This window comes from Cupressus sempervirens, chromosome 4 (genome assembly GCF_028749045.1).
Source record: "Cupressus sempervirens isolate cs-2001-9-10 chromosome 4, ASM2874904v1, whole genome shotgun sequence".
In the NCBI taxonomy this organism is placed as follows: Eukaryota; Viridiplantae; Streptophyta; class Pinopsida; order Cupressales; family Cupressaceae; genus Cupressus; species Cupressus sempervirens.
In genome coordinates this window covers 562,838,669-562,910,757 of record NC_143121.1, presented here as the reverse complement: position 1 = coordinate 562,910,757, position 72,089 = coordinate 562,838,669, and positions in this window count along the sequence as shown.

Here is a 72,089-nt window from a genome sequence, read left to right as displayed (position 1 = left end):
CTGACTTGAATTCAACACTTATCTCTTTGAGGGTCAACATAAGCTAGAATAAAATGAATTGTTCTTTCAAACACATGGCATAGATCCTAGGTGGTGGTCTACAAGTAATTATTTGATCAACCAAATTGCGGGCCTGATCTATCCTTTGTTTCTATTTTGCCAATTGCTCTCTCAAGTTTGTAATTTTTTCACCTTGATATTCTATGACCTTCTTCATTTCCTTTTTCTCCTCTTTCCATAGGTCTATTGTTGACACATGTTTATTATACAAATAGAAAAGAAGCATTTGCAAGGTAATTGGGCCACTTTCTTCCTCATAGTTATTTTTCTTCCTCTATTCCCTCCATGATTGTTCTAAGAAATATGTAAACCATGTTTGCTTGCAGGGAACTAGACCAGTCTCTGAACAAGATGACTGATGCATTATTGGGGCTTCTTCATCTTTATAGCCTGGAGTATCTTGTTGGCCTACTAGAGAATTATTTTGGCTTTCATTCACCTCAAAACTACATTCCTCATCAAGATTTTGAGGAATGTCTTGAATTTCAAGTTGATTGGGGGAATCATTTGGGACAACTTTCTTCATTAGATGGTTTGGGTGAAGTAGATTGAGTTTCTACTAACACTTTAGAAGTTTGTCCCTTCATTCTATGGCTTCTTAACATAGGGATCTCCTCAACCACCACAACCTTCTTCCTACTACCTCTTTTCATTGTCTCTATTGCAGGACTGACTGCTACATGACCCAACTTTGTTTTCTTTTTCTTTCAAACTGTAGGGTTTTATTTTTATGCTACCAAAGCCAAGGTTTATTCTTGTAATTTCTATTTCCTCTTTTTTTGGGAAGAGGTAAGTACATTTCTCTTTTGAGTGATTAAAGGTACATTTTCTTGCACATTTCCAATTTTAGCACTTTGGGTGCTTTGCTCTGTAGTTGCATCAATGGGGCCTACATTTTCTTTACTCGGTTTTTCATTAGGGATAGCCTAAGGTTGCAAGGTTTTATGTTGGACAAATTCTTCCCATGACATAGGAGAAGCATCCCTAAGAGATCTCTTTATGAGAAATTTGATTAGGGAAAAGTGAGTAATGTTGAGCTATCATTTTGCATGATGCTTAACGGCAAGAATTATTTTGAACTCCTCTCTTGAAAAATCAATCTAGTAAATCAACTCCAACATTCTGAGCGATATTGCAACCTACTACAATCTGCTTAGTTGAAGATAAATGTGAATGTTCAGAAGGAGGCATTTTCTAGTTTGAACCAATTTTGGATCAAATGACCAATCTGCTTGTTGTTTCAAAATTAACCACAAAAAAAGATATGTTTTTGGTATTTTCTATTTTTAAATGAATGCAATCTAACAATGCAACTAAAACGACTTCCTAGATTAACAAGAGGGTTAGTAAAGAAAATAACAAGAACTTTAAAAGAAAATAACAAGAAAGTAAAATCCTAATGGACATAAGCTATGGAAACAACACATCTACAAGTTAAGCTTTCAAAGAAATCAGTGTGTAACCAATGAAAATAGGAGCAACGCTTCCTTGATTACACTAATGAAATCATCAATGGCAAACTTTAATAACCGTAAGATGTTTCACTCTTCCTCAAATCACAAGGCCAAGGAAAGTGTGCTCATGCAAGACAAAGAGTTATGCAAGTACAATTTGGTGATTTCTTCTCAAGCTAGATATGTCAGCAGAATTCATAAAACCATAGCAAACACCAAAATTAAAAGATTGCACAACCATAAACAAAGCAATAAACCTTTGGCTCAATCACAATTCATGAACATAAATTCACAAAACAATGACACATTTAGGTAAGAATCACTACACTCCAAATGCGAGCACCAAAAGCATAATTTTATTGTAAAATAACAGTGGCTGCAATTACATATTACAATGGAGTATTTATAAGAAATCGTCTCCTCAATTTGTGTTGAGAGTGAGAGATATCTTCATGCAATAATATGCTTTTAATTTAATAAAGCAAACTAATTATATACAAACTAACAATCTAACTGGTGCTAAGTAAGACTCCATCCATTTTTATATTCATTAATTGAATGCATGCGCCTTTACATGTCATAAAATAAAGAATTTATGAGAGTAAAAGAATAAGAAAGCCTTCAATCGATGTGGAAGTGTCTGAAAGTGTCAAAAATAGAAGCTAATCCTTCACTAGGCATCTATTGGAGTTAAACCATTGTCAAAATGTGTTTCCAATGCATGGAAAGCTGTATTTTTGGAACTAGCAGTTAACTGTCAGTGCACCAGCTCACCTGCACATCTATGCACCTCTTCAAAAACTTCTAGAACACTTTATGAAAATGTGCACCTGTGCACCTGTAGACCTGTGCACCTTGATGAAATTTGTGCAAGGTGTTCAAATCACCAAAAAATTAAAGTTCTTAGTTTTGAAAATAGTTTTTGGGTTAGGCTCAAATGGGGTTTTAGATCACTTTTGTGTACTTACTTTGATCCTTTTGATGATTTATACCCTCTTTATAGCCAAAACTTTCATAGACTTGAAGTCCTTCTACTCCTGAAATCCCAAGGCACTTGAGCTGAATCTTGTCATTAATAGTTGCATAAGATGAAGAACCTATTCTGGTTCACATATTCAACCTTTGTATCTTTGATGTTTAGTGTAAATTGCTTGATTCTTTCTTCTCTCTGACTACCCAATCCTTCCCAATCACAGACTAAGTGATCCAGATTATCTTAAAATGATCAAATGTTTCAAACTTTTTCATACTTTTTTACAATTTTTTCTATGTCCTTTTAACTATCTTTATTGGAGGTCTTCTGCTCAAAATATCAGGTTGAAACTTTCATCAGTACCTAAAACTAGGCAGTCGAAGGCTTGTTGTTTTAGGGACTAAAATTAGATCTTCAATTCTTCTTTCCAATGGTGTAAATGGTTTTGAATTTAGAGCTTTAAGTCAAAAGTTATGACCCCGACAAGTTAAGGATGCCTTTTTACCTGCACAAAAAAGCAAACATAAATACATTAGTCTAGAAAGCTAAAAAACTTAATTTGAACAAACACTAGATATGAAAAAAGCACAACCTAGAAGTCTCGACTCTCAGAACTATTTAAAAACATCAAAAAACCTATTTTTACCCATTAAATGCAAAAAGGGGTGCACCTAGCACACCTCAAAGGTGTGCTAGGTGCACCTTAATCTTCTAGCAAAACCTTTTATATGAGGGTATGCATCAACGCACCTCATGAAGTGCACTGATGCACACCCTATATACACTTAACACAATACAAAAAGGGTTTTTCTTCATTTAAGGGTGTGCAGCAGTGCACCTATTTAGGTGCATAGTTGTACACCTTAATCTTAGAGTTTGAATGCTTTTTTATCTATGTAGGTGGAGACAAAGGGGTAGAGATGCGCATCAAAGGAGTTGCGTCGGTGCGGGTCACTGAGCAAAGAAGAAGAAAACAAGTAAGATGTCTTTCTTAAGTTCTTGGGCACACTAGCACACCTAGGGAGGTACATTGGTGTGCGCCTCTCTCTTTTGTTTACAAAAAAAACTTCTCCCTCCAAAATTCCAATTTTTGTAAAGTAGGTTTTCAAGTCAGGACCTAAATTTGATCAAAAATACTAGAAAAGGACTCAAACCCTAGACTAGGGTTCCAAAAAGCCAAAAATAAAGTAGGGGGTTCCCCATTTCTAGGAAAAATGGGGCATGTGTTGTGAAACCACTACAAATAGCCCAACAAAAAGGAAGAAATGACAAAGGTATTTCTTCATTAGAAAACATTCCTTTTGGTATGTATTGAATCTTGAACATTCCAGGCATATTTTGAGTCCTTTTACTATCAAAACCTCAAAATCTCGAATCTCCAAGTTTAGCATGTGTCTACTGTATCCATTTCCTTCAACATCTTAGAATATAATCTATCAAAACTTCTGACAAGTTGGAAACAATCTTCCACCCTATCTGATCCACTCATTAGGAATCTTCACGAAAGTTGTTTATCAATCCTTTGTTTGACCAGATGAGAGAATCAATTCTAAGGACTCTTAACAAGTTGTCATATTTCATTTGAGGTCTTGGGTAATCTTTTGAATAGTAGCTTCTCATAGCTCACAATATCACCATTTTGATTCTTTGATGGAGCAATGGATTTGATACTGGATAGATTACTTGGATTGCATATCCTTACAATTAGATTACCTTTCTCAAACTTTGTAGAATCCTTCATTCTTAATACCTTTTTTTCCTTCTTATTTTATTTCCGTACCCTAACCAAGCTTAGAGTGTGTGGGTAAGACATTGGTGTCATTTCTCAGATTCAATCTTTTGTGAGCATCCCTTTTGTTCCTCTTTTAAGAACTTTTTAGAAACTCTCATGCCAAACGATGATCTTACCAATTCCTTCAAGAAGAACCTTTTGTTTGAACTAGTAGGGTTTGGACTATCCTTTGATGCCTTCAACTTTGGTTTGAAAACACCTAAGATAATCAATCTTTAAATTTGCAAAAGTGTTGAGAACTTGTCGATCTGCAATCCTGAATTCAAGACTAAAAGTCCTCTATTACTGCAAGTAACATTCATTCCTTAGTTGGTACAAGAAACAAAATCATTAAAATGTTTTAACAAAGAAATACCTCTTCCTAAAAATTGAAACCAAAAAGCAGTTTAATGAGATATGTCAAGATAAAATCTTGAGCGCATCAAACCCCCAGACTAACTTGACTAAAAAGGAAAAAGAAACAAAATTAAACAAAACCCAAAAAAAAGACTTGACTCAAAGAAAACTAACACCTAATAGGAAAGGCTAAAAGACTAAGAAAAACAAAAACAAAATCTTATCTACAAAAAACCTTGAATAATAAGAATGTGGCATGGTTGTCAATATATTTCTCATGATGTGCAATACTAATGAACCACCCCATATAGTCCTAAGAAAAACTGATTTGTCTTTGTCCTCAGAAAAATAAAATTTGGACAATTTTGGTTCAAATTTTGAGCACAAATCACACAAAATCAGAAGTTGTGGTAACTCTCGATGACCATTATTAATCCAAAAACAAGTTATCTTACCTTTAGCATCATATTAAAATTGAAAATCATCAAACCAAGAGGGATAATGGAAATATATCACTTGATCTAGCGAGTCTCCCACCATAGGGGTACACTCACACATTGTAATCTCTCCTTCTAGTGGTCTTATCTCATGGTACCCAACTCCATGCACACCTGGAAACACTTTAGGTTCCTTTAGACTAGGAGCTGCAAGCATTCTTAGGTATATTAAATTATGTAAATAATTTATATCCAAATGTAGGTTTTGATAGAGAACCCTTACAACAGCTTCTCACCAAGAGAAAACCACAATGGTTAGCAATCCACACTAAAGTAGTCAAGAAGATTCAACACAAGATTCAAAATATTTGTACATTGATAGTGCCAACTACCTAGGACTTCATCTTATATACAAATGCTTCTGATGTAGCATGGGGAGGATATCTATGTTTTGTCAAGGAAGATAAAAAATACATCACTGAATACACTAGTGGAGTATTTCCTATAGATATCAAAAATTGGATTTCTTCTAATAAGGAAATTTATGGTATTATCTATTGTCTCAAGAAATTTTCATTAAGATTGACACATCTACAAAAATTATCACTCACACAAACTGCACCAGATTCCTTACTTTTAAGGAAAAGAACCATGGAAGGAAAGATGGAAGGCGGAATATGTTCACTAGAAAACATATTTGAACCAGTATAATTATGAAGTCCAACATATCCTAGGAAAAGAAAACATTGTTGCAGACTATCTCAGTTGGCAAGTTCCTGGAGTCTTTATAGTCAATCCCTCTTAGCCTCCTTATTATGGTTTTCATAAAGAAAAAGAGTTCAATGTCCTTTTTTCTTCCCTGCATTATATTGCCCAAAGACAATGCTTGCTCCAAGGAATGAACCAAAATTTTTGCCATTCTACACAATACGCCATTGATACTTTGGTAAATTTGGGAAGCTTGACACAACCAAAATATCTCAATAGTTCACTATTCTTCGAATTCAGAATGATCACCAATATCTATTATTTCTTGATGTTGCTTAAAGATCTTTCTTCACATGGCAGATCCAAAGAGTGGCCCCATGTACTCAGAAAGTAATTGATTTCTTTAATTATGCTAGACCAGACAAGGTTAATCCTGATCATCCTCTTGATCTTGAAGTTTGTGTTTGTGTCATTACGAAGATGTGCCTACGATGGGAATCTTATTTTGCTCCCCACTTACAATGTGATGATGATTGACATGATTCGAATATTTGTCACCAGTTTACTTTATTGGCAGTGTGGAGACCACTCACATGGGAAGATGTGTTTGATCATGGTGAATTGACCCCTACTTTTCCATCACTAGCTAGCTCATGAAGTGGAACTATGGGAAGTTAGTGGGAATCTACTTTTGTAAGAGGTCATCACTATCCTACTTTAAGGACATACCACCTTACTTGATCATTAGGTTCTCGATAACTTTTACCTACTAAGAGAGCTATAAATAAGTCCATGTAGAAGCATAGAGGGCATTGGGTCATTAATCTTTCCTTGTGTGTTATGAGTCTGTTGAGTCAGTCAACAAGTAGAGAGTATGCTCTTCTCTTCATAAAGAATCATAAATTAGACCTTGCAAGTCCAAGTCTTTCTATGTATGTATTGAGATACATTTATTAAGAAATATTGAAGCCATAGCCATTCGACCAATACCCTTTGTTGCTCGTTCTCTCCAAGTAAAGTTGAGTTTTATGTAAGTGGTATCAGAGCCATTGGTTTTAAATCTAGGGTATCTTCTACGCAATCAGTATCTATACATTTCTAGTCACAAATTGGGATATTATCTAAGCATGAAGAGTTCATCTCTGTAGGGTTACACTTTATGTTGGGATTTGAGAATTTTATTACCCTCTTATCTATTTTATTACTAGTATTTGTTTTATCTCTCTCATAAAACCCTTGTAAGTGTCTTAGTCTATCCATTATCTCAATTGGTAAAAGAAATGACCGAGTTCTATAGAATTGTTGTTCAAGATGGTATCGAAAGAGTTAACGAAGCCTTTATGGAAGGATTCTTTGAAGCTCCTAAGATCAAGCCTGCTGACAAAGATTTGAACATTGAAGAAGTCTCAGACATACAAACTTGTGAAAAGGTCTTATCTAGGCAAGTAAGTACATATACTCCTCCTGAATTAAAGCCTAACAATGTTTATAAGAAGAGTACGTATACTCCTAATAACTTGAAGAATTTTTTGTCTAAATCTACTTTCAAGTCAATTGTCATTCCCTGCATGAGAATAGTAGAACTCACACTAGAGTATGATCCTGCCCAAGCTTACTAGACCAAAATGCTATCCATCTTCCCTCCAGAAGAAATTGAATATATTTGAAATCATAGGGAAATGAATTTCTTACATTTTGGTGCTATTCAAGTAACCAAAGGATCATTGCTTCTTGAAAACATACATCCTGTCTGTTACTTAGCCCTGTGTGATAGGAGGTAAGTTGATTACAACCATGCATGCCAAATATCTAATTTATCTAGAATGACAAAAAAAATCTATATGTTTTCTATACTATCCTAATTTGATAGTAGCTACCAGAGACAAGTCCTATCCTGAAGTTAAATATGGTTCATTGAACTGTTGGGGTGTGTTTAGCTCACTGTACAGTATGAATATGTTTGGTTCCTTTAAATATGCTTCTTTCTACATAAAAATCTTGTATAGCTTAACAAATACAAATAATCTTGTCATATTAGATAATTTACCCTATGTTAGGACCCTAAATAGAGAAGTCCAACTTTAGAAGGCTCATGTTAATACTATAGATATCCCAGTAGGATGGAGACTTGATTGGATGAAAAATGTTAAGCCCAGACTATTAGAAGCAACCAAACCAATTCATCATGTATCCTAGAATGAGATAAATATATTACCCAGATCCTTGTCCATGAAATCAAAAAATCCATTTGTGCTTGATTCACCATTCATAGATGCTTGTTCCTCTTTCAGCTTACATAGTAGTACCCAACTCTATGTGAAAGTTGAAGATGAAGCACCACTAAATACTAGTCCTCAGATCTTTGAGATCCCTGAACTAGTACAAGCTAGAACTAGTAAGGGAAAAGAGAAGTTAAAAAGAGATCATCCTTTTGTTCATATGATCAATCCCTTACCAAGAGCTAATACTCTGAAATGTTATAAGGAAAAAGAAAATACGTATTATCAGAATGGTAGATGGCCGCCTATAAAGCGACAATTTAAGCATGAACATGGGATAGTTTCTATGTTTCAATATGTTTTCCAACCCAAGAGTGCTAAAGAAAAGGAACTCTCTTCTGATCACAACCAAAAGAATTTTATTGGACAATTTTGTGATCATCTACAACAAAATATTGAAGATCTTTGTATAGATGTGATTTCTCTCAAGCAATCTTTAGCTACCCTGAATACTAATATACAAAAGCTCAGTAATATAGCTATCGAAAAGCATATTGGAATAGTTGAAGCTAAGGACTCATTAAGCAAAATTAAGTTACAAACAGAACAACTCTTGAATAATGTACATAAGAATGTTGATGAGTTACAAGTTGTTATAGCCCATGTAGAACATACACAACAAAATCATGATAAACTAGTCAATATTCTTTCACATGTAGATCATTCTTTGCAAGATTTGACTACATCTTTAGATTGGCTAGTGCATCAAGAGAAATAATCTTCTCAGACAGCATTAGTGCTACCCACATCTCTACAAGCTCTAGAAAAATGCTCTCAAAGAGATCACCTTCTAATGATGTGAACAACCCTGGTATTTAGATATTGACAATGATGATGATCCTAAATAGAAAATTGAAAGTTGGATCAATACTTTTCTGATCATAGGAACATTGTCTGGAATTGATCAAGACAATACCTATAGATTTGCAGTTAACTATTTATGGGGAATAATGAGAGCATGGTGGAACAGCAAGATAGCTGTTGAAAAGGATGCCAAAGTCTATCAAAATTTTGTACTTCAAACTATTATGGATCCTACATGCAATACTGTACAGCAACAAGTTCAACTAGTTCCCATTAATTGTTTGATGAATGAGTTATCTAATGAGTTTTGTCCAGAGCTCACAAATAAACATGAAAGGATAATCAAAGACATACTCCAAATGAAGTGTTGTGATTTAAAGGACTTCTTTGCATACTCAAAGAATTTTAGAAAGATTGTGTATCAATTAACTAGTGAAGAACAAGTCACTATGGCAAAAACAAAATATCTTGAAGGTTTACCTTATAATATTTCTGATAAGGTCATGCAGTATCTAGATCTCTGATCCCTGACCCTCAAAGAGTGTCCTATTTCTGATCTTATCCAATTTTCCAAGGACCAAATTCTCTAGTTTATTTATAACTATAAATACCAGCAGAAGTTTACAAATCATGAAGCACAACGCATTGCTCCTACTTTCCTTGAAAATTTTGGCTACAATCCTTTCACCAAAACCCAACGCCATGTAACCAAACAGCGTCGCAAGCACAATAAAATATGCTTTCAACCTCACACTTTTTCTTGCCATAAGTCATATGCATCTAAGGATCACTTTCTTCTCAAGCGTTCTCATCCTTGTCCGCAATCCAATCAAGATTATTTGCTATATTTGTAATAAACCTAGTCATAAAGCCCCTGATTGCCACTATAAAAATAAAACTATTAAAGCCATTTACTTTGACCCAACTGTAGCAACATGGTGGGATGTAGGGAGATTTTCAATCTTGTGTTGAATCTTCTGGACTGCTTCAATATGGATTGCTAACCATTATGGTTTTCTCTTGGTGAGAAGCTATTGTAATGGTTCTCTGTCAAAACCTACATTTGGATAGAAATTATTTAAGAATCCTTGCAGCTCCTTAGTATTTAATGGAGGGTGAAATTCAAGGATTTTATTCTTAATATGAGGTTGAACCTCAAGTTGTCCTACTTTAACTACCATACCTAAAAACTTACAAGAGTCTTGACAACACTCAATTTTTGACACGGACAAAACAATCCCAAAATCCAGACATAATTTATAAAAAAATATTTAGATGAAACTTATGCTCATCAATTTCTTTGCTAAAGATTAAAATGTCATCTATATAGACATAGAAAATCATTACAGCCATTGAAAATTTTATCCATTCTCTCCTAGAAGTATAATGGTGCATTCATCAAGCTCAATGGCATGACAGTCCATTCAAAGTGTCTGAATGGGTAGTTGAATGTAGTCTTATGTTGATCTTCCTTCTTTACACAGGTCTAGTAAAAACCTAATTTACGGTCAAACTGTGAAATCTTAGAGTTAGCAACCTTTTGCAATAGATAAGATTTATCTAGTATTGGATAAGGGAATGGAATAGTTATATCATTTAATGGTTTATAATTAATAACCATTCTTTTCCTTCCTCTCTTCTTCTCTGATTCCTTCTTAACCATGAATGCGTAACAATTGAAATCAAACTAAGAATGAACAATACACTTCCCTTTTTTGAGCTCTTTGATTGTTTGTTGCATATCATCATAGTCATGCACTGGAATAGGAATCTTTTTCCCGCTCTTCATCTTTGCTTCAAGCTTGATTTTTATTTCCATTTTTGGCATTTCTTTTTCCCAAAATTTCTATGGATCATCAAAACAAACATTCTGTATGATCAAGGCTTTTAAGTCTTCAAGAGGTTATGTAGTCTAGATCATATTAATAGAGGGATGTTTTTTTGTTGCATATACCAATCTGGGAATGCTTATCTTTTCTCCTTGTAGGGTAAACATAATACTTTTCATTGTACAACCATAAGGGGTATATCTATCTATAAAGTTTCCTCCAAACAATACATCTACAGGCATCTGTTGCATGGAAAAGAAATCACATTTAAAGGTTTTCCCTTCTATCTACAAGGCTTGTTGGTGGCAATATTTATCAAAGCTAAATTGGTTGCCTTGGACATCATAGGTAGTATACACAATTTTTTCTATTAGATGTTCCCAATTATTAAGGATTTGCCTTTTATAGAAAGAGAGAGAGGTTCCAGTGTCAATCTGAGCATCATATTATTTTCCATTTATTAGAACATTAATATACTAGGAAAATTTTCCTATAAGGAGATGTACTAAGTATTGTGGTTCAAATCTTGGAGTAGGTTTAGGTAAGATAGTCATCACCATTCTTGCTATACTTGGCTCAGAAATATTAAGATTGATAATTTCTTCATCTTCATATTCTTCCTAAAAGGAGAATTCATCAGCACTTAAACTAGAGTAGGAGGGTCCTTCATCTATATCCCTGATAATAACATTAGAATGTTTACTGGGAATTACTGTCCTAGCGGTGGAGATATTTTGGTATGTATTCAGAGCTTGCACAATGGGGTCTAGCTAAGGTTCAGACTTGTAGAATTTTCTCTTCTTTTGTTCTATTATGAAAAGATTAAATACAGGGGCTTGTTGACATACTTGTTCAAAATGCTCCATATTTTGATACATGTTCTAGTTCTAAAATTCTTTTGTAAGGTTGTCAAATTGAGGCTTGTTCTAGAAAGGTGGCTGATATGGCATCTTTGGTGGCTATTGCTGCTAGTAGTAATAGGAAGAATAGATAGGTTCATCTTCATCATCTTTATAGTCATTGTACTACCATTTATAACTCTTCTTCCTCTATTGTTGCTATTGCACCAGTTATTGAATTGACCTTGTCCTCGTCTAGAATGGTTCATGTATACTCCAAGTAAATTCTCATGTTCTTTTTCTTTAAGCTGTTGTTTTATGGCTTGCAGAGTGTTGGCAAGATCTTCTAGAAGTTTTTCATCTTCTTCAGGAACTTCTTCTGCATATTCTAAGATAGGTTCAAAAATATTGTCTTTCATGTAAAGATGTTCTTCTTTGTCTACTACATCCCACCACACTACTGCAGTTGGGTCAGAGTAAATGGCTTTAATAGCTTTATTTTTATAGTGGCAATTAGGGGCTTTATGACCAAGTTTATTACAGATATAGAAAAGAATCTGATTGGATTGCAAACAAGGATGAGAATACTTGCGAAGAAAGCAATCCTTAGGTGCATATGACTTATAGTGAGGAAAAGTGTGAGGTTGAAGGTAGATTTTCTTGTGCTTACGACATTGTTTGGTTACACAGCATTGAGTTTTGGTGAAAAGATTATAGCCAAAATTTTCAAGGAAAGTAGGAGTAATGTGTTGTGCTTCATGTTTTGTAAAATTCTGCTAGTATTTATAGTTATCAATAAATTGGAGAATTTTGTCCTTGGAAAATTGGATAAGATCAAAAATTGGACACTCTTTGAGGATTAGGGATTGGATATCCAAATACTGCATGACCTTATCAGAAATATTATAAGGTAAACCTTCAAGATATTTTGTTTTTGCCGTAGTGACTTGTTCTTCACTAGTTAATTGATACAGAAGCTTTCTAAAATGCTTTGAGTATGTGAAGAAGTCCTTTAAATCACAACACTTCATTTGGAGTATATCTTTGATTATCCTTTCATGTTTATTTGTGAGTTTTGGACAAAACTCATTAACTAACTCATTCATCAAACAATTAATGGGAACTAGTTGAACTTGTTGCTATATAGTATTGCTTGTAGGATCCATAATACTTTGAAGTACAAACTTTTGATATACTTTGGCATCCTTTTCAGCAATTGTCTTGCTATTCCACCATGCTCTCATTATTCCCCATAAATAGTTAACTGCAAATCTATAGGTATTATGTTGATCAGTTCCAGACAATGTTCCTATGATAATAAAAGTACTGATCCAACTTTCAATTTTCTGTTTAGGTTCATCATCATTGTCAATATCTAAATACCAAGGTTGTATATTGTAGCTTGTTTGCATCATTAGAATGTGATCTCTTTGAGAACATTTTTCTGGAGCTTGCAGAGATGTGGGTAGCACTAAGGTTGTCTAAGCAAATTGTTTCTCTTGATGCATTAGCCAATCTAAAGATGCAGTAAAACCTTGCAAAGAATGATCTACATGTGAAAGACTATTGACTAGTTTATCATGATTTTGTTGTGTATGTTCTACATGGGATGCAATGACTTGTAACTCATCAGCATTCTTATGTACATTATTCAAGAGTCGTTCTGTTTGCAACTTAATTTTGCTTAATGAGTCCTTAGCTTCAACTATTCCAGTATGGTTTTTGATAGCTATATTACCAAGCTTTTGTACATTAGTATTTAGGGTAGCTAAAGACTACTTGAGAGAAATCACATTTGTACAAAGATCATCGATATTTTTTTGTAGATGATCACAAAATTTTCTAATAAAATTCTTCTATTTGTGATCAGAAGAGGGTTCCTTTTCTTTAGCACTCTTGGGTTGGAAAACATATTGAAAGATAGAAACTATCCCATGTTCATGCTTAAATTGTCCCTTTACATGTGACCATCTACCATTCTGATAATATGTATTTTCTTGTTCCTTATGCCATTTAAGAGTATCAACTCTTTATAAGGGATTGATCATATGAACAAAAGGATGATCTCTTTTTAACTTCTCTTTTTCCTTACTAGTTTTATCTTGTACTGGTTCAAGGATCTCAAGGATCTGAGGACCAGTATTTAGTGGTGCTTCATCTTCAAATTCCACATAGAGTTGGGCCTTTTTTTGGCTAGAGGTACTACTATGTGAGCTGAAATAGGAACGAGCATCTATGAATTGTGAATTAGGCACAAATGGATTTGTTGATTTCATGGAAAAGGATCTAGGTAAGATATTTATCTCATTCTGGGATACATGATGAACTGGTTCGGTTGCTTCTAATAATCTAGGCTTAATATTTTTCATCCAATCAAGTTTTCATCTTGCTGGGATATCTATAGTATTAACATGACCCTTCTAAAGCTAGACTTCTCCATTTAGGGTCCTAGCATAGGGTAAATTATCTAATATGGTAGGATTATCTGTATTTGTTAAGCTATACATGACTTGTATCTAGACAAAAGCATACTTAAAGGCACCAAACATATTCATACCATACAGTGAGCTAAACACACCCCAACAGTTCAATGAACCATATTTAACTTCATGATAGGACTTGTCTCTGGTAGCTACTATCAAATTAGAATAGTATAGAAAACATAGAATTTTTTTGTCATTCTAGATAAACTATATATTTGGCACACATGGTTGTAATTAACTTGCCTCCTATCACACAAGGCTAAGTAATAGATAGGACGTATGTTTTCAGGAACCAATGATCCTATAGTTACTCGAATAGCACCAAAATGCAAGAAATTCATTTCCCTATGACTTCGAATATATTAAATTTCTTCTGGAGGGAAGATGGATAGCATTTTGGTCTGGTAAGCTTGGGCAGAATCATACTCTAGTGTGAGTTGTACTATTCTCATGCAGAGAATGACAATTGACTTGAAAGTAGATTTAGACAAAAAAATCTTCAATTTATTAGGAGTGTACGTACTCGTTTTATAAACACTACTAGGCTTTAATTCAGGAGGATTATATGTACTTACCCTCCTAGATAAGACCTTTTCAAGGGTCTATATGTCTAAGACTTCTTCAATGTTCAAATCTTCGTCAGTAGGTTGGATCTCAAGAGCTTCAAAGAATCCTTCCATAAAGACTTTGTTAACTCTTTTGATACCATCTTGAATAGTAGCTTTGTGAAACTTAGCCATTTCTTTTAGCAATTGAGATAATGGATAGACTAAGACACTTACAAGGGTTTTATGGGAGAGATAAAACAAATACTAGTAATAGAATAGCAAAAAGGGTAGTAAAATTCTTGAATCCCAACACAAAGTGTAACCCTACAGAGATGAACTCTTCATGCTTAGATAATATCACAATTTGTGACTAGAAATGGACAAATACTGACTGCATAGAAGATACCCTAGATTTAAAACCAATGGCTCTGATACCACTTACATAAAACTTAGCTTTACTTGGAGAGAACCAGTGATGGAGGTTGTTGGCTGAATGGCTACGGCTTCAATATTTCTTAATAAATGTATCTCAATACATACATAGAAAGACTTGGACTTGCAAGGTCTGATTTCTAATTCTCTATGAAGAGAAGAGAATACTCTCTACTTGCTGACTAACTCAACAGACTCTGAACACACAAGGAAAGCTTAATGACCCAATGCCCTCTATGCTTCTACATGTACTTATTTATAGCTATCTTTACAAGTAAAAGTTACCAATAACCTGATGACTGGGTAAGGCGGTATGTCCTTAAAGTAGGACAGTGATGGCCTCTTACAAAAGTAGATTCCCACTAACTTCTGGTACTTCCACTTGATGAGCTAGCTAGTGATGATAGAGTAGGGGTCAATTCACCATGATCAAACACATCTTCCCATGTGAGTGGTCTCCACATTCCCAATAAAGTAAACTAGTGACAAATATTCCAATCATGTCAATCATCATCATATTGTAAGTGGGGAGCAAAATAAGATTCCCATTGTAGGTGCATCTTGGTAATTACATGAACACAAACTTCAAGATCAAGAGGATGATTGAAATTAACCTTGTCTAGTCTAGCATAATTAAAGAAATCAATTACTTGCTGAGTATGTGGGACCGCACATTGGATCCACCATGTGAAGAAAGGTCTTTGAACAACATCAAGAAGAAATAGATATTGGTGATCATTCTGAATTTGAAGAATAGTGAATTCTCCACTATCGTCACTATTGAGATATTTTGGTTGTGTCATGCTTCCCAAATTTACTAGAGTATCAATGGCGTATTGTGCAGAATGGAAAAACTTTTGGTTCATTCCTTGGAGCAAGCATTTTATTTTGGCAATATAATGTAGGGAAGAAAAAGGACATTGAAGTCCTTTTCTATATGAAAACCATAATAAGGAGGCTAAGGGGGATTGACTGTAAAGACTCTAAGAACTTGCCAACTAAGATAGTCTGCAACAATGTTTTCTTTTCTTGGGATATGTTGGACTTCATAATTATACTAGTTCAAATATGCTTGCCAACGAACATATTTCCCCCTTCCATCTTTCCTTCCATGGTCCTTTTCCTTAAAAGTAAGGAATCTGGTGCAGTCTGTGTGAATGATACATTTTGGTAAATGCATCAATCTTAATGCAAATTTCTTGAGACAACGGATAACACCATAAGTTTCCTTATTAGAAGAAATCTATTTTTTGATATATGTAGGAAATTCTCCACTCGTATATTCAATGATGTATTCTTTATCATCCTTGACAAAACATAGATATCCTCCCCATGCTACATCAGAAGCATTTGTATATAAGATGAAGTCCTAGGTAGTTGGTATTGTCAATGTAAGGAGATTTTGAATCTTGTGTTGAATCTTTTGGACTGCTTCAATGTGGATTACTGACCATTGTGGCTTTCTCTTGGTGAGAAGCTGTTGTAAGGGTTCTCTATCAAAACCTACATTTGGATAGAAATTATTTACATAATTTAATATACCTAAGAATTCTTGTAGCTCCTTAGTATTTAATGGAGGCTGAAATTCAAGTATTTTATTCTTAATATGAGGTTGAACCTCAAGTTGTCCTGCTTTAACTACCATACCTAAAAACTTACAAGATTTTTGACACCACTAGATTTTTGACATGGATAGAACAATCCCAGAATCTAGACATAATTTATAAAAAATATTTAGATGAGACTTATGCTCATCAATGTCTTTTCTAAATATTAAAATTCCATCTATATAGACACAAAGAAAATCATTACAGTTATTGAAAATGTTATCAATTCTCTCCTGGAAGTATGATGGTGCATTCATCAAGCCAAATGGCGTGATAGTCCATTCAAAGTGTCTGAATAGGCATTGAAATGCAGTCTTATGTTGATCTTACTTCTTTACACAGATCTGGTAAAAGCCTAATTTACAGTCAAATTGCGAGAAGATCTTAGAGTTAGCAACCTTTTGCAATAGATAAGACTTATTTGGTATTGGATAAGGGAATGGAATAGTTATATCATTTAATGGTTTATAATTAATAACCATTCTTTTCTTTCCTCTCTTCTTCTCTGATTCCTTGTTAACCATGAATGCATAACAACTGAAATCAGACTGAGAATGAACAATATACTTCCCTTTTTTGAGCTCTTTGGTTGCTTGTTGCATATCATCATAGTCATGTACTGGAATCAGAATCTTTTTCTCGCTCTTCATCTTTGCTTCAAGCTTGATTTTTATTTCCATTTTTGGCATTTCTTTTTCCCACAATTTCTGTGGATAATTAGAACAAATATTTTGTATGATCAAGGATTTTAAGTCTTCAAGAGGTTCTATAGTCTAGATCATATTAATAGAGGCATGTTTTTCTATTACATATACCAATTTGGGAGTGCTTATATTTTCTCCTTGTAGGGTAAACATAATACTTTTCATTGTATAGCCATAAGGGGTATACCTATCTATAAAGTTTCCTCCAAGTAGTACATCTACAACCATCTGTTGCATGGCAAAGAAATCACATTTAAAGGTTTTCCCTTCTATCTGCAAAGCTTGTTGGTGGCAATGTTTATCATAGCTAAATTGGTTACCTTGGACATCATAGGTAGTATACATAGTTTTTTCTATTAGCTGTTCCCAATTATTAAGGATTTTCCTTTCAGAGAAAGAGAGAGAGGCTCCAGTGTCAATCTGGGCATCATATTGTTTTCCATTTATTAGAACACTAATATACTGGGAAAATTTTCCTATAAGGAGATGTACTAAGTATTGTGATTCTAATCTTGGAGTAGGTTTAGGTAAGATGGTCATCACCATTCTTTTTGTACTTGGATCAAGAATAATAAGATTGAAAATTTCTTCATCTTCATATTCTTCTTGAATCCTAGAGGAGAATTCATTAGCACTTAAACCAGAGTAGGAGGGTCCGTCATCTATATCCCTGATAATAACATTAGAATGTTTACTTGAAATTACTATCCTAGCAGTGGAGATATTTTGGCATGTATTCAGAGCTTGCACAATGGGGTTTGGCTGAGGTTCAGACTTGTAGAATTTTCTTTTCTTTTTTTCTATTGTGACATGATTAAATACATGGGCTTGTTGACATACCTATTCAAAATGCTCCATATTTTGATACATGTTCAAGTTCTGAAATTCTTCTGTAAGGTTGTCAAACTGAGGCTTCTTCTGGAAAGGTGGTTTATATGACATCTTTGGTGGCTGCTGCTACTGGTAGTAATGGGAAGAATACACAAGTTCATCTTCATCATCTTCATAGTCATTGTACTTCCATTTATAACTTCTTCTTCCTCTATTGTTGCTATTGCGCTAGTTATTGAATTGACCTTGTCCTCGTCTAGAATGGTTCATGTATACACTAGGTAAATCCTCATGTTCTTCTACTTCAAGTTGTTGTTCTACAACTTGCAGAGTGTTGGCAAGATCTTCTAGAAGTTCTTCATCTTCTTTAGGAACTTCTTCTACATCTTCTAAGATAGGTTCAAAAATATTATCTTGCATGTAAAGGTCTTCTTCTTTATCTACCATAAAAATCAATCATCGGTCCTCCTTTTAAATTATAGGATTCATTAATATCATTGACCAAGATGTTCTCTACCTCATATCCCAAAGAAGCCTGTTCAAAATCATATTTTCCCTCCATTACAATCTCCCAAGATAACAAGAAATTAGGACAACTTCCTTCTAAATGGAACCCAAATGGATGGATTCTACATGACTCAGTTATTGCATGGTTTGATATATGTGTAGAATACCCACAAATAGACATTCCCTTAGTCAGGCATGAGACCAAATTGAGCACTCTATCCATCTCTTCTAATGAAAAATCCTTTTTTGAGGGAGGTATCTTATCATTATCCAATGGGGAATCAATATCATAGTAGGAAGAATTGGTACCTTCTTCTTGATGACTTTCTAATTCAAACATCTTACTAGCCTCGAGATCTTCTACATTTCCATCACTTTTTGCAACTTCATGGAGTTTTGGAATTTCAAGATTTTTCATGTCCTCAAAATTTATTGGCACGTCCACACTTATTGTGACATCAAAACTTGGAAGAATTTCTTCATTGAATGGGAACATGAACTCCTCTTGATCATCTTCATCACTTTGTCCTCCTCTAGGTTTATCATATGATTCAAACATCATTGTACCAAACTGCAAAGGTTCTTCCTCCATGATTTGGGGAGGCTGATCCAAAACATCATTGTACCCATATCCATTTTCACTTGGACTCATACCTATAATACCATTATTCTCATTGTTGCTGCTACTGTAAAGGCCAAAAATTTTGCTCCAATTTTGAGAGTAATTATTTTGGGCAGCAAGTTGTCTGGGATGATTGCTTGGTTTCTTGAAGAATTCAACTTTATTTTGGTGAGTTCATTGGATAAAAGACACATCATCTCCTTCATGGCCTTAAACTCTCTAGCCATATTGTTTTCTACTTCAACGGATGTAGCTGCCTTTTGGGACTCATACCCTAAATATGTAATTGTTGACATTGGAGTAGCAGTAACCTAATTAGTAAATGTAATAGCCTCTTTGAAGACATTTTCAATGGTATCAATGTCTCTGGGTGGGAGCCTTCTTAGAAAAATAGAAGTTAACAAATCCATTATTCCAAAATAGATATGAATGGCAGTGTCTTGTGGTATAGTGTATGGAAACTCCATTCTTTGATACATCCTATAGAAGTGATGATTAAACTATGAAATGCTCTCGTGGGGATCCATCTTAATTGAGATGAACTGATGATGTAGGAGAGCTGGATAAATATAGATCTTGAATTGTTCCAGAAACTTGATCTAAAAAGAGTCCCAATCTCTTATTGATCCTGGTCGCAGATTGAGGTACCAATTGAATGCCATTTCCCCCAAAGTGTGAGGAAAAAGGTGGCATACCACATCCATATGTTGAATTTGGGTTCAATTATAGATCTCTTTGAAAATTTTAAGATGATCTTCTGTTGTTCATGATTCTCCATAGATGAACCATGGGAAATTTTTTTTGAGATTTTTGGGTAAGTCATGTAATGGTCCAGTTAGGTTCAAAGGTGAACTTTGGGCATTGAAGAAAGACATGGTGCATAATGATGGAAATGTGTGAAGTAGATTATAAAGCGAACAATGATGATCGAATGTGTAATGTGAATGGGTGGAGTTCTTGGTATCCCTTTATCACTATGATGCTTGTGAAAGTGACTAAGTTTAAGGAACTTGTGTTTATTCTGAAAAAATGCACCTCTTAAGACGAAAAATTTCTCAAAATAGCACACCTTGCACACTTGCACACCTTGGTGACAAGACCCAAAAATCAAAAAATTCTTCTAAGTGACAATTTTCCAAAGTTAGAATTTTTCTTCAACTTCAAAATTTTCCAAAATTGGATTTTTTTTCCAACTTCAGAATCTTCCAGAGTTAGATATTTTTTCAATTTCAAAATTTTCTAGAGTTAGATTTTTATATTTTTTCCAACTCTAGAATTTTTCAAAGTTAGGTTTTTATTTTTTTTCAAATTTCAAAATTTTCCAGAGTTAGTGTTTTTTTCAACTTCATAATTTTCCAAAGTTAGATTTTTTTTCCAACTTCAAAATTTTTCAGAGTTAGATTTTTTCCAACTTCAAAATTTTCTAGAGTTAGGGTTTTTTCTCCACTTTAGAATTTTGCAGAGTTAGAGTTTTTTTTCAACTTTAGAATTTTCTAAAGTTAGATTTTTTTTTCCAACTTCATAATTTTCCAGACTTAGATTTTTTTCCAACTTCATAATTTTCCAAAGTTAGAATTTTTTCTCAACTTTAGAATTTTCCAGAGTTGGCTTTTTTTTGTAGAATTTTCAAATAGCAACTTGGATTTTTTAATCTGAATGGTTTTTAGGCCCTCCTTCTAGCACCACTTTTGTTGACTATTGTTTTGCACGATGCTTAATGGTAGGAATTCTTGCAAACTCCTCTCTTGAAAAGTCAATCTTGTGAATCAACTCCAAGGTTCTAAGAAATCTTGTAACCTACTGAAATCTACTCAGTTGAAGATAAATGTGAATGTTCACGAGGAGGCATTTGCTGGTTCGAACCAATTTCGGATCAAATGACCAATCTGCTTGCTGTTTCAAAATTTACCACAAAAAAAAGATATATTTTTGGTATTTTCTATTTTTAAATGAATGCAATTTAACAATGCAACTAAAATGAATTCCTAAATTAATAAGGGATTTAGTAAAGAAAATAACATGAAAGTAAAATCCTAATGGACATAAGCTACGAAAAAAACACGTCTACGAGTTAAGCTTTCAAAGAAATCAGTGCGTAACCAATGAAAATAGTAGCAGTGCTTCCTTGATTCCACTGATGCAATTTTTAATGAGAAATTTTAATAACTATAAGATGTTTCACTCTTCATCAAATTGCAAGGCCATCGAAAGTGTGCTCATGCGAGACAAAGAGTTATGCAGGTACAATTTGGTGATTTCTTCTTGAGCTAGATACGTTAGCAAAATTCGTAAAACTGTAGCAAACACCAAAATTAAGAGATCATACAACCAAAAACAAAGCAATAAACATTTGGCTCAATCACAATTCTATGAACATAAATTCACAAAACATTGACACATTTAGGCAAGAATCACCACACTCCAAATACGAGCACCAAAAGCATAATTTTATTGCAAAATAACAGTGGCCCCAATTACATATTAAAATTTTCTAGAGTTAGATTTTTATTTTTTTTCCAACTTTAGAATTTTTCAAAGTTAGTTTTTTTTTTTTTTTCAAATTTCAAAATTTTCCAGAGTTAGTTTTTTTTTCAACTTCAGAATTTTTCAAAGTTAGATTTTTTTTTCCAACTTCAAAATTTTCCAGAGTTAGATTTTTTCCAACTTCAAAATTTTCTAGAGTTAGGATTTTTTCTCCACTTTAGAATTTTCCAGAGTTAGATTTTTTTTTCAACTTTCTAAAGTTAGATTTTTTTTTCCAACTTCATAATTTTCCAGACTTAGATTTTTTTCCAACTTCATAATTTTCCAAAGTTAAATTTTTTCTCAACTTTAGAATTTTTCAGAGTTGGCTTTTTTTTTTGTAGAATTTTCAAATAACAACTTGGGTTTTTTAATCTGAATGGTTTTTAGGCCCTCCTTCTAGCACCACTTTTGTTGACTATTGTTTTGCACGATGCTTAATGGTAGGAATTCTTGCAAACTCCTCTCTTGAAAAGTCAATCTTGTGAATCAACTCCAAGGTTCTAAGCAATCTTGTAACCTACTAGAATCTACTCAATTGAAGATAAATGTGAATGTTCACGAGGAGGCGTTTGCTGGTTCGAACCAATTTCGAATCAAATGACCAATCTGCTTGTTGTTTCAAAATTTACCACAAAAAAAGATATGTTTTTGGTATTTTCTATTTTTAAATGAATGCAATCTAACAATGCAACTAAAATGAATTCCTAAATTAATAAGGGATTTAGTAAAGAAAATAACATGAAAGTAAAATCCTAATAGACATAAGCTACGAAAAAAATGCGTCTACGAGTTAAGCTTTCAAAGAAATCAGTGCGTAACCAATGAAAATAGTAGCAGTGCTTCCTTGATTCCACTGATGCAATTTTTAATGAGAAACTTTAATAACTATAAGATGTTTCACTCTTCATCAAATTGCAAGGCCATCGAAAGTGTGCTCATGCGAGACAAAGAGTTATACAGGTACAATTTGGTGATTTTTTCTTGAGCTAGATACGTCAACAAAATTCGTAAAACTGTAGCAAACACCAAAATTAAAAGATCATACAACCAAAAACAAAGCAATAAACATTTGGCTCAATCACAATTCTATGAACATAAATTCACAAAACAATGACACGTTTAGGCAAGAATCACTACACTCCAAATACGAGCACCAAAAGCATAATTTTATTGCAAAATAATAGTGGCCCCAATTACATATTAAAATTTTCTAGAGTTAGATTTTTATTTTTTTTCCAACTTTAGAATTTTTCAAAGTTAGTTTTTTTTTTTTTTCAAATTTCAAAATTTTTCAGAGTTAGTTTTTTTTTCAACTTCAGAATTTTTCAAAGTTAGAATTTTTTTTCCAACTTCAAAATTTTCCAGAGTTAGATTTTTTCCAACTTCAAAATTTTCTAGAGTTAGGATTTTTTTCTCCACTTTAGAATTTTCCAGGGTTAGATTTTTTTTTCAACTTTAGAATTTTCTAAAGTTAGATTTTTTTTTCCAACTTCATAATTTTCCAGACTTAGATTTTTTTCCAACTTTATAATTTTCCAAAGTTAGAATTTTTTCTCAACTTTAGAATTTTCCAGAGTTGGCTTTTTTTTGTAGAATTTTCAAATAGCAACTTGGGTTTTTTAATCTGAATGGTTTTTAGGCCCTCCTTCTAGCACCACTTTTGTTGACTATTGTTTTGCACGATGCTTAATGGTAGGAATTCTTGCAAACTCCTCTCCTGAAAAGTCAATCTTGTGAATCAACTCCAAGGTTCTAAGCAATCTTGTAACCTACTGGAATCTACTCAGTTGAAGATAAATGTGAATGTTCACGAGGAGGCGTTTGCTGGTTCAAACCAATTTCGGATCAAATGACCAATCTGCTTGCTATTTCAAAATTTACCACAAAAAAGGATATGTTTTTGGTATTTTCTATTTTTAAATGAATGCAATCTAACAATGCAACTAAAATGAATTCCTAAATTAATAAGGGATTTAGTAAAGAAAATAACATGAAAGTAAAATCCTAATGGACATAAGCTACGAAAAAAACACGTCTAAAAGTTAAGCTTTCAAAGAAATCAATGCGTAACCAATGAAAATAGTAGCAGTGCTTCCTTGATTCCACTGATGCAATTTTTAATGAGAAACTTTAATAACTATAAGATGTTTCACTCTTCATCAAATTGCAAGGCTATCGAAAGTGTGCTCATGCGAGACAAAGAGTTATGTAGGTACAATTTGGTGATTTCTTCTCAAGCTAGATACGTCAGCAAAATTTGTAAAACTGTAGCAAACACCAAAATTAAAAGATCATACATCCAAAAACAAAGCAATAAACATTTGGCTCAATCACAATTCTATGAACATAAATTCACAAAACAATGACACATTTAGGCAACAATCACTACACTCCAAATACGAGCACCAAAAGCATAATTTTACTGCAAAATAACAGTGGCCCCAATTATATATTAAAATTTTCTAGAGTTAGATTTTTATTTTTTTTCCATTTTTAGAATTTTTCAAAGTTAGTTTTTTTTTTTTTCCAAATTTCAAAATTTTCCAGAGTTAGTTTTTTTTTCAACTTCAGAATTTTCCAAAGTTAGATTTTTTTTTTCCAACTTCAAAATTTTCAAGAGTTAGATTTTTTCCAACTTCAAAATTTTCTAGAGTTAGGATTTTTTCTCCACTTTAGAATTTTCCAGAGTTAGATTTTTTTTTCAACTTTAGAATTTTCTAAAGTTAGATTTTTTTTTTCAACTTCATAATTTTCCAGACTTAGATTTTTTTCCAACTTCATAATTTTTCAAAGTTAGAATTTTTTCTCAACTTTAGAATTTTCCAGAGTTGGCTTTTTTTTGTAGAATTTTCAAATAGCAACTTGGATTTTTTAATCTGAATGGTTTTTAGGTCCTCCTTCTAGCACCACTTTTGTTGACTATTATTTTTCATGATGCTTAATGGTAGGAATTCTCGCAAACTCCTCTCTTGAAAAGTCAATCTTGTGAATCAACTCCAAGGTTCTAAAAAATCTTGTAACCTACTAGAATCTACTCAATTGAAGATAAATGTGAATGTTCATGAGGAGGTGTTTGCTGGTTTGAACCAATTTCAAATCAAATGACCAATCTGCTTGTTGTTTCAAAATTTACCATAAAAAAAAGATATATTTTTGGTATTTTCTATTTTTAAATGAATGCAATCTAACAATGCAACTAAAATGAATTCCTAAATTAATAATGGATTGAGTAAAGAAAATAACATGAAAGTAAAATCCTAATGGATATAAGCTACGAAAAAAACACATCTACAAGTTAAGCTTTCAAAGAAATTAGTGCGTAACCAATGAAAATAGTAGCAGTGCTTCCTTGATTCTACTGATGCAATTTTTAATGAGAAACTTTAATAACTATAAGACGTTTCACTCTTCATCAAATTGCAAGGCCATCAAAAGTGTGCTCATGCGAGACAAAGAGTTATGCAGGTACAATTTGGTGATTTCTTCTTGAGCTAGATACGTCAGCAAAATTCATAAAACTGTAGCAAACACCAAAATTAAAAGATCATACAACCAAAAACAAAGCAATAAACATTTGGATCAATCACAATTCTATGAACATAAATTCACAAAACAATGACACATTTAGGCAAGAATCACTACACTCCAAATACGAGCACCAAAAGCATAATTTTATTACAAAATAACAGTGGCCCCAATTACATATTACAATGGAGTATTTATAAGAAATCTTCTCCTCAATTTGTGTTGAGAGTGAGAGATATCTTCATGCAATAATATTCTTTTAATTTAATAAAAAAAAACTAATTATATACAAACTAACAATCCACTAGTGCTAAGTAAGACTCCATCCATTTTTATATTCATTAATTGGATGCATGAGCCTTTAAATGTCATAAAATAAAGAATTTATGAGAGAGAAAGAATAAGAAAGCCCTCAATTGATGTGGAAGTGTTTGGAAGTGTCAAAAATAGAAGCTAATCCTTCATTGGGCATCTGTTGGGGTTAAACTACTATCAGAATGTGTTTTTGATGCATGGAAAGCTTTATTCTTGGAACTAGTAGTTAGCTATCGGTGCACCTCTAGAAAAGTACACCAGCTCACCTGTGCACTTTTGCACCTTTTAAAAAAATTCCAAAACACTTTATAAAAATGTGCACCTACAAACCTTGATAAAATTTGTGCAAGGTGCTCAACTCACCAAAAAATCAAAGTTCTCAGTTTTGAAAACAATTTATGGGTTTTGCTTAAATGGGTCTTTAGTTCACTTTTGTGTACTTACTTTGATCCTTTTGATGATTTATACCCTCTTTATAGCCAAAAACTCTCATAGACCCAAACTCCTTTTGCTTCTTAAATCCCAAGGCACTTGAGCTGAATCTTGTCATTAATGGTTGCATAAGAGGAAGAACCTATTCTGGTTCACATATCCAACTTTTGTGTCTTTGATCTTTAGTGTAAATTACTTGATTCTTTCTTCTCTCTGACTACCTAATCCTTCTCAATCAGAGACCAAGTGATCTAGATTATCTCAAAATGATCAAATGTTTAAAAAAATTTCATACTTATTTATAATTTTTTCTATGTCCTTTTAACTAATTTTTTCAGAGGTCTTTTGCTCAAAATATCAGGTTGAAACTTTCATCGATCCCTAAAACTGGGTAGCCAAAGGCTTTCTATTTTAGGGATTGAAATTAGATCTTCATTCTTCTTTCCAATGATGTAAACGGTTTTGAATTCAAAGCTCTAAGTCAAAAGTTATGACCCTGACAAGTTAAGGGTGCCTTTTTACCTGCACAAAGAAGCAAACATAAATACATGAGTTTGGAAAGCTAAAAAACTTAATTTGAACAAACCCTAGATATGAAAAAAGCACAACCCAGAAGCCTCGACTCTCAAAACTATTTAAAAACATCAAAAAACCTATTTTCACCCCTTAAATGCAAAAAAGGGCACACCTGGCACACCTCAAAGGTGCACTAGTTGCACCTTAATCTTCTGGCAAAACCTTTTATATGAGAGTGTATACACTTAGCACAATACAAAAAGGGTGTTTCTTCATTTAAGGATGGGTAGTACCACACCTAGTTAGGTGTGTAGTTGTGCACCTTAATCTTAGTGTTTGAATGGTTTTTTTATCTATGTTGGTGGAGGCAAAGGGGTAGAGATGTGCATCAAAGGATTTTCTCTGGTGTAGGTCATTGAGTGAAGAAGAAGCAAACAAGTAAGATGTCTTTCTTAAGTGCTTCGGTGCACTAGCACGCTTGGGGAGGTGCACTGGTGTGCCTCTCTCTTTTATTTACAAAATAAACTTCTCCCTCCAAAATTCAAATTTTCAGAAAGTAAGTTTTCAAGTCAAGACCCAGACTTGATCAAAAACACTAGAAAGAGACTCAAATCCTAGACTAGGGTTTCAAAAATCCAAAAATAAAGTAGGGGGTCCACATTTCTAGGAAAAATGGGGCATGTATTGTGAAACCACAACAAGTAATAGATTTTTCCTTCCCTTTCTAGGTTTCCTTAGCACTAATTCATAACATATTGTACAAGAAATTGGGAACATTTACTAGAAAATTATGCCTAACATAATTGAGTAACTTAAAATGATGTGCATGCACGTATGAAAATCTTCCTTCATAGGTAAAATACCTGACAATATGTATGGCCAACTCATTGTACGATGGAAGAAGAGATATTCTTTTGCAACCCTTCTTGGTTATATCCAATAGAGGATCAATTGGTATGAAAAACTGGGCCCTAGCTGATCTTGCATCATGTGCATTAGGGCACCACTGCTGGCAACCTAGTCACTTCTTCTATCCACTCTTCTATGGCAACAACTATCAATCCCCATACTGTTGCTTCACCTTCCTCAAATGTATGTATCAATTCAGTGGCTGCTTCATCATCAAACTTTGTTAGTTTTAAGAAATACCCTAACCAACCACATGCATTAAATCTTCTCATTGCCTCTACATCTGAGAGTAAAACACTATGCTCCATTGGTTCTCATCACTGCAATTGTCCTCCCATTTGTACTTGCCAACTTCAATCTTTATGTTGCTTGCACTATTACCTTCTTCCTTTCTATTAATTTAGGCTTCCTTTTGTTTGTGAAAGTCATAGACCCTTTTCACATTTCACATTCTCTTCTACTAATTTCCATCATGAACAATACGTCATGAGCAATAATAATGTGGTTTTAATGAAAATTAATCATAGATATACAAGAATCACATCAAAATTGAATTCGGGTCACATCAAAGCCTAATAGTGAGGAATTATTCAGGAATAAGGGTACAACACTTGACACTTGCATACTATGGAAACTGGGATTTAATCAATCAAAGAGAGAGTACAGATTTGAGGATCTTTAATGAATAAATAGAAATGTCATTGGAAATTAGTAACCTTCCCTGCCCCCTAGGAAACATGTCCTCACTTGTCATACTTGGCATGAGGTATGGAATTGGCATAATGTCACAATAATATATTTCATGCAATAATAGATATAACCAATGAAATCTATGTACTAAAAATAAATAAAAATTTGAAAAGCTTATACTTGTTAATTGATCATTGCATGTGGCAAAAGGTGGTGAGAGTTTGAAGGTTAGCAATGATAGCATACATCAGTGAACTCGCCATGTTATTGAAAGCATTGTAAAATGATGATGTGGAAGGTGGGTGGGTGGTAGAGAAAGGGATGATATGAGTTGAAAAGAAGAAATTAGGAAGTGAATGGAGAATTTGAACTTTACGTGGACATAAAGTTTTTATTATGGACAAGCTTGAAGGAGTTGTTATTGAAGAGTTGTAGGTAGGAGGTCAGCACCTTCTGTTGCAGGAAGTGTTACCTATTGTACATTTGAAATTGGCTATTGAAAGTGCTGTAGGAAGTCATCTTTTGTTTGGGGCCTTTTATACAACTTGAGCTGAGGTCCATTGACTAATAATTTAAAATGTACTAGATCAATGGTGGTTGACAGGACGGCCCCATTTGTAAATACATGACTTATTTCATAGGGACCAAGCCATCATGTCTGCAGCTTGCCTGGCATATCTTTAAATCTAGAATCATAAAGCAACACCCAGTCACCAATTTGAAATTGCCTACTCTTAATGTGGAAGTCATGCCATTGTTTCCTTTGCTTCTATGTAATTTCTCACTAGTATATTTGAACTCAATTTTCGACAAATTTTGGTCAAAATTTCAACCCAGGTTGGTTGAAATTTTGACGAAGTAGTTCATGGGAATGTTTCTCATCCAAATTTTGAAAAACTTGCATGTTGGTCAAAATTTTGACCAATACATTCATCGAAAATTTTTAATTTTTGCTAGCTCTGATTTGTCATTATTGGTCAAAATTTCCACCAATGTTTGATCATTTTTTTTTAGAATTGGTGGAAATTTTGACCAATTCTTGGTAGAAAACTATCAAGAATTGGTCAAAATTTCCATCAATGTTTGGTCGAAATTATTTTATAATTGGTGGAAATTTTGACCGAGTCTAGGTAGAAAACTATCAAGAATTGGTCAAAATTCCCACCAATGTTTGGTCAATTTTTTTTTATAATTGGTGGAAATTTTGACCAATTCTTGGTAGAAAACTATCAAGAATTGACTGAAATTTCCACCAATATTTGATCAAAAAAAAAATTTATGTTGTATCAAGCAATTGTTTCTTATCCAAGCCATTTAATTTACAAGCTTTTAAATCTCTGTAGAGATAAAGTTGGAGCAGGAAAATTTTTCTTCTCAAAGGTGTCCTTTGATTGTAAAGCATCCATTCCATTATCTATTCAACAAACAAGACATATCTAGTTCAATAGATAATGGAATGGATGCTTTACAATCAGAGGACACCTTTGAGAAGAGAAATTTTCCTGCTCCAACTTTATCTTTGCAAAGATTTAAAAGGTTACAAATTAAATGGCTTGGATAAGAAACAATTACTTGATATAGCATGGACCAAATGGACATTTATCCATAGGGCACCATCAATTATGTGAGTGATGCAGATGCGGCCAAATTTTTTGGAATCAAAACCACCAATTAATATAAGGTTTCTAATCTCCATGAGGTCAACATTATGGTTGTAAGGGCTATGGAGAGGGAACTTCTTCAATGTCTGCTTCATCATTGATTAACTTTCACCATAGAATGAAAGTCTTCATCTTTGTTGTCAGCTCTTATCCCCTATGTGAGTGTTGATGTAAAAGCCGAAGTAGAAAAAATAAGTGAAAGCATGTTGTATAATGTTTATAATCTCAACTTGGTCAACGTTGTTGATTTAAGGGGTATGGATTGGGTAATTCTTCAATGTCCAATTAGGGGTATCATTGCATCCTCTTTAAATATTACATGTACAGCCCCAAGAGGAAATGGGTTGTTGGTTGCTTCTTCTAGCCTTTCACTTTCTTCTTTGTGGCTTTTTCTTAAATATAGCTCTACATCCATTCCCAATTTCAAGAAATTTGGTAATGCATCTATTTTCTGCCAAAAACAATACTCATTTCTTGTTTTAGTTTCTAATAGGTCTTTCTCAACTCTTCCATTTGGAGAGAAGGTTTCTATCATGGCAGCAACACATAAAACATCTCAAGGTAAAATTGAAGATGAAAATGAGAACAAGCATACAATTGACTTACCTCAGACAAGCTTCACCCTTAGAGCAATTCAACAGCACCTGAACTAGAAATACATAAGCTATGGGATGAGAAATAGATATTAAATAGAGTAAGAAAACTCGACAACTATGCACAACAAGTAATATGAAAGGTAAACTTGACAACTATTGTGTAAGGAGCAAAGACAATCCATAGCTGTGATTTGTTTATAACAAACAATAGTAGTTCATATATTAAGGAAAGCATCCATAATTTCCATTGAAGGAAATATAATTAGGTGACCAAATTAGCAAGTTTGATTAAGTTACATGAAGAAGTGTGATTTGTTGCATGAGACAAAATGGTTTGATGTGACTTCTACCAACATACCTCCTCAAAACATATTAAAGAAGACTAAATTACTTCTCAAAGGACATCAATCACATCTATTCATATTTACACACCATAATCAAGCCCTTAAGGAGCCTTGTCGCAGCCAAGAAAGGTTGTATTGATCCACAATTATCAAGATAAAGGAATGCACATGCATCTAGACTCAAATAGAGATAGTGTCACAACAAGATCATCACATAAACAAGATGGAAAATAATCAAAGATGGTGATAATCATATTTGCAGATTCATAAAGAGATTGCTATAAATAGTGATTGTATCAATAATTCATTCACCCATTCATACATTCTTAAGTTATAACAGAATTCTCTTCAAATCAGCCATCATATCAGGTTACTATTTGGATCAAAAATTGTACTCATCCAATCCATACATGATTGATTCGCAAACATATCCAAATATCTGTCTTAAAAAATTAAATATTGCATTTGCAACTCATTCAATCTATAAAGAGATGAATCAAAAATATATCAAACTTCTTTCCATCCTAAATTTTATTCTATTATTCGAAGAGCATTATTGATATTACTGAAATTGACATACCAAATATAATTGTTTATATAAATTTATCTCCATTATCTGAAGTAGTCCAGATATAAAGTTTATATAGAAAATATTTGTCTGATCTAGATAACATCCACCAATGGTAAATAGTTAGCCTCTCATATGGGAGTCTTAGGTTCAAGTCTCCTCGAACTTAACACATAATAATAATTAATTTCAACAAATATTAAAATAATGAATAAACTAGACTTCAGCCCATTACCTATAAAACAAAATTGGTCATATTATGACAAGTGAGGATATAGGACAAGTGTTGAAGTTCTTCAATTATTTTACCTACCTACATGTCTGCCTAAAGTATAAAATAATTACAAGGATGCATGGTTATGGCTACAAAAAGTTGACAAGAAAGAAAGTTTATTAAGATTTGATGATATTGAAATTCTTCTTACTAAGGACATGAAGAGGAAGAATCATGAAACTTCATTGGGAGACACTTTCATAAACAACAAAGGGGGTAGATCACAAGGAGGTAATCATTACTAGGGAGGAATGTTTAGATGACTGTTGGACTTCACATTCAATAATAACCACATTATCTATCATCTCAAATCTATTTATAGATTATCACAATGTCTATATAGAGTGTCACAATGTCTATGACCTTACTTGTTTTTGAGAGTTTTTTTCAGCATTACGGACTATGGAAGCTTCCCATGCTATTCACACTATAAAAAATCACTTTTTCAATTCAAAGGCCTTAGCCACTATAAAGATTTGGTCATGTTCTCCCCACACAATAAAAATGTCCTACAAAACACCCAATCATTAGTCTTTGAATACAACTTTGGATAAAAGACATTCAGGTAGTAGGAAAAAAAAGGCATGAAAATTAAAACATCATGCATAAGAAACAAGCAAGTAGGCAATGCATTCTCAAGAATGGGAGGAGGTGGGGCAAGTTCAGTATATTGTTGACCTCATTTTTCAATTATTTACAAATTACTATAACTCTATTGATCCCATAGCAATACGATCAAAACAAATAGTGGCATCACATTTCAGAAGACAAGCAAGGGAGTTTCACATTATATTGTTGAATTCATTTATCATTTTTTTTGCAGTGCTCATGAGTCATAACATAGGGACATGTAGCTAGCAGTATTAGACTACTAAGAAGAAATTAGGAATATAGTAGACAAGTAAGGGGTTTGAATTATATTATTGATAACATTTTTCATTTTTTATTTGTAAATGTTGGTAACAACATTAGGATACATAGCTTGTGGCATTACACTACCACGAGGAAATTGGAAATTAGTAAAATCCTGCTCAATTCCTCAACTGTGAATCACCACATTGCATCATGCTTATGACTAAACTAGAAATTCATCATTTTTTAAAATCAGCTATCATTTGGAATCATACACAAATACTTCCTTGTAGACGAAAAAAATTAATATCATTTACAATATACTTCCTCTTAGTTGCATCTAACTCCTCACTAGATGATGCAACAAATACCCCCATACTAAGAACAATTTTGATTTCTCATTAAAGTTGTCACTATAAAATATATTGCATGTAGACTTAACATCTATAGTAGACCTACATCCGAATATGCTTGTGCAACAATGTCAGCCAAACTACTTGCCAATAGACTCACAAAAATGCTTGAGTCTATGGTAGAGACCCATCACAAGTAGTTTGTGAGCTTGCCATGTACACTCACCACTTTGGCTCACATCTAAACATGTATATGCAACAAAGTTACAAGAAAAGAAAATAAATAAATTATTTTTTACTTCTTAAGAAAACTCAATCCATGTAATTTCCTCACACAACATTTGTAAAACATTTTGGAGTGAGTCAAATGAGTTTAAAACTTATTTGAAGGGTGAAATTCTACAATTTTTGAAGTTCTAGGTTAGAAAATTTTTCTTTTTTGCCCCTCATATTTCAACAAACTTATTTCTTTTCTAAATACTAGATTTCAAAGTTTTAAAATGTTTGGGAATTTTTGAATTCATTTTTCACAAATTTTAACATTGATTTTGTGTGATTGTTTATGAATGAAAATGTTATTTTTTACTGGTTAGCATTTATCAAATTATGGTATCACATATTTTTTATTTCAATTATTAATGTTATTTATCAAAATGTAAACTATTTTATTTTAGTTTAAATCACTCGTGTTCCCTATATTGTTCTTGTTTTGGGTTTAAAGATATGTTTTTAAATTTTAAACATTTTTAATACACTACAAAATGTGGCATAAGAAGATTATATTTTTATAACTATATCTATTTCAGGTTTGCACTTAACATACTGTGCCATCAAAAAGTGGAATCCAATCCACTCCTAGAAGGGGAGAAGGGTCCTCATTTGGAAACATGGCATACCAATATTGAACTTGGGAATGGTTATTTGCAACTACCATAGAGTAAAGATGAATGAGGGCATAAATCACCTCATGTAGCATGTTGTTAACATGAATGTTGATGCTATGGGGGAGCATTGCAGAACATTGTTATGATGTATTTATAACTATGTTTGTCATTGATGACAACATAGTATTAAGTTTGTAAAAGACTGACAGAGCAGTAGACTATGATTTCTATATTGAGAACATTATATTTCTTTTTTGATGTTCCATAGTTCCCAACACATACTACATTTTTTATTTGCTACATGGGCAAGTGTGTAGAACTTGAATTGATAGTGTATAGAAGATATGATTGAATTATAGAGAACCATATAGAAATAGAGTATCAAGAAAGCAGTTTCTATCGCATGATTGCTACAACTTGTTACAACTGTCGTAAAGGGTTGCACAGTGAACTGGAGATATTTTACTAACCATTGATGACATCAAAGAGTGCACATGTATGAAAGTTGCACGTGTGAAAGACTGTATATAATTGTGAGATAACAACATTAATTAAATGTGTATTTCATTTAATTAACGTATGATAATGAAGTATGAAGACGACTCAAGGATTTATTATTGAGCATGGTATGAAGGAAAGATGTTTTTTGTGTTTTACAAATAGTGTGAAGAGAGAAGACTTGTGAATTACTAAGCAGCAGAGTAGAGTAACTTACCAATGCGTGTGACCATAAGGGTTATTGTTACTGAGTACAAGGTTCTAGATTTGATTGCATGGTTTGAAGAAGATGAAGTCCAATGTACTAGATAGAGGAAGAAGTAAATCTTGTTTCACATCTATTATTCTAAAAGGAATAGTACCAAGATCAATTCGATAATGGGTTGTTTGATCTAATTCTGAAGTTGTTTGGAAAGTGGATTTAGCTACCTTCCGCAACTCCTAATAGGGTTGGAATCTCTTAACAGGGATTCAAAAAGTCTCCTAATAGGGACTCTTTGTACTAAATGTGTTAATAGACTCCTAACAGGGTCCATCCTCTAACAAGGAATATTTATATTACTACATCATCATGTGGGCATCATTCCCACTAGGGTTTTCCCTTTGATTAAGGCTTTCCCTAGTCAACACATCTAGTGTAATTATTGTGTGCATCTTTATGATTCTTGTTTACTTTGATTGAATGGTTAAGTTGTTTAAAGTGGACAAATGTTTATATTGTTGAATAACTGATTCACCACCCACCCCCCCCCCGCTTATCTTGGTGGACTATTATTTCTAACAATTGGTATCAGAGCTTTAGGTCCTTGAGGAAAAAGTTTAACAACTTTAGGGGATCCATGGCGAACATGTTTAGAAAGGAAAGTCCAAGATTTTATGGCACTAATTATGACATGAGCTAGAAGGATAAGATGAAGACTCATCTATTGTGCATGGGTCTAGGATATTGGCTTGTAACCAAGGCATCTAAGAATATTGTGGAAGAAGACAATCTTGAAATTTGTACCAAAAAATAGAGAGAAGTATTTATGTGCAACATAAGGGCAAGAGAAGCAATAATGTCAACTCTACCTGAAAGTGAGTATAGTCAGGTAAAACTACTCAAAAAATCTCATGAAATTTGGAAAACTTTAGAAGCTAATTATGAAGGTGATACACATGCAAAAAGAGTTAGATTAAAAAATTTGCATTATGCATTCCAAGATGCTAGAATGATGGAAGATGAATCTGTAAGAAGCAATATTGGTAGAATATCTGAGATTGTTGCAAGAATCATATCTCATGGTGGAAATAAATCTAATGATGAAATAATATGGAAGATCTTGAAAAGTCTGACACCACCTTTCAAGACCATAACATAGATGATTCAACTGATGTTACCCTATACTGCAAATTTCACCAAGGAAGCATTGCTTGGTAGATTGGAAGCTACAAAATTCAATATGAAATAATCTAGAGAATTGGCAAAAGTTGAGACAGCATTTAGTGCATTAAGCATTAAACTTGGTCTAGCAAGGAGCACAAAATCACAAGGAGGCATTGCTAGCAGTAGCAAGTTTGTTGAGGAAAAAATCCAAGAAGGAGTGGCTCTTCTTGTGGAAAGAGAAAAAGATGGTAAGAATATCTTTAAATGTTGGACATGTAATGAATATGGTCATTATGCATCTAAGTGTCCTAAAAGAGAAAGGAAGTTTAATGAAAGATTCAAATCTAAAAGACCTAGAAATTACCTATATGCTAATGAAGAAGAAGAATCTGATCAAAACAAAAGTGAAGATGAATTAGGATTCATAGCTATAAAGGAGCATGATCTTGACAAAGAAATCAAAGAAGAAAGTGCATTGATTTCACAAGTTGAAAGGAAAGATTGGATCATTGATTGTGGTTTTTCACACCACATGACTAGTAATATGAGCAAATTTGTCAAATTCAAAAGTCATGATGGAGGAATTTTCATAGTAGGGAACAATGTAGCCTGTCACATTACAGGAATTGGATCTATCACACTTGATGGTAAAACAAATATTGATGATGTTTTTTTTTATGGACTAAAACATAATTTGTTGAGTTTTGGATAGCTTATGGACAAGGGTTACCAATTACAATTTGGTAATGACACATGTATCATCAAAGACAAGGAAGGAAAATTGCTTGGCACTAGCACAAAAACTAGAGGTAATTTATTTCAGTTAAACACCATTGAAATTACTTGTTTAGTAGCTAAAGTTGACAATAGTTGGTTATAGCATAGAAGATTTTATCACATTAACTTTGATAACATTGTGAAAGCTAGTAATAAATTGTTGTGAGAGATTTACTTAAGATCACTAAGCCCACTGACATTATGTGTAAGGAATGTATCTTGGCTAAGCAGAAGAAAGTCTCATTTCCTAGCAAGCAATTTGGTATCACACAAAAGCTAGAATTGGTTCGTATAGATCTAAGTGGTCCTACGAAGAAGATTCTATGGAGAAAGGTATTTTATGATTTTTTTTAATGATTTTACCAGAATGATGTGGGTAGCGTTTCTTAAAGAAAAATCAAAGGCATTTGAGAAATTTAGGATTTTCAAGAACAAAGTAGAGAATGAATCTAGAGTTAAAATCAAGAGCTTAAGATCTGATAGAGGAGGAGAATTCAACTCTAGAGAATTCAATATCTACTGTGAAGAACATGGAATCAGGAGATAGTTATCCTCACCCCATACACTTGAGCAAAATGGGATTGTTGAAAGAAGAAACTAATCAATTATTGAAGCAGCAAGAGTTATGTTATTCGAGAATGATGTACCAAAAACCTTTTGGAGAGAGGCCGTCAATATAGCAGTATATACACTAAATAGAGTACAGATTAGAAAATGTATGGAGAAAACACCTTATGAGTTATGGTTTGGTCACTCACCATTAGTCAAATATTTTAGGATCTTTGGAGCAAATGCTACATCAAAAGAGATGATGATATTGGTAAGTTTGATCCAAGGAGCGATGAAGGTATATTTCTTGGCTATTCATTAAAAATTAAAGCTTACAAATCTTTCAACTATAGAACAAAAACTATAGTAGAGTGTGCAAATGTGAAAATAGATGAGAATTTTGGCACTAAGGAAAAGATGATGGATTATAACTATGATGGAGATGATTATTCTGAAATGACCAACAGATGCAATGAACTATTTCTCAGGACTAACAATGACTTGCAGAATAATGTGCAAATAGAAGAAGTAAGAGAAGAACATAGCACAATACCTAAAATAAGGATTGAAGCTACAACTCCTACCCCAAATAAGAATGTAATAAGAAATCATCTTGCTAATTAGATAATAGGAAGTAAGGAAAAAGGAATAATGACAAGAAGCGGAATCAATGATGAATTATGCCTAATATCTCAAGTAGAACCAAAAAGCATAGATGAAGCATTCAAGGATGATCATTGGATGAAAGCAATGGAAGAAGAACTTCAAAAAATAATAAAAAATGACACATGGGAATTGGTTCCTAGACCCAAGGACAAAAATGTGATTGGTACAAAAGGGATATTGTATAGTGCTTGCCCCTAGTCTACATTTTCCTAGTTTACATTTTTGCTATCATTGCCAAACTCTTTTAGGCTAGTTTTATGTTTGATGATTAGTAGCATTATCTTGAAATTATTAGATATCGTTTCAAACTCAATTGATATATGATTAGATTACTTGGTACTCTATACTTCATGTGTGCATGATGATTATTACAATTTTTTTCAATTATTAATGGTGTTTACTTAGATGGATTATCACATGTGTTTTTATTATGGATACTTACCCCATACTACATGTGTATGGTGTGCATTTTTTTTTCTTTATGTATGGTGTTTCTGATGTGGTTAAGGAAGGGAGTCTTAGTCACCTGCTAGTTGGGATCTACACAATGCACCACTTCAAGTCATTGCCTATTTAGCTTAGTATATATTGTGTATGTACATTTGTGGATTTTATGCAGGTTGCAGGTACCAAGTATCAACTTGCCTGAATTGCCAGGATGAGTGTACCATATCGCATTATCTCAATGGTAAGAGAGGGGAGATAAATTCTTAAGTCCAAATCCGAAACCTTTGACCCATTTGTCCTAATTGACAATTAGAACAAGTATCTGAGTCGTGTACCCTCTGAATGTGTCGGATGACATTAATTCATGATTTTAACCCTTTAGTTTGATTTTGTATGTGTTTTACTATGATGTGTTTTCGTATTTTACTTTATGAGTCTTTGATGAATTTTCTATTAATTAAGTCTAATTAAAAGATTAAAGTTAATGATTCAATTTAATGGAAAACTATTATGATATTTTAATATTTAACTATATTTAATTAATTGAGAAATTAATTAAATAAAAGAATTAAGTTTGAAGATAAAAGTCATAAGTATAAATTTGGAACGTGATAATATTTATTTATTTTAATAATAATATATTTAGAGATTATTTTGTTTAAATAAATGTTAAATAATATTATTATTTAAGTTAATAAATAATTATCAATTTAATGTTCAAAAATAAATTTAGGAGTGGGAAAAGAAATTAATTTATTAAAATTTCATGATCGCATGATGTGTGCATGATATTAAATTTAATAAATTAATTTAAAAAGAGTCAAGTGAAAATTAGAATAAAGTAATTTAATTAACTAATCAATGTGCATGGAAAAGATAAAAAGAAAGATGACTAAAAGTTAATTTTGAGTTAAGAGTTGTGAGCAAGAAGTTCTATGGGGTGAACACACAATTAGTGCCTTGATTTTGGGAGAGAACCCCATATCACAACTTGGGGGTTCATTTTTTCAATTGACTGCAAATTTTTGGAGAACGAAGGAATTTTCAGAAAAGAGGAGGTTCTGAAAGGAGGGATTCTTCTCTACAGTTTCTGGGGCATAGCAATTAGCATTAGTGTCTAGGTAGATGCTTGTGATTTTCGCATATCTTAAAATGCTCTTTTCTTTCCTATCTTCATCATGCCTATTGAGTGTTTTCTATAGAATTCTTGTGATGAATGTCTCCAATAATATGCATTCTTAATATGGATAATTGATCATCTGTTTATTGGGAAATCAAAGGATCTATATAACCCTCTTCAGTAGATTAAAGTAATGAGAAATTTATCAATAGGGTTTGAATTTAAATGGAAAATCTACTTAGAAGAATAATTTAATAAATGGGTGAATGTATTCCTCCTTTAGATTAATTCTAGGATTTGATAAGAAAAATATATATACATAAAAAATAAATTTGTGCCCTGAAATCCTTAATTTACAAAATGGGGATTAAATACATTTACATGGAAAAATGGTTGTTTGAAAAGACTTTTAAAAAATATATATATTAAAAATTTATGCCTTGAAATCCTTAATTTACAAAATGGGGATTAAATGCATTTACATGGAAAAATGGTTATTTGAAAAGACTTTTAATATATATATATATATATATATATATAATTGGCTAGTTGGTCATAGTTTACCTATTAGACTAGGGCTAGAGATTTTGTTAAAAAATAATATTATTATTTTAAAAAATTATGAGAATCATTTTTTTAAAAATGTTTTATAAAATAATTTTTTTTTTAAATAATTAATATATTTTGGAGGGGGAGGGAATTACCCTGTACCCCCTATCACCACCTTGCGACAATACCTATCATTGTAGGTATTGTGATGATAGAGTATGTTGTACTCTGACGTCATAGGCCCTGTGACAACATGGTGTGTTTTTTTTTTTTTTGATCGGTAAATAGCCAAGGCCTTGATCTATATTATTAATGTAAAATAATTATAGAACATATCTCCGTTCAAACGGGCACTGGTAGGAAAGAACGGAGAAGAAAACCTCCAATCTTGCCTGGGACAAATGTTCTATATTATTACAACTTTAAAAGGGGCATACCCCAGTGAAATTGTTTCCCTAATTATTACATGTAATCTGGGGGATACCCTTGATAATTTACAACTTAAGAAATCCATAATTTCTGTCGAGTGATGCTAGGATAGCGACCAAGGGGTCGATTATAATCTCTCAGTTTTACTTCCTGCATTCAACCATTTTTTATGCTAGATATTCGAACAAAGGGTTAGTCATTTATGAGAAAAAGAAAAACACATAGATACCTATCAAGATAAAGAGCTAATCATGAACACTGACTGAAATTAGTTAAGAAGGAAAGCAGAGAAACAAAGGCAGCGAACTAAACTACAAGAAAAGGAATAGCGGTTAACTGTGCTAGATGACCACTATGAAATAATCTGAATGTATTCATAATCATCAACAATATGAGCCAAATTCCACATCATAAATAAAGATTAAGAAAGGAGTCCCAAGCCATGATTGCTTTACTAAAAATCATTACTAAACTCATAAGAAAAATCCTGACTTAACCAACTATAACAAAGAAGAGCCTTTTCTATGAGATCGCCCAGCTATAGCTGATAGAGGAGGTTTACTTAAAGGATTAATTAATTAATAGATTCAAAGGGCCCATAATAAGAGGCTACATGCTTACCAATCATTAATGGAGTTAGAACCAGTGGCCAAAGTGAGGAGAAAGGGTTTATCAAACATATCAGTCGAGAAAATCCAGCCGGCTTATTTTTTAAAAATTAGTCTTAATTGGGAAATAGAGTTTGATCCATATTGTAGATTTACTACTTACTACTGAATTACATATAATTCCAAGCAATGATACTACAGCTAGAATGCAAATTTGAAGAATTTCCTAAGGATGGAAATCGATACGCAATTTCGAGAAAGCTAAAAGATTACCAAGTACCAAATCTATGTAATCTCTAAATTCAAATCACCATTTGATTCATGATATCCTCATAAGAATTGTCATGAACTATAGCTCAATCTAAAGTTGATATTAAGCATTTATTAAAGCTCTAAGTGTTTAATTTTTGGGAATTTCATGGATTATTCGTACCTTAGAATATCGCATATATAGCTGAGAAAGTTATTAACTAAATAGAAACAAAGAACATTGGGCCTCACACTACCCTATATTAACTTGAATCACAAGTAAGGAATTAAATCCATCTCTATTTAGATAGGATCCTAAAAGCATTTTAAGATTAATAAATATGCAAAACTTCATCTAATTATCCTTATATCATATTTCATAATGTATTATCACATCATTTACAGCAAAGAACTTATCACCAATTTACAGACCCACATTTTATATGTAACATATCGATTTACAGACTAAACATTTCTTCTAAAAACTAAAGGACACTCATCTTAGCTATATTAAGCGTAATAACAAAATCGTTGCCATAATACACGCTAAAGATATCTATAGGGCTAAATTTAACCCAAAAAAATTGGAATCTAACTAACCAAGCCCTTTCCTTCCTTCCAAAAAACAATGATCACATCCGCCATGTCATTTGGATGCTCCACTTAGAAATTGGGAGGAAACACATAGTCATGCTTCACCCTGCTTGATTTCTCTGCATTTGGGGTACTGAATATGAGATCATCCAGATTGTCAAAAGACACCCCCGTCTTGATATAGGCATTGAATCGGTGAAGATAGTCGAGGAGCCATTCTTTGTTTTCTTCTATAATAATCCCTCGCCATCGAAGGAGAAAATGCAAACTGGCCTCCATTTTGGGCCACTCTCTATAGAAGGCTAGGTTATCCCAGATGATCAGGGACTGATGGCAAGGAGTGGTAATTAAGTCTGGATGCCCTCCAGGAAGACTCATATACCTTTTTGGGAGGGGAATCCTCCATTTTTCATCGATGCTAAACACGACTTCTTCCAAACCCTTTCTCCATGACGGGACAAATAGGTCATGACAGAGCCTGACAATGTCATTCACTTCTACTTTAGCTCTTACCAAACATCTGATAAAGGACCCTATAATGTCACTATTGGTCCTCCAAGTATATTGATAATCAAACACTTCCTCTCACAGAGCTCTGCAGATAGAAAAATGCATCATGTCATCCACCAGATATAAAATACAATTCCACCTTTCTGGTTTCACCAATCCACAAAATGCCATAGTTTGACTTTCATGGGTGTGGAACAGATAAATGTTGGATTCCATGTTTAAACTGAGAAATTGGGGATGGATATCTCAGAGGATTTCTCTTATAAATATCGAAGGGAAACTTCTAGACACAAACTTGAGGGATACCTAAATGAAATTAGCAAAGTTGGCCTAAGCTAAGTACTTAAGGTGCAAAAAATCATCTAAGAGGGAAATCATTAATCAAGATTGCAATCTTTCTACAACTGTGGATTATGAAATAATGATGAGGAAAGTACCTAAAACTTGCAGACTATATACTTCACACACTCGAAAAACCTCATAAAGATCTACCGAGAGATTATTATTAAAGGACGATGATGCCAGAACTTCTTTTTTAGTGAAGTCACTAAATAAGAAGATAACTATGTCCTACTTGGATGATATAATTAAACTATGCATACTAAAGAATATACTTAGGCTGGTCAGATATTAAAATGAGTTAGAGAATTATTATTAACAAGGAGAGAGTTGACTCTGTCTGCTCCTAAATTTGCTAGTTTATCCGCCAATATATTACCTTCCCTGAATATATGATAGATCCTATATTCTTCCAGCTTATCCAAAAGGAACAGAATTTCTTCTAAATGTGAATTTAGGACTCAGTTGGGGGTGGATCTTTTTCTAACAATGTTTAGGATAATTTGAGAGTCGCCTTCAATGATAACTTTGGATAAATTAAGCTTAAGGCATAACTAAATCCCTTGATGAAGGGCCTCCAGTTCTACTATGTTATTTGAGGTAGGTTGGATAGACATTGCTTTTTTAGCTATCCAAGATCCTGCCTCATTGTTTATGATATAGCCAATACCAGCTACACCCAGGTTACCACGCATGACTCTGTCGAAATTCAATTTGACCCATCCAAATGGCGGTGGCTCCCATTTGCAGATTTTCCTAGCCTCTATATTTTTATTCATATAGATAAGAGGAGGGTTGATCAGGTTAGACCAGAATTTCTTCATAAGGCCATCCCAATTTGAAAAAGAACCTTCTTCTAACCTTAATTTACTTAAGTGGGAGTTGACCAGTTCTACAATACTAGCTTCAATTTTGACCATGAGCTCTACCAGTTCGAGTTCTGAGCTCTGGAATATATGTCCATTCCTTTCTTTCCAAATTTCCCAAATAATGATAGAAGGGGAGATGTTCCAAAGCTTACTATAGACACCCTTAACTATTTTTGTAGGCCAGCCAAAAAGCAGCTTAGTCAATGATTTTGCAAAAGGTGTAGACCAGCCCAACATCCATCTAAGCCATTCCCAACAACTTTGAGAATAGGAACAGTTAAACAAAAGTTGATCAGCATTTTCAATATTGCAGTGGCATAGGGTACACCTGGAGGGACCCTGAAAACCAAGGATGTATAATTTATCCATAGTTAGGATCCTCTTTTGAATATCTAGCCAAAGAAAGAAGCCAGCTTTTGGGAGACAAGAGGAATCCCAGCATAGTTGTGATGGGATATCCACAAACTTTGTTTGCTAAGCTTTGACAATAGCCCTATAGCCATTGCTGACCGAATATTGCCCATCATTTGAAGCTACCCAAATTAGAGTATCCTCTCTGTTAGTTTTTTTAACTTTTCTACCATCCAACAGCTTATCAAAGCTTTCAATTATCTCTTTTTCAAAACCTAGACCTTTGAGCGATTTCCAAGACCATTTTGGAGAACCTTCTCTATCTGATAGAGTCTTGTAATCTTTAACCTTATTGCCCCAAAGGGTCGTTAATTTGTTTATTAGGGTTGGGTTATCAAAATGGAGAGAAATAGGTGGATTACCATCCTAGGAATCCTCCCACAATAGGGCTTTATCACCCGAGCCTACATCCCATGTTAGAAATTTACAAATCAGACTACGGCATTTGATCATGAAGTTCCAACATTTTGATCCTTTGGGAGGAGAGATAATTTTGAAAATAGAAAGTTGATCCTCTGCGATGAGATATTTATTATAGAGTATCTTTGCTCATTTACAGTTAAATTCATTGTAGAGACACCAAATAAGTTTTTCTCCTAAAGCTTCATTTTTCCATTGAAGATTCTTGACCCCTAATCCCCCTAATTCTTTTGGTTTACTAATATGCTTCCACTTGATGAGAGCCCACTTGTTATCTCCATCCCTATTGTTCCATAGAAAATTTCTCATCTTAGCTTCAAATTTCTTAAGATTCTGCTTAGAAAGAGGGAGGCAAGAAATCGGGTAGGTAGGGATGGCTGATAGTACTGCACTAATTTTAGTACATTTGCCTGCCTTAGTTAGCCATCTGTCCTTCCACGAACCTAACTTGGAATCTAACTTCCCTAGAGTATCATCCCAAACCTTGCCCGACTTAGTACCTTTCTAAGGCTATACCAAGATATTTGCAGGGGAAGGCTCCTCTTTTAAAACCCATGAACCTACAAATTTTTTCCTCAATTTCTATCTTGGTATTTATAAAGAAAATTTCAGATTTGAGATTCTTGACCTGCTGTCCCGAGGCTTCCATATATAGGATAATAATGCTTTTAAGAGATTGAGCTTCTGCAATTGTACTTTTCCCAAGTAGAATAGTGTCATCAACAAACTGTTGGTGGGTTATATTAGGTAAATTTTTATAGACTTTGATGCCTGAGATCCATTGATTGTTGTATGCATCCTGAACCGCTCTTCCAAATGCTTCCACCATAATAATGAACGGCGAGGGGGATAGAGGGTCTCCTTGTCTAATTCCTCTAGATATATCAAAAAAACCTTCTAGAGTTCCATTGATGAGCACCGAAATTTTAGGAATTGAAATAAACTTGAATATTAGATTAATCCACTGGTGTGAGAACCCAAAGGCTTCTAATGTTTTACATAGAAACCTCCAGTCTACCATATCATATGCTTTCTGAATATCTAGTTTCATGAGCATACATGCATCCTTATTGAGCCTTGCAGAGTGAATAGTTTCTTGAATAGTGATGATACCGTCTAGAATGGATCTACTCGGCATGAAACCAGTTTGTTCTTCTGAAATAATCTTAGGGAGGATCTTTTTGAGTCTATTTGCTATAATTTTGGAGAAAATTTTATAGACTGTGTTGCATAAATTAATTGGTCTATAATCTCCTGGAGAATCAGGATCAGACTTCTTAGGGATCAATGTAATGTAGGAGTAATTAATTTCAGCAAGGAGAGAGCCTCCATTTCTGGATGCCTCAATAGCTTTCCAAAGGTCAACACCTATGATGTCCCAACATTTTTTGGAAAAAGAATGCTTGGAATCCATCGGGACTCGGGGGATTTATCTGGGTTCATATTGAAAACCACATTCTTAACTTCTTCTAAGGTTATAGGTTTGATCAGATTAATGTTATCCTGGTGATCCACAATTTTAGGAATGAATTTCAAAAGACTCGTTTGTGCTAAGTAATTTGAACCTTTATGATTATTTAATAATTTTTTGAAATGACTAACAAAGATGTCCGCAATTTCTCCTAGTTTTTCTGTTGAGATTCCTTGTTGATCTTTGACCCTTGTCATTCTGTTCTTTGCTCTATTATATATGGTGGAGTTATGAAAGAATTTAGTATTGCGGTCACCTTCTACCAACCATCTTTCTCTCGATTTCTGCCTCCAAAATATCTCTTCTTTAAATAGAATATTTTCTTGTTTGGCTAGCAGTTCTTTTTCGAGGAGATAACTCTTATTATCCATACCTTTACTGATCACTTCCAAGTTAAGATCTTTAAGTTGGTTTTCTATTTCCAATTTTTCTCTAAAAATGTTGTTAAAATTTTGTTTATTCCACCTAAGGATATTATCCTTAAGCATTTTTAATTTTTTAATGAAGACAAACATTTTAGACCCTACAAAGCTCTCTTGGTCCCACCAGGATCTTACATTGCTGAGAAAGTTTGGATCTAGGAACCACATTTTCTCACACTTGAAAGGGTTTTTGGCCGGTTTAAGGGGCTCTATGAATTCAAAATTAATTGGGTGACAACAGGGTGTTGCGCGCAAGGTGCGACCCTTTAATTAAGCCAATACGCTTATAAAAAAATGCATTTTATATATATATAATTTAAAAAAATTAATGTTATTAAAAGTTATTTTTATTAAAATATTTAAATATTAATTTTTATAATTTTTTAATATTATTTTTATTTATTAAAATTATTAAATATTTTTAATTTATAATAAATAAATGATATTTAAAAGACATTAACTTATTTAAAATAAATTTATAATTAATGTTATATTAATGGATATTAGTCTATTTTAAATAAATTAGGAGTGTTAGATAAATAGAAGACTTTCGTACAATTGTTGGAGATTATTCAAATTATGACTTAGCAGGACTACAAATTATCTTATCAGACAATAATATGACTTTCACTTAGCAAATCTAAATGAGCTTATAACTTACCCTTAGTAAATCTTAGAAAGGTTGATATCAAATATTACGAGGTTTAAACCTTAATTTAATCAAATATATATATGATATAACTATAGGGTAAAAGAGAGAGAGTCTTCTCACTTAATAACAACTTGGAAACAAAAACTAAAACCTCAAATCTAACCCAACCATGTGATTCAAAAAGAACCAAAACATGTACTTGCATCTTGTTTTCTATATGCTATATGTGTTTGGGGTTTGGTGTTGACTAGATTGTTGACCAGTTATAGGACATCTACCAAAGGCTTGGGAGTTTTGTGAGTGTGGTTTCATGCTAACTCAATCTTGTTTACTTTTACTTAACCATGTATGTGATGGTATGATTTATGTTGAGTGTGTTATATTGTTGGTTACTATGTTTCAGTGCTTTGTGGGATAGCGTGATTTATGCTATGAGGTACCTGACTTGACCTTTTGAGTACTTGATCAGTATTGTTGGGATACCTTCTAATTGCTTGTTAAGAACCGACAGATATTATGATTTATCTTTGATGTTCTACAGTTGCTCGTAGAGAACTGATGTGATTATTATGATTATCTTTATGATGCTTTCCAGTTATTTTTTTGGGACTGAAGTGATTTTACCTTCATTTTATGATTTGTGATTTCATGGGCCTAGGGTAGGAAATCTATATGTAGTGTCGGGAAGTGGCTTGCAATGGGGATCAGGGCCCTAAGTGGCTACCAGGGTAACTCATTGTAAGTTTTTTAATAAGTGATAACATTACACTAAATGAGAGTAAAATGAACCTAATAAGAGTTAATTGTATGTTCTCGCACATGCCTCTAGTGCTAGTATAGACTAGGATGGGAGTAGAGAGAATGCTTGGTTGTGACCTTGCATTCTGTAGTATGCCTTGTCAGTATAAGAGGATACTAGTGGCCACATAGGGATCACTAGGGGGCCTGGGTCCTAAGAGACTACCAGGGTAACTCTAGCATGATTCATATGATGACACTTGCCTGCTTACATAGTAGGTTTCCTATGTGTCTATGTGCCTCAAGGTATAGATGTTGACCTTTCTTGGAACCCTTTGAGTTAGAATACTTTTAGGATTTCCTAGAATTAGAGTGTAATTTTGATATGTGGTTTGATATCCTATTTTGGACTTGAGACTATATGCTTAGCATGGTGGGAGTGGGCCATTTAGGTTCCACATGGTTGAGTGGTAGTTCTTTTTCACTCTTACCATTGAGATCCATCTATAGTCACCATGGCTGGAGCATTTCTTTATTGCATTTACTTTCATTCTTTCTATGTATCTTTTGATGGATGGTTATATTTCATGATGGGTGTTATATCTTTTATGATGGATGGATGTATCATGTATGGTGGATGGTTTCTTTTATTTGCATTGTACTTGTATCATGGATCCAAGGAGGATGATGTATTTCTATTTGTACATATGTGTATTCTTTTAAGCCTTTCATACCTTGTGACATGTATAGCGAATGATTGAGCATTCCGAATTAATTTGCCAAGAGGCATTCATAACAAATATATATTAAATGGACATTGGACTTTATAATTATTCTTTTATATGGATGTGGTATTCAATGGACTTAGTATTAGATTAAATTCATATGTAATTCAACGTCATGGGATCCTTAAGAAATGTAACCTATTATGTATGTTTAGTTGATTGTATGTTATTGCTTCTACTACTATGTGTTTGATGTGCATGTTATTCTTTCTTACTTCAAAAAAAAAAATGTTACCAAACGTAGTAAAACTTTAGGTCTACATATTCAGATATCTAAAAGGGACATCTAATTATGGCATTTAGTATGACAGAAGTAATGACTTTACTCTTTGCACTTATACTGATGTTTATTTGGCTAGAGATAGGAATGATAGAAAAAGCACCAATGAAGGAGCATTCTTTCTTGGTGGAAGATTGGTTTCTTGCCTATGCAACAAGAAAGATTGCACCTCACAAAGCACTACAGAGGTAGAATATGTTGCAGTAGTAAACAACTATAATCAAGTCATATGGATGAAGCAGATGATGAAGGATACTGGAAATACATTCAAAGAACCTATTATCATTTACTATCATAATACAAGCACAATTAACATGTCTAAGAATCTTGTTTTGCATTCTAAGACTAAGCACATCTCTATAAAGTATCATGTGTTGAAAGAGGAAGTTGCAGAGAAAGAAATCAAACTAGAGTACATTAACACTAAGGAATAGATTACAGACATTTTCACAAAGGCCTTACCAAAGGATATGTTTGAGTACCTAAGAGGTATGCTTGGGTTCATGCCCCTACCTATTTTAGAATAAATGATGCAAAAGTGCATCAGTCTAGGGTACATAGCATCATTAATAGACTAGACTGAATGCTTATGCTTCCTCTTGGGGAGACTGTCTATGGTGAACAGAGTTAGCAAAGGACTCTTGATAATTGATAATTGGTAATTGATATACAATAATGTCTTTAGACACTTGAGTTTTTTATGAATTTATATACAAAATTGTAAAGCAACATACTAGTTTGTGGTTGTGTTGATTAAATGTTCAAGAAAATTGAACCATTTGTATACTATCTTTGACATTGATGTCAATGGGGGAGAAGTATGGCATGAAAAACATAAACATTGTACTATGGAGGAGTGTTGTAATAAAGAATTTGCATGAAGCAAGATTTGATTGAAGACTTGTTGGTATTCTTGGAACTAGATGTTTTTCATCTATGTTGCCATCAATGCCAAAGGGGGAGATTGTTAACATGAATGATAATGCTATGGGGGGGCATTGTAGAACATTGTTATGATGTATTTATAACTGTGTTTGTCATTGATGACAACATAGTATTAAGTTTGTAAAAGATTGACAGAGTAGCAGACTGTGGATTTTGTATTGAGAACATTATATTACTTATCTGATGTTGCATAGTTACCAGCACATACTACATTGTGTATTTTCTACATGGGTAAGTGCACAAAACCTGAATTGATAGTGCACAAAATATATGATTGAATTACAGAGAACCATATAGAAATAGAGTATCAAGAAAGTAGTTTCTATTGCATGATTGCTATAGCTCATTAAAACTACAATGAAGTGTTGCGCAATGAACTGGAGATAGTTTATTGACCATTAATGATGTCAGAGAGTGCACATGTACGGAAGTCATACATGTGAAAGATTGTGAGCTGACAACATTAATTAAATGTGTATTTCATTTAATTAATGTATGATAATGAAGTATAAAGCTAACTCAAGGATTTATTATTGAGCATGGGATAAAGGAAAGATGTTTTCCATGTTTTACAAATAGCGTGAAGAGAGAAGACTTGTAAATTACTAAACAGTAGAGCAGAGAAACTTACCAATGCGTGTAAGTTACCTTAAGGGTTATTGTTACTGAGTATAGAGTTCTAGATCTTATTGCATTGTCTGAAGAAGAAGTCTGACATACTGGAAAAAGGAAGAAGTAAATCTTGTTTCACATCTATTTTCTGAAAGGAATAGTACCAAGATCAATTGGACAGTGGGTTCATTGATCTAATCCTGAAGCTATTTGGATAGTGGTTTTAGTTGCCTTCCACAACTCTTAACAGGGTTGGCACAACTTCTAATAGGGTTGAAATCCCCTAACAAGGACTCTTTGTACTAATTTTTGTAATAGACTCCTAATAGGGTTCATCCTCTACCAAGGAATATTTATATTAGTACATCATCTTGTGGGCATCATTCCCACTAGGGTTTTCCCTTTGATCAGAGGTTTCCCTAGTCAACACATCTAGTGTAATTGTTGTGTGCATCTTTATGATTGTTTTTTACTTTGATTGAATGGTTAAGTTGTTTAAAGTGGAAAAATGTTTATATTGTTGAATAACTAATTCCCCCCCCCCCCTCTCAGTTATCTTGGTGGACTATTATTTCTAACACATGTTTCATGAATGGTTCATCAGATAGAGAAATGTGTCTCAATACCACAATCAACATGGAACAAGAATGTACACAACCCTTACATTGACAATTAAGAAGAAATTGTATAAGAAGTGGGTAAACATAGTCACAACAACAACCATTAATGCCAACTTTGCACAAGAAACAAAGGTAGCTATAACAAAGATTTTGGGCTCCAATTATGGGCCATGCCTACACAAAAAATCCACCATGTCCAACTCAAATAGATTTTTGTCACAAGGCTTTTTTGTTCCTTAAAATACACTTGGGTCACAATCTTCATCTGAAGCTACAATGTAGAATAATGAGAAATACAGGGAATCAAATGTGCTTTGTGTTACTTTTCTATTCTATAGCAATGTTCCTTTCGACACAACATATAAACTATTTTGGGAAAATTACTCATTGTAGTGATCGTTGCAAGGAAGGATATAGTCCAAATTCTTGGAGTTAATGGAAAACCCCACATGTCCCAAAATACTAAGAGTTTGTGGAGTTAAAGGCAGAGCAAATTCCTTCACATGATGCATAGGTCCCAAGATGGGTAAGAGCCTTGAGGGAACCCACTTGTAGGCTATTTCATGCCCCCCCTAGCATAGTAAATCTATCATCCTTCTTAAGGTTAGTGACTAGGAGAGAAGTAAGGAATTAGGACATATGTATTATGAATCTATGACTATTTCTTAATTTGATTTAAAAGCATAGTGACATATGATTACTTATTGGGAATTGGAATTTTCTACTAGGGAATATCACAAAATGTCATTCCAAAGTGCAATCAAAACCCTAATTGGGAATTCATAACAAGTTAAGGTTGGTCGTAGTTGGGGAAAGTACATAAGGAGAGGATACTAGAGAAAACATAAATATTTACTCACAGTTCTAAACATTCATATACGATAGAAGATAGGACAAAATTATATTTTGTAGACTATTGATATATAATTCTTATTAAACTTGGAAGAAATCCCTCACAATTTTGATTTAGAAATTGAAGGTCTTCCCTCTTCTCTAACAATAATCTAAAGTAAAAAAACTTAATTTTGTCTAAACCTCCCTGAAACACTTTGCAATTTAGGAAAGCTACAATAGCTAAAGGAAAACAAATTATATTTGGTTTCTTGGGGTTTTTAGCCAAGACAAAATCTTCTTTGTTGTTGTTACTGGATAGTTTGTAATAATGCAGATGATTAAATTTTCATATTGGATAGATCAATCCCACAATCATTGAGACGACTTTACATATTCATTGGAAGCTATTTGAACTATGAGATGGAAAAAGGTGAATTAGGAAACATGCAGTTGAAAGGAAAACATATTTTGGTTTACGAAGAACCAACTTACCTTCTTGTGGTTGTATCAAATCATATCTATCATACATAAGTTGATTGAATATTTTCATTTGCCCAAAAATGTGTTACAAAATCCAGTATTCAAATCAAGTACAAAATTTGATGAATGGAATTTGTCTCACCAAGCCACCAAAGACCAACAAGGTTGAATAGACCAATGTATCCAAAAAAAATTGCACATGAAAGCCCAATACTTAGAATATTAGTAGTGATACTAAACCTGAACCTTGATTAGTATGTTGAACTATAGTAGATGTCTTTCATTTGGAAAGAAGGTTTTCGTCATGGCAGCAGTGCATAAAACATCTCAAGGTAAAACTAACAACAAAAAAGATAATCAAAATCTAATATATCATTTAAGAGCTTCAAGTGCATGAAGTTTGGCTATATGAGTGATTGATACTCTTCTTCTAAAACTTATTTAGCTTGTTTGACACATTGAGGAATTTCCAGTTTAATTCAATAAATTTTCCTACAAGCCAAGAATAGCATTTAGTAATTCCATTGTTCCTTTCACCATTTTTTTTCAGTAATCATTTTTGATGCAAATAAAACCAGTTGGCACCACTATAGAAAGTTGGGCACACATTTATTGAGATCTACATGGATCCATCAATATAATTCCTCATCTACTCGAGTGCCAGACTTCAAGTATACAAATTCTTATTAATGGTGTCTCAAATTCTCTTAATTCTTGAACTTAATTTTATTTTGTGGTTGAACTCCAAACTACTAATTGGCATTGAAAGTCAATGACTAACAGTAGCAAATAAAATTAAAACCACTTCAATCAACACTTAAACAAGTCAGAAAAACTAGATCAGAATCGGTGGGGATATTTCAAGAGAGTTTGATTGGAATTTTTTTGTTTGAGAGAAGAAAGATTGCTTGGTATATCTTCATTTAAAAAGAGAAAGAGTGTTTGTTGATAGCAAAGCAAAGAATAGACTGCCAAACTAGAACTTGGTATGTAATTCTCAACTATTAGAAAAATAGTGTTTATTAGGTCCTATGCCTCCAATTATATTAATAAGACCAAATTAGAATAAATTTTTTCCTTGCAGTTGTATTTAGATTTATGGCAATTGATGGTTGATATTTTCTATAAAGTGTGTAATTTTTTATGGGGTTGGTGGCATGAAAGAATGCCCTTTTTCTTTTTAAGAAAATTTGTATGTGTTTCTATAAATGTCGAGGAAGGGTTAGCTATTGGTAGGGTTGGTGGAGACTTTTAGATGTACTACTGAGCTTCATTTTGGTGTTGTAGGGAGAGCTAGGGTTTCTTCTATTATTAAAACTACATTGTACTTATGCTTTACTATTAATAAATTAAAAATCTATTATCGAGAAAAAATGTAAGAATTATATAGAATAGTGATAACAAGAGATTGGGAAGTAGATCCTGGACATCTTAACAATTTCCTTGGCTACATTGGATAATTGTAATGCTCCACACATGCACCTTCTACTGGAGCTACAGATGGTGGGTACCTTTCAGACTCTCTTGCTTTTCAAAAAAAAAATTATTAAACTTTTAAATCACATTTTAAGCGAGTTGGGAGCTCAAATTTGCAAATAAGATATCCATTTCCATATTTCATCAAGCTTAGTTGTGAGTTTCTTTTTTTGGTTTAGTTTGAGTGATATGCTTGTTTTCAATTTATATCAATCTTTTTCTGATCCAAAATATTTTTTCTATATACTATTGTTCTATTCGTTTTCAATAAAAACATGTGTTTCATTTATATCTAACCAATAGTGTATCTATGCACCAAACATAATAAGTCTTGAATAGGACAACAATTGCAAATAGAACAATAATCTATGCAATTTAAAATTTCAAAATTACATCTTGGAATAAGGTGAGAAGAAAATTTTATATTCGCAAATAACTGGTTGAATAGTTGACTAGTGTCCCAATAGTCATTATTATTATGCAATTATGTAATCATACTTGAAGCTTGGCTTTTAATATCTGATCTTTGTCTCTTAGATATAAAGGTCCTACCAAGCCAATGGCAAATCAAAAATGTTTTAGATTTCTGACATAATTGCATATAAGGAGTCATAATAAATGATTAAAACTTACAGTACAAACATGTATATGGAACTAACAATTAAGCACAGAAATCATTACTGGAAATCATTATAAGAAATATAAAGCGATAGATAAAGCATATACTTATTTGGTTATGAAGGTACCCAAAAGTGCTACCCTTAATAGAACTCGAGAACAATCATACGTGTTACCAAATTTTAGGTCATTCTTGTCCTATCAATGTCAACAATATTATCCTTCTTGTCAAATCAATTAAGTCCTTGATGTTGGTATGCCTTGGTGTAGAAGAGCACCCCTATTGCTACCAAAAATTTTTGCACCTATCAGATGTGATTTTCAAATGATTTACTATTTAGAATTTTAGACACTAAGTCAAACAATTTTCATTCTCACTGATTGTTCTCCATCATATATATTCTTCACTATGAACAATCAGCATATTTTGTTTGAGCTTGAAGATATGTGTTGTATTTTCTAAATTTATTCGAGGAAATGCAAGTGTGATTTGCGAGTGCAATACTCTTTAACCATAAAAACATAAACATTTATTTTTATGATGGAATACTACTAGAAATAATAGTAAGCAAGTTTAAAAGCTCTAAACATTGAATTTCTAAGATATAATTGAGTTTACAAGCCTTCAAATAAGAGTAGCACAACATACATTAACTTCTAACCTGTAAATATGATTCTTCAATGACAAAAGGGTATTAATGAACTAGCAAGCCTCATCACCTAAAAATAAAATTCAATAACATTAAAGGCAATAAGAACATGAATTTTTATTGAGCTCAATGTTTGAAAATGAAAAATGAAACAAATAAGTTAAAAAATTTGAGTCAATCATTCAAACAATTCTTCAAATTGGTATTAACTAAAAATTCAACTTGGCATTAAATGATCAATATATCCACTTGAACTTCCACCTACTGCCAACTTTGATGGTTTTCTTTTTCTAGTAATGTAATATCCTAAAATAAGAATTGCAATGAGCATACTAGAGAATATATTCTATCCAAAAGTAGATTATTATTAAATATAAGTTTTTCCAAGGACTAAGGGAGGTGAAGTTCAATTGGGTTTGTGCTCTGCAAAAAAATCAATTAAATCAAAGAATGTACAATTTGATCCAACACACAAATCTCAGGGCTATAGTACAAAAATAAAAACATCCAAGAGGTAATATTTTGTACATGAAGACATAGTGGAAAGAACATGCATGATGATTTCCAATGAAGAGCTTCAAGTTACAAAGTCATCACATCAAGTAGGGGAATCAAGAGAAGAAAAAAGAGAAATCTGTACCCTACAATTTTGATGGAAGTTGTTCATCCAATGGAACAGGTGTTGGAATGCTATTGATATGCCCAAAAGGAGTCATGTGATCTAATGTCTTTTGCCAAATTACAAGGTTTTTCTTTTCAAAAATATTTAGCCAACATAAAATATAGGCAAAATCCTAGATTTCATCTTTCTTGCTTCAAGTCCTTAGATGTATATTTCTAGCACTTAAATGTTGCTTCTAGTGTATTCGAGGTCCAAATAAAACCCAGTAACCACTAGGCCTTAATATTTGGTCAACTACAAACAAGTAGATACCTATTGGTAATAGAAAAATATGTAAATCAAGAATATGATGAGTATTCACTTCTAATGGATTTAAACTACAAACCAAGATGAAATTAATGTGCACATTTAGTGTATTTTCTAGACCTCCATGAAGGATCAAATATCATACCATACTTATTCCATAGAATCAAAAAATGTGAACAATGAGTCATAAAACCATGGAAGGCTATCGGATACCATAAAACCAATTATAACTATAATTCTATGCTCTAAAGAAAATTGGACCTATTCTTTATGTGAGTCTCTTGGTGAATCCCAGATAAGTCTATCACTCAGCTGGAATTGAATGTTTGGTCTTTTAAACTATTCTTTGACTCATTTCTCTATCAGTTCTACTTGAGCTAGGAACCTTGTCCAAATTAACATCCTCTAACCATTTCTCTATAGTCAATCCTGAGCTTTAGACCTTGTTCCAATGTACAGCTCATGATTTATTTAATTCCTTACTTGCTCAAATTTAGTATTCTAATTCTAGTTTTTCATATTATTTGTATTAAAAAATACAATCAGACCTCAAAAAGTGAATAAGAATAAATCTTAAAATTTGTCATCAATTAGAAATTTTCAACATGTAACATTGAGTATAAATGAGAAAGAAGCATTAAATACCTATAATCCACTATAATGTGATTGAAAAAAAGTTTTTTGAATCTTCAACACTTTCTTGACAATATTTTGTTCTTCAACAAGGAACACCTAGATGATCCTGTAATATAATTTGAAATGGGTGCTATTATTCCAAGGTGATCTACCAACAACACTAATAATATAGAATTGCATGCTGAGGAAAACAAAATAGCAATGGTACTGCAACAGACATTTACTTCAACCAAAATAAATATAATCTTCCAAATATGAAATATCCGTAGAAGCCTAAAATTTCTGCAGGCTATGTAATCTAGTTTAGGGCCAAATGTAAACCATGGACATCATATTCATATTGCATATGAGAAAATTAACTAGATGGGAATAGAATCCTTGGATGGTCTTTCTGATCAAAAGCTTTGATGCAATCAACAATTATCACCACCCCAAAAAAAAGTAAAATTCAAATGAAACAAATGATAACTGAAAAGAAAAATGGTTTGCAAAGCAGTCACTATAAGAAAATTTATAGAATACTGCCAGTGGTATCATGTAAAATCATTCAAATGTAAAGCCTAAATTTAATGGAATCTTTTAAAAATAAGAAAAGATAAGCATTTGATAAGAGATGTTTACAGAGAGAGATAGCAGTACAAATAATCTAAACAAATAAGAAAATGTATTGACCAAGAAAAAAGACCAAGAATATCAAAACATGGAAAATATAAGGCAATAATGATGATAAGTTACCTTTCTCACATAGCTAAACTAAACAAAACCCTGCCATATGCCTTATTTATAGTTCTCCTACTTCTTTTTAGCCTGCTCACCCGGTACTCAATAGGCCTCAAATGGGGAATCTGTAAAGTATCAATCCATCAACAACAAAGATGAAACCATCGATCTATAATGCAAATTAATCAATGATGAAGTAGACGATGAAGAAGTGCCTTCTCCATAGCCCTTACAACCACAATGTTGACCTTGTGGAGATTAGAAATATATCATGAAACTATGGTGCACAAATACAATGAGGACTTGCAATGTAGAAGGACCGAAAAATGTAGAAGAAAAAAATGCCAATCAAATGCCATAGTAAGAAAACCCTTACACCATGCTCTAGCTCTAGCCCCTTCATGTGCTTCATCAAACAATGAAATAGAAAATGATTTTTCATTTTAAAGTTAAGCCCATGTTGGTCAAAATTGTCATGATATATTTATATGTCTTTTTTTAATACCATGAATGAATTTAAACATTAAAAAAAATTACTTTGTTGTTGGACATCTGGCTGGCTATCCCTAGGATGGTCAAAGGAGCATCTAAGACATCTATTGCCATCTTGGAGATTGGCCAAATGTCACTACAGAATTTCCTATTTCTGCAACATATTTTAGAATCCTTACAAAGATTTGAAGACCTTGGTGCTAGCTAGGGGGTATCCACTTCCATCCCACCATACCTAAGAGACCACTGGGGATGAAAACAATAGTTCGAGTGTTGTGGATAGATCTCCATAGAGGAACTAAGTTATTAAAACAATCTTTCTAGAATTAATTATAAAGGTTAAACATATTTCTACAATAGTGGCTTGTTTAGAGTGAACTTGTGCTATATGGCCAAGGCCCGTGAAAAGAAAGTTTTAGATTAGTGCATTCAAGACACTTTACTACTTCTAAAACTATACTGATTAGCATAGTGATAGCTAATGAAGATATTTCTATAAGAAAAAAAGATTTATTATATATCTAAATGCATATATACCTAAATGTATGCATTCAGATAATATGTTTTTATGAGTTACCTGTTAATGGGTTTCCAAGGGTTAAAATTTTAGTGGAGCAAAGAGATAGAGGATAATGGAAGTAAGATGGGGAAAATTTGGATTAAGATTCACTTTAATGGAGGCGCAAAAGGTAATCCAAGTTGCAATGGAACAGGATGTGCAATTTTAGAAGTAGAGGACAATATTTTGGCTTTAGGAGCAAAGGCATTACTAGTAGGAACAAACAATGTTGTAGAATTTGATTAATGAATAGCAAAGAAACTAGGTGGAAAGAAAATTCATCTGATTGGAGACTCACAGATTGTAATTAATGGATAAATTTAGGGTTATATGAAGACTTGGTTTTAGACAAGTATGTTAGAATGATTTGGTGGCTTTTAGAGGGATTTGAGAATTTTCAAGTTAGTCACACTAGGTGGGAAGGGAACATGCTTTCGGATAAGATGGCCAATGTTGAAGTTGATCTACAAGAAAATATAGAGATGGTGGAGGGAGATAGATCAATTAAATTCTCATCCCCCTAAAATATAGTTTTGTAATTCATTTATAGTTCCTTTATTGGAAGTGATAGAGCAATTAGGAGGAGGAGAGATTGGCAACTTGGGTGCAGGTATTGTGGTACATGGGTACATGCTAGTGATTCTAGTTGTGGGAAGAGATTTTAGTGATATATTGGCATCATTACTTGTGATGCAAGGAAATGGAGAGAACTTTCTAGATTTAGGAGAGAATTTAGCAACTCTCCGAGTAGGAGTCAATGCCAAAAAGCAGAGAGGAGAATAGCAATAACAGTAACAATGGAAGCAAGTTTTTATTAGATGATGCCAAAGAAAAATTAGACTCCAAGCCTCCGTGGTTAAATCACACCAAGGAGGTTGGGAGAGGTGTTTTGTGTTAATGAGGAATTTCTCAAAATTTTGTGTCAATTGTTAAGGAATGAGTTTATTAGAGGGGATTTTCATCCAAGGACAAATGTACACATTTTGTCTCTATCCTACGCGTGGATTTTTCTGCTAACACAAGACAAAGTAGAGTAGAAAGAGTGATAGAACTCTACCTAGAACTAGAAGGGCATTTGAATTTCCAAAAGTGGTAGGATTAAGCTGAGGTCAAGGTTGGTTTTTGCATGATAAAGTCACTGGAGGCACATTGAAGGACCAACAGAAGGTGTGCAACCATTCTTGGTTTTCGGCTCTGAGGAGCCAATTTGGAAGTTGGTTGGGGAGGCAAGGGTGGCATGGATGAGCTACTACATTTCATCACTCAATGGGAGGAGGACCAATGAAGGATGGAGGAAGAACAAAGGAGAAAGATGAAAGCGATGCCAGGCAACATTGCAAAAAGAGCTAATCCCCAATGCAATGTTGCCTCCTATTTTAGGAAAAAGGAAGAATAAGGTTGAAATAGTGGGAGGTGTAATGTTTGATGAGTCCAAGGAGGCTATGTTTAGTCGCTGGGATCACCATAAATAAGCTACAACATATGAAGGAATAGGCAAAACCAAGGCATTTAGGCCTTTGTTGTTGAAAATGTAGAAACTATACGAAATAGTTCTTTTGAAGTAATAAAATATTAAAAACATATCACTTATCAAAAAGAAAAATATGTGCATATGAGTTATAATTGAAAACAAATCTTGCACAACAAGAAACTTTTAAATTAGAGCATTCAAGACACTTTATTGCTACTAAAACTATACCAAGTAACATAGATAATGAAACAATTCTATAAAAGCAAAAGATTTATTGCATACATATATGTAGCATTCAAGTTATATGGGTATGTCTATCTGAGTTAAGTTCTAATTTATCTTGTTTAATAAATGAGGTTGTGACTATTCTAGTGTGATAATAGATATGCCATTGTGACATTGTGACATGGCACATAGACCATCGATTAAATGGATCTTTTAAAACCCATGGATAGGCAGGATCATCACATATGGTTAGTGTGTTAATATCAATAGATTTTTTAAACAAGCAACAACTTTTTATAGAAAAATATCAACCAAAAATTAAATATTGCTTCAATTATGAAAGGATTTAACTATTTTCCTGAACCACTGGACAATGACTAAAGAAAATTGTGATAATTATTTTGAAAATGAAGAAATCTCTATTTGTGTAAATCTCTAGAAAAGGATAAACATAATTGCAATATTTCAATATTTAAATTTGAGAAGGGAAATTCCTACAGTTAAATTTTGAACCAAGAGTTTGCTATAGTTAGATTAACCTGGATATTGCTATATTCAAATCGGAAATGATTTTTCTATATGAAAGATGAAAATTATATCTTATGTATAAAAAGAATTCAAATTAAAATACATGATTTTAAATGTATTAGTGATGATCCTGATACAAAAGATGATACTTAACAACAGCATTGATGTTTATGTTGTGCATAACTCTAAATATCATTGTTTGTGAGCCACTTCATGGTATTGATTTGAAGTCTATATAGTAAACACCATTAGAGATATGAAGGATGTGAACTTGGAAGAAAGTTAAACAAAATGTTGCTCTATTTGAGCCTAATTTTACACATGGAAGTGTCAGTCTAGTTTATTCATAAAATGATGAAATAATCTTATGAATACCTATATTGGATGTAGAACCTAAAGTATATGTTGCATAGAAAGATCCTTCTAGTTGCTAGAAAAAGATTCAACTACATCTAAAAGGCATCTAAACTCTATGTTAGGGTCTTATCAATCATTCATGAAACATCCAAAATTATCTTGTCAAGAGAGACACTAATCCAAACCTTATTACAGTTTTCAACTTTCAACATATCCAAAAGGGGCAAAACTAAAATGGTATGACAAGCACTTGTTAACAAGATTTCTTATAGATTGGTTTATGATAGACAATGGAATTCATTTGAGTAGATATTTAAGAAGTCAAAAAAGGATAGTCAGTAATAAAGCCCCTTTGACCTTACCATTCTCATGATCCTTCCATCTAAATTGATAGCCATAAGAATGACCACACAATTAGCATATTCTTTCTTTGATGAGTTACATTGGATTTTTTCTCAAACTATAGACTGACATGGTTAACAGATGTTGGGATGATTGGTTCACAATCTTGTACAATGCCTACAAGACAAAGCTTTTCTAGTTCAATTTCTTTTTAGGTTGCTCATATCAACCTTCTATGGTATTCCTTACAGTCTAGTGAGGGACTCTATGATCAAGGAAATTCAAAGTTTAATTCCAAACTCATACTTTTATATATTGATCCTAAAATACTTTCAAGGAACCAATTGTCTTAAATGTATAGACTTGAGAATAAAATGTAAAAACCTTGAGAAACACACACTTTGATCAGTCTTTCAACTCCAAAAACTAGTGTTAAAACTACCACTATGATGCATCACTTCATACAAAATTGACATCTATTTTGAGAGTTGTTATGTTTACTTTTTTTGTTGATATCTTGGAGTGGTAATTTTTGTTTTCTTTCAATGTAGAGACTTAAGAAACAATTGCCCTAAATTTTTCTTCCTTATATATTACACTTAATAGATCTATCTGCATCTTCACACATTAATTTTTTTATTCTTTTTTTATTTTTTGTAATCCTTCCATATTTATAAAAATAACAAAAGCCTAAAAAAATATGTTTTCTTTTAAAAAAAGGAAAACAATTACAGTACTATATTTTATATATACATAAAGATTAAGTTGCAATACAGTCTAACTCTATTAAGGGAGTCCAGGAAAAACAAAAATCTGTTCGAGAAAAGCATGTATTTTAATATATTTGATAATCCTTGTGGGGGGGTCTGAAGACCAAGATACAACTGAAAAAAGAGAGCAAAAGAGTTGCATGTCGTAACAGTAATCACAGAAAAAATGCTTCACCAATGAGCATCAAAGACATATAGGATTTTCTCATAGAGGTCATTGTTTGCAAAATACATGCATAAAGCTTAGAATGAACTCAAATCCATTATAGTATAAACAATACCTCAGCCTCCAACTCCACTACTATCCCCTCCTTCACTCTCTATATAGAAAAGCTTCCAAACTCTCCATTCAGGACTAGTCTTATGTACCATACCTTTCATCATGGAAAGAGGCTTCAAGTTTAAAAATTCATTAATATGACCACATCACCTATGTGTTGAGTGGTGACTGAGGGGTCATGTAATGGTGCCACTGCAATCCATCACTACTAATTACATTTGCTACATTATTACAAGCAGTGATTGCTTGTGGTGGTGAGATTGGATCCTCCTCCATCAAAGCCTAATTATCATCATCCATCATCATGTGGTCCTTATTTACAGTGACATTATCAAAACCTACCTTCTCATCTTGTGAAAACTCCTACACGCATGTGGGAAATTGGGAAGACGTCCATGGAACCATTGCAAGGTGATTATCTACAAGTTTTCTTGATAATGCCTTCATGTTCGATGTAGGATCAGATTGTCTTGCAAGATGAAATAGGTCAGGCAAGTTTCCCCTCCCTTGAATCACCCACACTGCTAGTAACATAGTAACTTTTAGTGCCACCTCATACAATTAAAGGTACATTTTATTTTGAAATTTTTATAGCTGAAACAACTGAATCAACTGAATCCACTTCAGAATAGAAGATACCTACAAACCACTATAGGGTGTTTATCATATACAACCATTAGTAATAATTCCCATTAACAAAAAACATAGAACATACAATGCATAATAAATTAATTAGTACCCTTATGGTTTGAAAAGTAATTTGTGTTGAATTTGATTGGAAGATCAGGTGAGCCAATTGGTAGAAGAATTGGAAAAATTGGAGGATTGATTGGCTTGTAGAGTGGAACATATGGTAAAGGCTCTATAGCTCTAGCTCCTTCATGCACTCCATCAAACAATAAAATAGAAAATGATTTTTCATTTTAAAGTTAAGCTTGTGTTGGTCAAAATTTTGACCAACATGGGCTTAGATTTATTTTTTAAAGAAACTTTTCCTACTACGATCTGACCAACCTAAACCTTTTTTAATTGATGGTCAAAATTTTTGGTAGAAAAATGAGGTAAAATGTAGTAGTGTCTATGCATTCTAAGGTAGAATTGTGCATTTCATCCAAAAAAATTGAGATGCAATAGATGCTCTCTCTATGCTACAAGAAGTTTAATGTTCAATTCCAGTGTTTTTCTTAAAGTTTTGTGTTCAAACTCAATGGGTAGCATTGCTACTTTTCCATACAACATCTCAAATAGTGAACCCTATGGTAGTCTTCAATGTTGTTCGGTATGCCCAAATAGCTTTTGGTAGTCTATTGCTCCAATCCCTTCGGTGCAAATGAACTATTTTTGTTAAGATGGCCTCTATCTTCTGATTTGTAACTTTTGCTTGTCCATTACTTTGAGGGTGATAGGGGCTTGATTAATAATGCCTAATATTATATTCATTCATGAGTTAAATTGAGTACCCTGGTCAGTGAAAAGTTCTCTGGGTACACCATACCAAGTAAATATTTATTCATATAGAAATTTGGCAACTTTATGATCATGAGCATGCTTCATGGCTTTCACTTCAACTTGTTTTCTCAAGTAGTCAGTGCACACAAGGATATATGATTTCCCATTAGATGGAGGATCTATTGGACAAATGAAGTCCATGCTACATTTGTTAAAGGGTGTTAACACCAGTTGTGGATTGAGAGGCATTTCATCTATTCTTGTTGGTCAACCCATCCTCTAACATTTATCACACTTCTATGCATAGTTGGTTGCATCTTTATGAAGTGTATGCCAATAGTAACTAGTTGTTAAAATATTCAATGTTGTTCTTTTTGCTACAAAGTGCCCTCCACATGGTTCATTATGACATGCATATAAAATATCATATGTCTCATCTTCTCACACACATCTCCTCATAACTTGATTAGGTCCAGTGTAAAATAGTATATTATCAATCCAAGAGAAATGAAAACTTTTCTCTATAAGTAGCTTCTTTTCCTTGTAAGAGAAATGTGTTGGCATTTAATTAGCTACAATGTAATTAGCAATGTCTACATACCATGGGGTTTTGATAGCAATATGAAACAAATGCTCATATGCAAATGTATCATCTATCAAAGTAGTACATCTTCATCATGGTGGATTCTTGATAGATAATCAACTACCACATTTTCTTTTCCAAGTTTATCAATGATGGTGATATCAAATTCCTAAAAAAGAATTAGCCATCTTGCTAACTTACCTATAATAGCAGGTTTGTTCATGAGATACTTAATTTTTGCATGGTCAGTATGAATAAATATGGGATAACCAGTTATGTAATACTGGAATTTGTTCAGAGCATAGACTACTACTAACAATTCTTTTTAGTCACTATATAGTTTGGCTCTAGTCCATGAAGGCTCTTGCTGATATAATAGATTGCATTTTCAAGATGTTGAGATTTTTGTCCTAGGACTACACCTATGGCATAGTTAGAAGCATCTGTATGTATTTGAAAAGGAAAATTCCAATCAGGACCCTTAGTATTGGTGCAGTTGTCAATAATGATATTAGCTCTTGGAAGGAGTTACCACATTCCTTTGTCCAGGTAAATTTGGCCTCTTTGGTAAGCAAGGTATAAAGAAGACTAACTATCTGACTAAAATTCTTGATAAACCTTCTATAATAACCAGCATGTCCTAGGAAAGATCTTACTTCTTTTTTCTTTGTAGGAGAAGGAAGTGTGAAATTACCTCTACTTTTGCATGGTCTACCTAGATTCTAGCTTCAAAGATAAAATGTCCCAATACCACTCCTTCCTACATCATCAAAAAGCATTTCTCACTATTGAGAGAGAGATTGTTCTCTTCACATCAAATGAGTACTTTCTCCAAGTTCTACAAAGCTTCCTCAAATGTGACACCAAATGTATTGAAGTCATCCATGTATATTTCCATGCAATCATGTGATATGTTAGCAAAGATGTTCATTACATCTATCTGAAAAGTAGCAAGTGCATTGCATAAGCCAAATGGTAATACAAAATAGGCATAGGTACCCCAAGGGCATGTGAATGTGTTCTTCTCTTGATATTCTAGAGCAATACTTATCTAATTATATCCACTGTATCCATCTAGAAATGAGAAGTATTTCTTTCTAGCCAAAGTATCTAAAACCTTATCAATAAAAGGTAAAGGAAAGTGATCATTCTTTGTGGCATTATTTAATTCCCTGTAGTCTACACATATCCACCACTTCCCTCCTTTCTTAGGTACAATAACTAATGGTGATACCCATTTTCTATCAAAGATTGGATAGATGAATCTAGCATCCAACAACTTTTGTAACTCTATCTTAACTATTTCATAAAATGTTGGATTTATTCTCCTCTGAGGCTGTCAGAGTGGCAAGCTTTCATCATTGATGTATATCCTATGGGTGCAGAGTTTAGGGCTCAATCCTACCATATACTTACAATCCCAAGAAAAGGCTTTTTCATGCTGATTACGGAGCTTGGTTAACAATTCCAATTGTGATATGGGAAACTTATTGTTTGCATGGAGATTATGACTAGGAGAAAGTTCCATAGTAGTTGTTAATTCTACCATTGACACTTTTAGTACTAGACTTATAGCTACTTCACTTGGAAATAATTGGTCAATTATTTTAGGGCTTGCTAGGTAGACACAGTCTTCATAGGTACCTAGTTGTAAGATAGAACTTTCAACAATGTCTTTGACCACTATACACTCATTAGTAAGAATGCTCTATACTACATCATCCTCTTCCTACATATTAAGAAAAGATTTCCTATGCAACATCATGAGCTGAGCTATAGAATTGAGTTCTTCCTCTTCATCTCCTAAATCTGGCCAAATAGGTTCTCCCAAGTCTAGTTGGGGTTGGGCAGGTGGATATAGCTCTAGCCTCCTTATGGTTTGACGATTTGAAATTGTCATACTACCTAATATGCAACTAATTTTAGCATCAATGGTAGCTAGCCAAGGTCTGCCTAATATGATAGATAGCTACCAAGTTTGACTTTGGGTGATAAGATGAGAAAATCAACAAGGTATTCCCATGAATCTAAAGTCACTATCACATCTTCTATGAGACCATCTGGAGTGATAGTTGAACTGTCTGCAAGTTGTAACAACATGGGAGTTTTCCTTAAGCCTTCCATACATAGCCTATGCATTGTATCTTTACTCATCACATTTATTGCTGCTCCTAGATCAACTAAAGCATTTTTCACAGCCTATCCATTTATGATCAAGTTAACTACTGGACTACCAGGATATGAATACTTTTGTATCACAACCTTCCCTAACATGATATCTGGTAATTTCCTGACAACATCGATTGTTTGAGGATCTTTCTTCTTTTGTCCTGGCTTCTTAAGACATGCTTCCTTAATAGCCTTTCCATAAAGAGGGACATCCTTGATACCTTGAAATAGAGAAAATTGGATGTGCATGTTTTTCAGCTGCTCAACAATATCAAATGTCTCTTCCTTTTGGGGTATATTTTTTCTTTACTTAGCCTATGTGGAAAGGGAGGATTCACTATGGTATGGTCAGCAATTCTATTGGATACATTAGTTGGTAGGTTGATATCTGGTAGTATCACTTCTGGAAGGGGTGTTGTAGGAGTGTCTACAACTTTCATGATGATAGGATATTCTAGTGTAGGCAAAGTTGTACTCGATCTTAAATGAATGTCAAATACCTCTAACGAATATGTAAGGCATTGCTGAGTATCTATAGTGTACATTTGCTATTGTGGTTGCTTGTTATTTGGATTTGGTTGAGGCTGAGCAAGCAATTGAGTTGGCTTAGGATTAGCATTACTTGTTGTAGGAGGTGGCATTATTGCAGGTTGTTGAACTAGAGGTGATAGTTGTGGATTACCAAGATTTTGGTTAGGCCATTGTGGAAATCCCCTCCATTGATTATTAGGCTACCAATTCCTTTGTGGTGGTTGCCATTGATTTTGCTGATTTTTCCATTGCTTGTTTTGCTAGTTTTGCCACTGGTTATTTTTCTCATTTTGCCACTAGTTATTTTGGGAGTATTGGGAGGGATTCTGATAGCTTTGGTCTTGCCATTGATTATTGTAAGGATTTGAAAATTATAGAAGATCTTTAGGCATACCTTTTCTTGAAGACCATGGTCAACGTTGAGCAACGAAGAACACTTGATTGTTGTCCCTGTCTATTTTCATATACTCAGTCAACAAATGTTGATTCTCTAGGCTAGCTACCAATTTACATGTGTAGTCTTGTTTTTGTTTGCGACAATGAGGATAGTACTCCACCAATCGTGATTCAGCTTCTACATGCTTCTTCTTTGCAATCATTGTCTGAAGATCTATAGTGACATCATTAATGATGTCTTGCCTAAAATTTGAGAGTAGATTAGATATCTCAAGCTTTGAAATACCCTGAATGATCCCTTTATTGACTATGGAACTATGCCCTATGCCTTTCTTCATAGTTGACCTTGAGTAGTTAAGATAGATTTTCTTGAGGTTGTCCCAAGAGGATTGATATACATCACCACCAGCCATAAGGTCTAATGCTTATAGACAATTATCATTTACCCCTCTTAAGAAGACTAGCTTTTGTGAATCCTCCACCAGTACATGCTGAGGGTTCTTCTGCAGTGTATACAAGAAGCATGAAACATAGTCTTCCAATGTTTCATCCTCCTTTTGTGATATTCTAAAGATATCATCTCCTCTTGAATTATTCACCTTGCAATACTCTTTGTATTTATCTAGAAATAGAGTTTGCATTTCATCCCAGGTGCTTGCTGCATTGGCTCCTAAGCCCATGAAGCACCATAAGGTTGATTCTTTCAGTGTTGTTGGAAACAACTTGAGCTTATGGGCATTAGTGTTATAGTCAAAGCTACGAAAAAGTATGTCAAATGTAAACAAGAAAGTATCAACATCCTCAATTGCAAGGCCATAGAACTTTGGAAGAGTATCTGTGGGTATAGTTTTGAGATTAGCATTGGTTATGAGACTTGGGAGAGGAAATGGAAAAAGGTTGTGCCATTACTAGAGGTACTTGATTATGGGGTTGCTACTGAAAAGGAATGTTGGCTATGAGATTGTTAGTAATAGGTGGATTTGGACCAAAACTATCAAGAAAGCTACCTAAAATTTCAGCAAAAGGCTAAAGACCACTTGTATCCAAAGGTTTTGCTCTAGAGGAAGATCCTATAGGAAAATTAGGGCTTGCATCCTCAAAAGGCAACTCAACTTCTTCTTCAATTTCTTCATTCAAATTAATAGAGTCCCGTGAAAGAAATCTGCCATATTCATCTTGTTGTCTTCCTCTTCAATGCATGCAATTGAATTCTTCACACTTGCGAAGAAATTTTTAGGACTACAAATCTCTAGAAAAGACTTAACTAAAAACTATGACCCAAAAAGATGTTCCTAGCTTGACACCATCCCCAGCAATGGCGTAAAAAATGGTCTCCCTCACAATAGGTGTGTGATAATCATGCCCAAGGCCTTACTTAGGAATAGTATATTCAATCTAAGGATTATTCTCCCCACCATGGGGTGCATTTAATTTGTCAACCTAGGGACGTATACTTGAAATGGTCGACACAGTATGTGCACTATGTTTCTTAAGGAGTCATTATGCTTATGCTACAAGAAAGTAAAATGCAAAGAAATAACCTACAGTAGTGCTACAGGAAACTAACACACTTAACTCTTTATTGAAATGAATGCTAACTTATATTCCAACTTAGACCATCTACTATAACTATTCTCACAAATGTTACAGGAACACTATCAAAGTATGATACTGTAGGAAGAAACTTACAACATTTTTTTAGAAAATACTAGAAATGTTGGAAGTAAATCTACACTACTCTAGTCTAATCCACCTCCCAAGTGGGCCCCCTTGGTCAACTTCTACTAATCTACTAACATAGAATGTAAACCAAGAACTATTTCATTATATTCCAAAATTCCTTACATAAGAACAATCTATAAAATTGTAAAAATAACTCACTACAAGAGTCAACAGTTTCTTTTCATAAACTTTCTTTTCCAACCTCTAAAAACTATTGATCTAATCCCTATAAATAGAGGATCGAATTTTATTCTAAAATAAGAAAGAAAACAAACTAACTACAAATCCACTAGAGAAAAAGAAGGAAAGATAAAAATTCACGGTACAAATAATAAAGTTTGGATAACCAATTCGACACAATATTAAATGCAGAGGGAATATAGAAACTCTTCATCCCTGCATTCCTAGAATAGCTCCTCCTTTGTAGCAATCGTGTCTTCTAGTAATTTTGATTCTTCCAATGCAACTGGACTTTAATGTTCCTCCTTGAATGTTGTTGACCATCCTCCAGCTTCTTCCCTAACAAGTTAGTTATGATGCAGAAATATTTGCAAATAAGCATAATCAAATTAAATCCAAATATTAGAACACACATTCTGATGGTTATATGAAATACTGCATTTATATATAATATTGGAAAAATATGGCATACTATCTACCCATAGGTTAATGATTCTATTTGGACTTAATCATAAGTTAAAATAAACATAAGTTCCCAAACATCTTGGCAGTATTAAGATAGAGTATTTAAAATTATCACATAATAGAGGCAATAATTAACCTCGTCATTGGGCTTTTAGATTTCATGTTTTTTGTGCTGAGAAGGTTGAGGTTGACCTCAACCTCAATCCAATTCAACCTAGACCATAAGTTTACCTCAACTCTCTAGGTTGACATTTATCAGAGGCTCCCAAATTTTCAAGATTAGCATATCTCAGTTTCAGGGTCCCGAATCTAGTTTTGTTCTAGTTTCTAATATAGTTTAATAATTAATGAATCAACCCTCGAGGTAAATTTGATTCCTCATTTTTCATTTCATAACACTTATTTTGATATTTTAGATATGATCCTTTCATGTGTTTTGATATCATATGTCATTTGACATTACTTGTATTTCAATTAGTCAATCTATTTTCATTACATTATGATTCCTTCTCTTAGGGAAAGGAGGAACAAAACCCAAGGGACTTCCACATTAAGAAGATCATGCATTGGTACTTCCCTTTGTACTAATTGAACCTCCCTTATGGAGGAATCTTGGTATTCCTCTTATATTTGTATGTGTGGATGTGTTGTATCCCATTTTTATTATGGTGTAATACATATTACATATTAAACAATTAAATAAAATTTTAAGTGTAAATCAATAAAAAAATTAAAAATAATGGATTTTCTATTAGAAATAGGGAACACTAAGAGGGGGTAAATTAATATTCCAACACTTTTTCCCAATTATGGATATCATAAATAAATCACAAACATTCATAAACAATTAAAATAAATAGCAATAACAAGCATCCCACAAAGAAACTCATAACACCATATTTTGTTGACTAGGGAAAACCCTAGTGGGGATGGTAGCCACAAAATGATCCACTATTCAAAAGCACCTTGTAAAAGCTTTTAACCATGTTAAGAGTCTATTGCACACGTATAGTATATCTATCTTTGTTAGAGTACTTTTACCTTGTTAGAGGTCTCAACCCTATTAGGAGTTGTATTACAAAATGATCTTAGGGATCTACAACAATATACAACTTTACTAGTAATATAGAGAAATATCAAAAGCTGACTAGATTGATATCTTCAATATTTGATTAGTCCTTTGTTGTTCCTTACATCTAATCATGCCCATCTACTCTTCTTTGATTAACAAAACACAATATATCTAGCATAAACAAAGCTTTCATAGCACAACCATAGCATATCATAATAATTTGTAACTTTGCTAATAAAAAATTCCTTCCTTTATATATACATCTTCTCTAAACTCTTTGTTTAGTTAGCTTGAATAACTGACATGCACATTACCAAAACATATTAAAATATGCAAAGTAAGGGTTAACATCTAGGATTCCATCCCTATATTGCCAAGTCCCTGAATTGACAAGTCAATTCAATACCTTACCCAAAATAACAATTTTGTCTAGTGTATTATGCCTCTACAACAACAAACTATATTTTGATTATTCTTCCACAATGTGTGTCAACTATCATTCTAACATAAGAGGACATAGATGCACCAAGTGGACTCCCCATTCTACCATATCCAAAAATCAAAGCCATGTATCTCCTTCCATTGAAGCTCTATGATGAAAAAAAATGAGTGTACCCTATTTTCCTCTGTCATATTTATGAAATTTTATCTCTCTATCATACCAAAACTTTATCTTCATAATGATCAAAATTAACTATACATAGTGTTTCCATTAATGAAAAAAATAACCAGTCATCTTAGCCAACTTTTCAACAATCTCCACCTTTTTCTTTGATGGAAACATGTAGTGAGAAATTGGCTAAGTATTCAAAAACATCAAAATTGTCAAAATTGTGGCCTATAAAATTTGTATCTTTCTTATATATAATATCTTATTCCATGCTCTCATTTAATACATATTAGTTATATGACATTCCCCCTTTCTTATACATTTTTCAATGTTCATTACTTCCCATTTGATATCACTGGAAAAGGTGAGTCACATATGTACAAACCAAAATTGTAGATCCAATATCTTCTTCAGTTAATATGCTTCATGAGATCTAAGAAATTTCTCTTCAAGGTCTCATAATCAATATCTCTTGAATTTTTCATAGATTCTGCTACATTATAATTGCACAAATAGCATATGTGGATATTTTTGTTTAATTTTGGTCCATACGAGTAAAGTGCTCATATGATTTCTTTGATGCAATTAGAGTGTACAACTCCTGCTATAGCATATCCAACTTTGGGGTCACCAAATTTCTTGGCAAGTTGAATCTCCCCAACATGTTGTTCTTATAATGTTCCAAAGTGTGAATAGCTCCAAAAGTCTTGCTCACTATTTTATCTAAATCTATCATGTTGATATCCTTCTAGTCAAATTCACTAGCTAGTTATTCTATCTTATCCTTGTCCTCTTGTATACACTTAGATACATCCTTAACAAAATATAATGATCTGGTACATACAATGTACATTTGTTTACCTTTCTCAATGCAACCTCTAATGTCTTTAATACACTCATTAATGACTAAGATGTCCTTTGTAATGTTCA